The sequence below is a fragment of the Musa acuminata genome, chromosome BXJ1-8 (assembly GCF_036884655.1).
Source record: "Musa acuminata AAA Group cultivar baxijiao chromosome BXJ1-8, Cavendish_Baxijiao_AAA, whole genome shotgun sequence".
NCBI lineage: Eukaryota > Viridiplantae > Streptophyta > Magnoliopsida > Zingiberales > Musaceae > Musa > Musa acuminata.
In genome coordinates, this window is record NC_088334.1 from 43,236,390 (window position 1) to 43,297,337 (window position 60,948).

General features: G+C 38.8%; 7 protein-coding genes across 12 annotated transcripts; 3 read left to right on the plus strand and 4 right to left on the minus strand.

The window, feature by feature from the left end:
• Positions 1-2,562: 2,562 nt before the first annotated feature.
• Positions 2,563-6,060, plus strand: LOC135587979 (receptor-like protein kinase FERONIA). Of its 2 annotated transcripts, none has more exons than XM_065079876.1 (2): positions 2,563-2,688; positions 2,884-6,060. In XM_065079876.1, the coding sequence occupies exon 2, from the start codon at positions 3,107-3,109 to the stop codon at positions 5,768-5,770; it is 2,664 nt and encodes an 887-aa protein (XP_064935948.1). In that variant the 5' UTR covers positions 2,563-2,688; positions 2,884-3,106; the 3' UTR covers positions 5,771-6,060. The 2 variants fall into 2 exon arrangements, with proteins under 2 accessions (XP_064935948.1, XP_064935949.1); XM_065079877.1 differs by having other exon boundaries at positions 2,683-2,794.
• A 1,390-nt stretch (positions 6,061-7,450) lies between these two features.
• On the minus strand, positions 7,451-13,976 carry LOC135587982 (uncharacterized). Its single transcript, XM_065079880.1, has 4 exons — positions 13,834-13,976; positions 12,830-13,694; positions 8,840-9,112; positions 7,451-8,263 (listed from the first exon to the last, which is right to left on the minus strand). Exons 2-4 carry the CDS (start codon positions 13,454-13,456, stop codon positions 7,964-7,966), a joined length of 1,200 nt encoding a protein of 399 aa, XP_064935952.1. The 5' UTR covers positions 13,457-13,694; positions 13,834-13,976; the 3' UTR covers positions 7,451-7,963.
• Positions 13,977-14,083: 107 nt separating this feature from the next.
• Positions 14,084-20,572, minus strand: LOC103995396 (formin-3). The gene is made up of 6 exons (XM_009415974.3): positions 20,241-20,572; positions 17,876-18,052; positions 17,017-17,115; positions 16,139-16,318; positions 15,539-15,703; positions 14,084-14,792 (listed from the first exon to the last, which is right to left on the minus strand). Exons 1-6 carry the CDS (start codon positions 20,484-20,486, stop codon positions 14,370-14,372), a joined length of 1,290 nt encoding a protein of 429 aa, XP_009414249.2. The 5' UTR covers positions 20,487-20,572; the 3' UTR covers positions 14,084-14,369.
• A 10,245-nt stretch (positions 20,573-30,817) lies between these two features.
• LOC135587983 (uncharacterized) lies at positions 30,818-36,357 on the plus strand. Of its 2 annotated transcripts, none has more exons than XM_065079882.1 (4): positions 30,818-31,143; positions 32,830-35,283; positions 35,815-35,868; positions 35,967-36,357. In XM_065079882.1, exons 2-4 carry the CDS (start codon positions 32,841-32,843, stop codon positions 36,032-36,034), a joined length of 2,565 nt encoding a protein of 854 aa, XP_064935954.1. In that variant the 5' UTR covers positions 30,818-31,143; positions 32,830-32,840; the 3' UTR covers positions 36,035-36,357. The 2 variants fall into 2 exon arrangements, with proteins under 2 accessions (XP_064935954.1, XP_064935953.1); XM_065079881.1 differs by having other exon boundaries at positions 30,820-31,143; positions 32,797-35,283.
• Positions 36,358-37,063: 706 nt separating this feature from the next.
• On the plus strand, positions 37,064-46,028 carry LOC103995394 (uncharacterized). Its single transcript, XM_065194237.1, has 9 exons — positions 37,064-37,358; positions 37,803-37,966; positions 39,231-39,513; positions 40,885-41,024; positions 42,936-43,137; positions 43,584-43,747; positions 44,645-44,927; positions 45,310-45,470; positions 45,708-46,028. The coding sequence occupies exons 1-9, from the start codon at positions 37,183-37,185 to the stop codon at positions 45,860-45,862; spliced, it is 1,728 nt and encodes a 575-aa protein (XP_065050309.1). The 5' UTR covers positions 37,064-37,182; the 3' UTR covers positions 45,863-46,028.
• A 1,737-nt stretch (positions 46,029-47,765) lies between these two features.
• Positions 47,766-51,896, minus strand: LOC135587984 (zinc finger CCCH domain-containing protein 53-like). Of its 4 annotated transcripts, none has more exons than XM_065079885.1 (9): positions 51,295-51,896; positions 50,106-51,224; positions 49,895-50,041; positions 49,627-49,812; positions 49,454-49,545; positions 49,064-49,363; positions 48,866-48,986; positions 48,507-48,728; positions 47,766-48,435 (listed from the first exon to the last, which is right to left on the minus strand). In XM_065079885.1, the coding sequence occupies exons 2-9, from the start codon at positions 51,158-51,160 to the stop codon at positions 48,402-48,404; spliced, it is 2,157 nt and encodes a 718-aa protein (XP_064935957.1). In that variant the 5' UTR covers positions 51,161-51,224; positions 51,295-51,896; the 3' UTR covers positions 47,766-48,401. The 4 variants fall into 4 exon arrangements, with proteins under 4 accessions (XP_064935957.1, XP_064935956.1, XP_064935955.1 ...); XM_065079884.1 differs by having other exon boundaries at positions 49,064-49,366; positions 50,106-51,204; positions 51,295-51,895; XM_065079883.1 differs by having other exon boundaries at positions 49,064-49,366; positions 51,295-51,894.
• A 7,236-nt stretch (positions 51,897-59,132) lies between these two features.
• LOC103995392 (protein NEN4) lies at positions 59,133-60,634 on the minus strand. The gene is made up of 6 exons (XM_009415966.3): positions 60,337-60,634; positions 60,109-60,266; positions 59,990-60,036; positions 59,806-59,869; positions 59,547-59,720; positions 59,133-59,451 (listed from the first exon to the last, which is right to left on the minus strand). Exons 1-6 carry the CDS (start codon positions 60,590-60,592, stop codon positions 59,359-59,361), a joined length of 792 nt encoding a protein of 263 aa, XP_009414241.2. The 5' UTR covers positions 60,593-60,634; the 3' UTR covers positions 59,133-59,358.
• Between the last annotated feature and the right edge of the window lie 314 nt (positions 60,635-60,948).

Sequence of the window (60,948 nt, forward strand, 5' to 3'; positions counted from 1 at the left end):
GAGGTATCGGTCAACGATAGAGATAAGACGATGACCGAGTCTTTGTGCAGACGATGACCGACTGCACATCCACTAAATGTTGACGACCAAGTCATCATGTTGACTCAACGCCAGTGCATTAATTTGCGAGCCCACTGGTGTCTAATTGCATCATAAAGCATTACATAATCTGAACAAACAAAGAATATTCGAGAACTTGTGGTGGCTCCTACTTATTGCACCATGTAATATCCATCCAACACAGTAAATTAAAAGAAATAACAACATCAAATGATCTAAGTGGTGCCATAAATCACGAACAAGTTGGTCCGAGAGGGCTTTGGTCAAATGATTTGGATGGATATAAACATCTCAGCCCTCCACTCCCTCATTCCATCTCATGCAGTTCTCTCTCTTCTCTCTCTCTCTCTCTCTCTCTCTCTCTCTGGGCTATGTTCTCCTCCATTTAGGTTTCCAGTGATGTTCATGCTATTTCATGCATGTTTGAAAGAAACATACTGTGTTATGTGTGTCTCTTGGAAGTTTTGATCTTCTGATGTTACTTGCAGTATGATACAAGCAGGTATTCTCTTCTATTTACATCATTTTGCATGTGAAAACCTGAGTGAGACATGATGGAAAAAGATCATTAGGATTTGTTGTAGCTGTGCTGGTCATGTTCAGGTAGCAAAGGCCACTGGATCAACAGACTTGCTTGGAATAGAAAGCAAATCCATCGCTCCCATAGTTGATAGACTTCATCCTGTGGGGCTTTGGTGATCCCATGCCAGGCGAAAAGAATCACTCAGAACAATCTTCATCAGCGGTGGAGAAATGGATTTGCTTCCTGTTGGTGTAAACAACCTTAAGTCGTGGCCTCGGGACCGACGCGACTTGGTTCGGGTTCGGATGATGGGGATCTCCCTGGAACGTTCCTCAAGACTACTGAGGTGGTCGATTACGGTGGTCCGATCGGGACGGGATCGTCGTTTCCTCCGGGCAAGACTCCTTGCCTGCGCATCCTGTGGGGACCTTCGGCTTCGCACCTGTACACAGGTCGGGTCGGGAAGCTCGACCCGACCCCTCCGACGATCAAGTCAGTGGATGATAAAAGGGGTTTCTTTAGCTAAGTTGTCTCCTCCTTTTTCTCCCTCTTCCTGATGAACGAGAGGGTATTTATAGGGAAGGTTACCGTTGTTTGATGTGCATGCTCGCAGAAGGCAGAATCGTACTTCTAGTAGCGTTTGACACCGATGTTGACGTGGCGTGAGGGATTGAGCATGAGCATGACGTTAATGCGCCTCGGTCAGCATTCTGGTCTGTTTGACCAGGTGCTGTCGGGTCAATCGAGGCGTGAGGTATCATCTGAGGCAGCTGACGTCAACCCGAGTCTTGTCGTCATTATTATCCTCATTCCGCTGATCCAATGGCCGATAATGTCGTCTAGGAATCCCATTGCGATCTATTGCTTATGGCGAAGGAGGAAGAAGACAGCTACGAGACTTCTCTAGCATAGATGCATCATCAAGACGTACGGACATTGATGATTTTAGCAGATTTACTCACCTTATTTGTTCCAAGCCAACGTTATATCAAAATCATCATAATTGTTTATATATATATATATATATATCGATGATATCATATGCATATAATTTACTGATATTGACAAGGAATAAGAAAGCAAATGAATCAAGGATAATGACAAGGTCTTTCCTTCTTTCGGTGGACCCCTCGATCGATATGCCTTTTGTCTCCTCTATTGCCGATCAATCCAATTATTACATCGTCCAATCCCATCAAATCAGAACATCGAACAAGTCACGTTGCATTTTGTTTTAATTTCCTACTCCAATTTTGTACGGAATTCATTAACTCAGATTAACATTCATTTTAATTATATTGGAGATGGATGTAAATAGAAAATTAGATACCGGAAAAGTTCAATTAGGATTGTTTGTTTAGCTCAGACGGCAGAATTAGACGCCCGACTTGGATCCTCCGACTCAAAAGTATCCCAAACGATCTTGGCCGTTCATTTCTTCTCGATCAGAACTTTCCCAGGGTAAGTTTTTGGGTTCGGGTCGTGGTGCCTAAACTCCAAAACATGGGCGACTGAGTCAACCTCTGTTTTGACTCCACGTCGAAGCTCTAAAAAATCTGCACTCTCCAATCTCCATCAAGTATTTATTAGATTTCATGTGACCAAAATTTCATTTTCCTTTATATATAAATATATATGTATTCATTTCAATATTTAAATTTAAATATTAAACACAAAGTGGAAAAATGAAAAATTATTAATTTGTAGGATTACTTAACTCAAATTTATGTGAAGAAATACAAAAATCACTAATTTTCGATTATTTATTTTATGCTTTTATTCTTTTCATATATATTATCCATTTGCGTTGACTCGGCTCCAAAGGATCAGAACGTCCGCACACATCATTTTCGATCACGAATTATTTACTACAATTATCTCCACGGTATAAAAAATTATCTGTGTGTTTGGCTTTCGATCGTTTGTGTGGAAAAAATGAGCAATTTTGAAATAAATAATAATATATTTGGGATTAAAAAATATTTAATAATATTCTATAATGGCGGCTTTATGTAGTATTTAATGGAAGAGAAGTATCAGCGCTGGGGAGCGGTTGAAGGCAATAAACTTCCGTCTTTCCGTGTCCCTCCTCGGAGTTCCTCGAGGTACTCTCGCAGCCGTCTCGCTGCTCTTCTCTTTTTACGGTTCTTGCATGGGATTTTGATGCGTCTCTGGTGGTGTTAGGTGTTTCATTCCTGCTTTTTCTTGAAGGTTATAGCTGAACATCTTGTGTTGGGTGAAATTTTTGGCTTGATTTGTGTTTTGTCTGTGTGGATGTTGGATTATTTCTCTTTTTTCAGGGAATTAGGGAGAGTGGAGTGAAGCCACTCGAGTTCTTCGTTAAAAATCCCATCTTTGATCGATCTAGTGTCTGTTCCCCTTATTCTAGAAGCTGATTCACAGAATTTGCTGTGTTGATCTTTGATGCTCCAAAAATTCCTTTTTCGGAGGTGCCCTCTCTGTTGATCCTGCAGTGGAGTGGAACAAAGATCTGGTCTTGTTCAAGATTCCGACCTCTTCCCTATGAAGAACCACTGGATCCCTGCTTCTGCCCTTGTCTGGGGCTTCGTCTTGTTGTTGGCAGTAGCTGCAGTCCTGGTGGCTGCCCAGAACTCCACCTATAAGCCGCGGGATCACATCCTCCTGAACTGCGGCGCCTCAGGGCAGGTCACTGACCCCGATGGACGAAATTGGACCGGCGATGCCGGATCCAAGTACGCGCCCTCTTTGAACGGTGGTGGCTCCGCAGCACGGCAAGATCCGTCGGTTTCCTCAGTGCTCTACTTGACCGCCCGGGTCTTCACTTCTCCCTACACCTACACCTTTCCTCTCGGTGCTGGCCGGATATTTATCCGCCTTCATTTCTATCCTACCACTTACTCCAACCATTCCGCATCAGATGCCTTCTTCTCTGTCACGTCTGGCCATTACACCTTTCTACAAAACTTTAGCGCCTCTCTTACTGCCGATGCTCTAAATTTCGCTTACTTTAATCTTGAATTCTCCGTCAATGTCTCCACCGGCGGCCTCAACCTCACTTTTACCCCATCGACCACCCATGCGAACTCTTACGCCTTTATAAACGGCATCGAGATTGTATCAATCCCCGACTTCTTTAGCTCTGCAAGTCCTGTGCTTGTTAATGGTGGTGACTCGTTCCCGTTCCCGATTGATCCTGACCAGGCTCTCCAGACTGTTTACCGGTTCAATGTGGGAGGGCAAGCGATTTCCCCCGTAAGAGACTCAGGCTTATTCCGCTCTTGGGACGATGACACACCGTACATCTATGGTGCTGCATTTGGCGTGTCTTACTCTGCCGATCCCAATGTTACCATCGAATACACGGCGGATGTGCCAAACTACATCGCGCCATCAAATGTCTACTCTACAGCAAGGTCAATGGGCCCAGATGCACAGGTGAACTTGCGCTACAACCTTTCGTGGATTCTCACGGTGGATGCTGGCTTCTATTACCTTGTGCGGCTACATTTCTGTGAGATCCAGTATCCAATAACCAAGATTAACCAGAGAGTCTTCGATATCTACCTTAATAACCTGACTGCACAGCGAGAAGCTGATGTCATTGGTTGGAGTGGGGGAATAGGTATTCCCGTTTACGAAGACTACGTGGTGATACTAAGTGGAAGTGGGCAGATGGATCTGTGGGTTGCGCTGCATCCAGACACCATGTCAAACCCAGAGTATTATGATGCCATCTTGAATGGGCTTGAGGTATTTAAGTTGCAGAACAGTGATAACAGTCTGGCTGGTCTTAATCCATCACCACGTCGTGAGCCAGATGTGGATCCTAGCAGGGTTGACAATAAGCAGAATGGGAATTCAAAGAGTAAGATTTTTGCTATTGTTGGTGGGGTGATCGGAGGGTTTGCCGTCTTGCTTGCTGGTTTTTGCCTCGTTGCAATGTGGAAACGCCAAAAGAAGAAGAAGAAAGGGAAGGATGCTGCCAGCAGTGACGAGCCTTCGGCTTGGATGCCTCTCTCCGTCAGTGGCAACGCACATTCAGTCACATCAGCCAAGACGACCACCGGGACCTCTGCATCGTCGCTTCCTTCCAACCTCTGCCGGTACTTCTCCATCGCAGAGATCAGGGCTGCCACGAAAGACTTCGACGAGTCTCTCCTGCTTGGAGTCGGTGGGTTCGGTAGGGTCTATCGCGGGGAGATAGACGGTGGGGCTACGAAGGTCGCGATCAAGCGTGGTAATCCGATGTCCGAGCAAGGTGTGCACGAGTTCCAGACCGAGATCGAGATGCTTTCCAAGCTCCGACACAGGCACCTTGTCTCTTTGATCGGTTACTGCGAGGAAAACTGTGAAATGATCCTAGTCTATGATTACATGGCTCATGGGACTCTTCGGGAGCACCTCTACAAGACGCAGAAGCCGCCTCTTCCGTGGAAACAGCGGCTTGAGATCTGCATTGGGGCCGCGCGTGGTCTGCATTACCTTCACACAGGTGCGAAGCACACCATCATACACCGAGATGTGAAGACCACAAACATACTGTTGGATGGTAAATGGGTCGCAAAAGTTTCAGATTTCGGGCTTTCAAAGACCGGCCCGACGGTCGACAACACCCATGTCAGCACGGTGGTGAAGGGCAGCTTCGGCTACCTCGATCCGGAGTACTTCAGACGGCAGCAGCTCACCGAGAAATCTGATGTTTACTCGTTTGGGGTCGTCTTGTTCGAAGTCCTCTGTGCTCGGCCGGCGCTTAACCCCACTCTTCCGAAGGAACAAGTGAGCTTGGCCGAGTGGGCACTGCACTGCCAGAAGAAGGGCATTCTCGACCAGCTAGTTGATCCCTTTTTGACTGGTAAGATTGCTCCGCAGTGCTTCAAGAAGTTTGCAGAAACCGCGGAGAAATGCGTGGCTGATTTTGGGATCGAACGGCCTTCCATGGGCGACGTGCTCTGGAGCCTCGAGTTCGCCCTCCAGCTGCAGGAAAGCGCAGAAGAGAGTGGCAGCATCATAGGGATCTCCGACGACACAACTCCGTTTGTCCTGGTAGGAAGCAAAGACCCTAGTGATCCATTGACCGGAACTAGCCCCGCAACGACCACGACCACCACCATAAGCATCGGAGGTCGGAGTATTTCCAGCGAGGACTCCGTCAGGTTGACTCCCAGTGCTGTGTTCTCGCAGATCCTGAACCCGACGGGGCGGTGAGAGGTCTGCTCTATGCTTTCTGTGCATCCTTATTTACTATGTTCGACATGTTTGTGCTGCGATACTATAGAACCATAAAATTGAAGGGACGTATGATCTTGAGCAGTGCATTGGACACTCGAAAGATGATTGTTATTGCTATAGGTAAATATGTTGAAATGTAATCTTGTATTACCTCCAAGAACTGCTTTTCCTTTACCTGAAGGTTTGTTTGATGTGTGTGTGTGTGTGTGTCTGTCTGTGGAAAAGCTTGTAAACCTTGAGATCTATTGTTTTTTCTTCTTTGCTTACGACGTGCCATTTGGACTTCTTCTTGTTCAATGATGATGATGCAGCATTTAATGGATGTGCTAAAACTTCTGCTAACATTCCCTCGAAAACAGGGAATCGATTGAGTGCCATACCAAACTTTGAGCAGGTCAATCGATGATGGCTTGGAATGAAGTCGACTACCGAGTCATCTTTTGTATTGTTTGTGGCTTTAGTCCATTTTGGCATTATGTTGGAAGAGAAAAAGGGAAAAAGAGACGAAAATATTTCAAGGCTGACAAGACTACTTACTTACCTATGGATTTATCAATTCTAAATCCAAGTATGACGACACACAACACATGTATTCATATAACCAAAAAACTATGTATGTGCTTATGTAGTAATTCTACATTAACAAACCATCATTTGACTATCAATTAAATCTCTAATTAATTCAAGAACTTCATAAAATTCCAACCTTATCCTAGAGAACCTGAGGGAGGAATATGTGGAGAAATCTACCATCATCGCTGTCAGCTTTTCACAAGCGTGTCAGCCAGTCATGTGTCAGTACTCATCTTTTTCTATCTCATCTATCATAGATGACCTCTGATAGCAAATGCCATGGAAAAGACCGTGAATTATTGACCATAACACTTTTGTCTTGTGCCATGGAAAAGGCCAAGTGGAAGAGTCTCCCACAGACCTTTCATTTGTTGCCAAAAACTTTACTTTTAGTCTCTCTCTCTCTCTCTCTCTCTCTCTCTCTCTTATGTGCCGTGTTTAGAACGTTCAGAGACGTATAACAGTAGTCAGACTTGGAAAGCGGTCAATTTGTGGACAAACCTCTCACGAGAAACCAAAATGAACGGCAGTGGACGTGCACAAGAAACTCTACATGGTTGTTGCTATCAAAAGGTGCAAGTGGGGCTATAGCATGTCATGCCAAGAACATAAAGCTTTGCAAGATTTGAAATAAAGGACCGCAGTTATCGTAAAGAGCCAAAGATAAATCGAATCGATTCGGATGTATCCAATTGAATCGATTTATAATTTTAAGTAATTTTTTAAAAATATATTTTTAAGATAAATTGATTCAATTCAATCCAACGGAATTGAAATTAAACTTATCGAACCGATTGACTGAACCAAAGAAGCATACCTCCGAACCAGACTCATTTATAATCGAATCGATTAGATTCCATTTTTTGATTCGACTCGAACACCCTCGGAAAAATCACCAACTCTGTTGAGAAAAATGTGTATAGAAAACATTAGAAATAGGATGAAAGCATGTTCTCCCATAAGAACTAGGTCGAAGTGAGCATAAATAAATAGGAAGTGCAGAGACAAAGGTCTAAAGTTATAGTGGAGTAGATACAGGTCACGTTACAGCAAGCATTCAGACAGCAAAAGGAGTAGAGGCTGTAAAAGCAAGAAGCAATCAATGTAAAACCAATTATTTCTCTAAACAATGATGATCGTTAATAGCCAAATAGTTCTTCTATTCAAAGAACACTAGTCCTTATTCTTTTGATACAAGGCTAGTTCTCATTCATTATTTGAACACTTGGAATAGAGAGACCATCACACTCTCCTTTTGAGTGTAATTATTTCTCCAAGCTCCTTATTGAGATCTTTGCAGATGTCTCGCATAAGGAGGACAAGATGCAATGACCTTTAGATCAGCTATCAGAAAGCAGCATTTGGTGGCAGAGATGCAAAAGCTATTATGCGATGACTGGGATGAGAAAAAACCTGTCGTAAACTTCTTGCAGGTCAAAAAAGAATTCTGGTACCACATAAAATTTTGTTCTCTGCAAGCCAGGATGCCGCTGTTCTCATACTCGAGAAATGAAGAATGGTAGATGTAATGCCACCAGTTAATTCTATTATCTTACTCCGTGTCGTTGGACTCAGCACCGTTTGCTCTCGGCTGCATCAATTGCTCCTTTTTTCCTCTTCATGCCGATTCTTTTCTGCCTGCTCAAGTGCTCTTTGCTTCTCCTCTTGCTGCCTTCTTTCTGCCTCCTCCCTCTCCCTGATTTCATCTTCTTCGTCCTCTTTCTGGTCTAGATCTTGGAATTCCTTCTCTGCAGACATTGCTTTCACAATGGGATCCCTTAGTTCAGATATCAATCCTCCTCCCACTCTGTATTCCTGCTCATCCCCCAAGACGAACAGTCGCTGGTCGGGCCCTGAAGCCATTGGTATATCAACTGCAAGTAGCTTCATGACATACTGCATCATAGATCATCCAAGGTCAAATACTAAACAAAGATAAGACAAAGAATGGCAAACAGATATTTCTCATAATTTGTTCAATTAAGTGACGACCACTTCCTTGGCTAATAAATATTCTAGTGTAACTTGTAAAAAAATGTTCAGCCACATTAAATAGATCACCTCAGAGACGAGCATCAACCGACTAAATTTAATAATAGCCTAATCAACAAGGAGACAGGAGAAACTTACTGGCAAATTAAAATAAGAATCTATTTTCTCTTGAAAACTTCTACCATTAAATCAATACTCAATGACATTTTACTGATCATAGGAATGAAGGGTGAAAAATTCTATTACATTTTCCGCAAAGACACAGTAAAAACATAAGTGATTAACAAAATGGCATTTAATGTCAACTGCTAGTAATTCAATAACTTTAAGCATTTCAAAAAAGATTCATGTGTAAGATTTATGCAAGTAATATGGCAGACATGCATGTTCTAGTTGAAATGGCTGACTCTATATTGAAATGTTAATAGGATGTGTAGCAGAAATGAAATCATCAACCAATTTCAGTTATAAAAAAGCTACCTGACCCTTTTTCTTCTTGACCTCAATGCTTACAAGACCCTTCCTTTCAGATCCTCGGACAGGAAAAAGTAGAAAACATCGTTTGTCACCAAACTTCAACTTAAAGTTTTTAAGCTTGGGTTGACCCCCTGATGTTACGTATGCTCTCAAGTCTGTCCCAGTTAAAGGGGCACCCATTACCTCCAGAATCCCAGCAGATGCGTTCAACTTGCTCATTGCTAATCTATAAACCTTGTCAGGGTTGATAGCAAACCGTGCACGAAAACACATTCCCTTCAGAAAATAAGTGAAACTTTTAGTGTTAAAGAAATCAGAGTCTCTCTAAGAGTAAACAAGGAGATTCCCAGAGGAATCTATCTCTATTGGCCTTTTCAGTTAAATACATAAGATTCAGATAGAACATGAAATATAAGCAACAAGGAAATGGGAAAAAAGAGAAAGAAATACTGAACTAGTGACTACTAACACAAAATGACATGGCTTACATGTAATTTATCAGTTATTATAAAACAAGTAAATATAGCTCAATCTAAACCAAACCACTAAACTTTTTATGGTGGATTGCTGATTCTATGTGATAAGCTCTCATCGAAGAACCGATACTTCTACCATGTCAACTATCGTCACCTGAACAATATAAACTATCTAGAATTATTCATGAAGAACCCACCAAGGTAGTTATCATGGTTTGCAATACTGTACCGTACCGCTCGGTATGAGCGGTATATACTTGTCCGATAGAAGACCAATACGGGTAATACATCGATACACCTTAGTATACTGTGTCAGAGGATTTTAATTTCAAATAATACCGCCTATACCGGGCGATACATACTGGTCCGTCAGCATATCTGTATACGGACCGTCCTGTCACGAACGGTCGTCGCGCACTCGCAATAACTTCATTCAACGAATCGTTCGTCGCTTTTGCATGCTTGAACAGAGACATGGCAGCCTGTTTTACATTGGTTTTGTGTGTTTTTGCTTATAAAAATACATGTTCGAACAGGTTATAGCGCTATAGTGCGACCGCTCACCGCGCCGGGCCAAAAAGCCCCAAAATGGCTCCATTTTTGCATGCCGCGGGTTGTTTTCTACAGCCCGCTGCAGCGCCCAAAACGTCAACCATCTTAGTACCCTGGAACCCCCCGGGTGGCACAGGGTTGGATGGGGCTTCGGTATATTGTCGGGCGTTGAAAAATCTTCACAAGTTCGCACGTTAACTTGACGAGAACTTGCCTTCGCACCCGGCACCCGGTGAGCAATTGTTTGTGGACTCGCAACTGTTCGTTCTACCTTCTAAAGTCCTTGTTTTCTCCTTTCTCTCTTTTCTCTCTTGCACTCAAAGTGCTTGCTGAATTGCTTGTAAAGCTTCCCTCTCCGTGAGAATTCGGGACTTGTCCGTCGCTCGTTTTCAATCTAATCAACTTTCTATTTTACAGGTCCCTCGGGACCTGTACAAGATTGCAACTAGGCTGAACCTTTGCAAACGCATATGACGCAAGGGCGCCTCATGACTTAGGCAATCCTAGCTAAGTCCGAGGAGTTGGCATAAGGGTGCTTCACGACTTAGGCAATTCCAGCTAAGTCCGTGATAGTCCGCTACCGGACGGTAGCGTCGATTGGGGTTGTTTTAGCTCTGTTATCATCCTAAATCGACCGTTGTATTAGCAGAGAGAGAAGAAAGAGAAGAGGGAGAAGAAAAAAGAAAACCTGAAGATCCGATGGCACTCTCCCTTGACGATCCCGATCTATCGCCACCTCTCAGATGATGTCGCCTCCTCGTCTGAGGCAACGAGGCCTTGGCGACTTCTCCTCATCCGCACGGGGAGAAAAGAAGCATCGGTGACGTCACGGGGAGAAGCGATTTTTTCTCCCATCACAAGCAGAAGGAACTAGCCTTTTTTTTTTCTTTTTTACGAGCACGCAGGTAGAAACTGAGTGACGTCTTTCTTTTTTTTTTCACGTGGGGAGAAGGAAACAATTTCTTCTCCCTATGCAAGCAGAAACCGAGTGATGTCACCTTTCTCTTTTTTTTTTCGTGCGGAGAAACCGGGCGACGTTGCCTTTTTCTTTTTTTTTTGTGCGGGGAAACCAAGCGACGTCACCTTTCTCTCTTTTTTTTTTTTTTTTGTACGGGGAAACTGGGCGACGTCGCCTTTCTCTCTTTTTTTTTTCATGCGGGGAGAAGGAAACGATTTCTTCTCCCCACACGGGCAAAAATCGAGCGACGTCGCCTTTCTTTTTTTTTTCGTGCAGGGAGAAGGAAACGTCCTCCTCACACAAGCAGAGCGCGAGGAGTATTGAGGTGACATATATATATATATATATATATATATATATATATATATATATATATATATATATATATATATATATATATATATATATATATATACACACCGAGCTATCACAGACAAAGTTCTAAACAGAATGTTTAATGTAATATTTATGTATGTCCGTGTCTTTTGGTTTGTTCATACTTTGCACAACATGTAGAGGGATGATCGAAGGCTTAACAGCCTCATTTTAATTGGGTTTGGTGGCCTTCTTAGGCTTGAAAATAAAGGTTGTGTCACGTGGACCATTTTGACCCTTTGTTGTGCAACCGTTCAGAGCTTATAAAGTCTGTTTGTAATTTGCATTGTCTATGAAGTGTTTCTTGAAATGTTTGCTTGTGGATCCCGAGTGAGGCGCTTTCTCTAACCCGTTTTCTCTTTTGTAGGTCCTAAGGAACCATGGGAGGTTTCGAGGAAGCTGACCTTTACGGACGGACACGCAAGGGTGCCGCACGACTTAGGTAAAACCAGCTAAGTCCATGACAGAGCGGTATACCAAAACATACCGAGTTGAGTTCGAAACTCCAATACGATATGAAATTATGAACATTGGTGTCAGGACGCTCGGTACAGCCCGATACGTGCTGTACCGACAATTGATCGATACACCGGTACGTTACGGTATTCAGGACCTTGATAGTTATTATGCTTGCAGCTATAATTAGGCATTGGACATCCTTTATTTACAAAACTTCAAGTCAAAGAACTGAGGTTTGAGATAATAAGTCATTTAAATTTTTGTACACATCCAATGTTCCTAACCACGATCAGTCCATCACATTTTCTGCAACTAAGCAGGGTATAAGAAATTTTGCTGAAGGTAACATCACTAATAAATTAGATTCATCCAATCATCTTTTTATTTTTTGGAACGAAGTCTTCTTTGGCAATTTGAGTTGACCCACCAAGCCTAACCAGTGTATTTATAGGTCTTCTGTGGAGATCTCAAAACTCTGGTAAACATTTTTTCCACATCTTATTCTTGATCAGGACCACCTCTAATTGTTCACAGAAGCAAACATTCTTAATATTTTACTTTCACAACAAATAACATATAAAAGCCATGCGAGAAATATTTTCTTGGTGAAAAATTCTTTTGACCTAATTCCGACTGCAAGGGGAGAGAGGCTATCTTTGTTAAGCTGTGATCATTTATAATTGTCGTATCTGAAAGCCCGACACACAGACACGACATGGTTACATTTACCTAAAGGCTGATGTGCATTTTCACTAAAAATTTTCAGCAGCAACAACAAAACACAAATCCCAACTATATGGAGCCAGCTACATGGATTCTTTCTTCTTTTCAAGCTTTGCAGAAGGCGGTATCACCAATTACATTAAGACTCATCAAATCCTATTCTACTGTTTGGAATGAAGTCCTCTTGGGTAATTTGAGTTGACTCACTATGACAAACCGGTGCAACTACAGGTCTTCCGAGGATATCTCAAAACTTCTCTCAAACATTTTTTCCTCACCTTATTCTTGATCACGACCATCTCTAATTGTTCAGAGGAGCAAACATGCTCAATATTTTATGTTCTAAAAAAAAGAAAACAAATGATAAACAACAACTATGTAATAAATCCCTTCTTGGCAAAAAAACTCATTCGACCTAATTTTAATTATAATATAAAATGAAATACTCACCGCAAAAGCCACAATGGCTGACGCGAGCGCAAGAAACCCATACTTGGCCGTGCCTTCCGAAAGGCCAACAAAGGTGCTCGCAATCCCAAACATGATCCTCCAGAGTACAATGCAGACAACGACAGCCCCGCTCCACACTAGTATCGTATGATTCCTCTTCCAAAACGCCTCCATTTGCAATCCAACCACTTGGCGGTACCGAGAGAACGCCGATGAAACGGCCGACAATGGCTTATCGACCACCGATTTCCCCATGCCCACACCGAAGCTGCTGTACTTGCCATAATTCAAACTCTTGAAGGAGAAGAACCGGGAGCCACACCCGTTCTCGTTGATCCGAGCGAGGCCCTTGATCCCGAAACCCAAAGATGGCAGCTTAGTGGCGGTCCCGGAGCCCCGATGCCTCGAGTTGCAATTCAAAGCGAACAGACGAGAAAAGATGCGATTCGGGGATGCGGAATCCGAAGACGGCGAGAGATTTGAGGAGCGACAGGAGCTGAAGGGGTTCGAAATCAAGAACCGCGTCTGGCCCCAAGAAATGGGGCTTCGTGGCGCAGGACTCGCCGGGAATTCGTGTGTGTAGAGCCTGCCGAAGCCATTGATGATTCGTTTGTAGGGTTTCGACATACGGGAGAGAGCAAGCGAGCGAGAGAGAGAGAGAGAGATGCAAATTACATGATCGCAGCCAAGTTGCCAACCTTGGGGGTGGAGAACCAAACTGGGAAACGTTTTGTTTGTCTGGTGTTTTGTGTTTTTAGTTTTTTGTTTCTTGTACCAACCATATGGCGCTGGATTCGGGATGTGTCTTCAACAATGGCAACGTTTCCCCAGGAGAAGTCGTTGCAGAAGATGTTTCACGCCCATCCTGGTTTAAATATGATTTTAGAATTTGAAAATAGAAAATAAAAAACGAAGAATTAATTGCAAGCTCAGATTACGAATTTTTTTACTTTTCGTGAAATCGAGATATAATTTCATAAAAAGATAGTTTGGCAAAACATAACCTGACAAGCTACTAGTCAGCTAACCACAGTTTCTGCGGCGGGCAAGGCCTTCAAAGAGAAGGCGTCCCACGGGCGCGCACACAGCAGATACTACATCCCCTCCACCACCTCATCTCGTTCCCCATGTCTAGGTCCTGGAAATTTTAGCAACCATAGCAAGCATCAATGATACAAGGTATATAGGATACTAATACTTGCATAGCAGCCAAAAAGCAACACACGAAACACGAACAAGAAGCACGCACGCAGCAACATGAAACGGCTTTGTTCTGATTGCAAATAGAGAGCTCAGTGATGGTGAGCTGGTACTAGTACAGCATCACATGGAAGCACTATAAGAATCAACAACATTGTGCAAGTCCATAAAACATAACTTACATATCAAACAACAATGCTAACGACACAACTCATTTGACCAGGTTGGTGGTAAAACTTACTGGCACATATGTGAAGGAATCCAATTTACATGCAACAACAAATATCACACTCATCGAACACGAGCAAAAATGGCACACACCAGATTCGATGGCCGCCTACTAGTACCCAGCACCTGCTGCAGACGGAGGCGGTGGAGCTGATTTTAGAGGATCTGATAGTGGAGTGGGCATAGGGGGGATAGGGACAATGGGACAATCTTCTGGTATGATAATTGAGGGGGGTGATAGTGACGGTGGATGAACAGTGGTAGGGCTATTGGTCGTAAGAGTGGGAGTTAGTGGCGTCGGGACGAGAACAGTGTTTGCTTCGGATGCAGCAAATGATGGGGTTGAGGGAGCATTAGGGGTCATGTAGACCTCGGTGACCTCTTCGATGCCTTCATCCACATAGACAACATCCTGCATGGTGAGTTGGTGGTACTCCACAATCTCTCGCAGGAATCTGTTCTCCCGTGCATATACAGAATTTTCATGAGCCAATCTTGCCTTTTCAGCCAACAACGTCTCCAGCTGTAGTCGAATCTGTTGAGAAAATAAAAGATGTAAGAGCAAAAGGTTTATGCATTGGTAAAAGCAACCACACATGGTTTTGCAAACTATTTAATAAAGTGGTGTAGATTTAGTATCAATCATAATTACATGGATAAGTTTAAACATTAAATCTGTCTTACTCCAAAAAGAAGCAAATACCGAACAACAACATGATAGCCATGATTGATGCAACAAAAAAAAAAAGGATAAATCAAGCTGGCAGAACTAGTACAGTGTCCTTTTCCTTTTAAGAAAATAAAGGAACTTATAGAAACCACATTCAAAAAGATAAGGTGACTTACTGGTGGTACTAATAGAAATTAGAACATCCAAAAATGTAGATAGAAAAATCAGCTGACTGTAGGAGCATAGGTACAGCAGTGACATAAACAAGGCTATTTACATGCCACAACCAATGCTTCATGCAAAATTCAATTGAATTGATCGACACTACATCTTTACCTATTATAAGTTAAAGGACATACATGTGAGGAAGAGGGGCGCTTAAGGCTCTTTATTTTGGGATACAGCATCAAAAATACAACATAGAATTACAACAAGTTGGAGAAAATTTGTCAAATATGTTTGCATGTTAGAAAAAAATCATTGAACATTTTTCTATGTTTGTTAAGTAGACTTGTCACATATTAACCACCAACCGATTTAAGAGTGTATATGATTTGATTCCCACATAGAATTCTGTTGGCTAAATGTACAATACATTAGTGTATGATTACCAGATCGTCATCTTCAGGGTTATCTCCCTTATCGTGACTTTCCCTCAGCACTTTGTTCTCTTCTTCAAGCTGCGCACACCGTTCTTTTGCAAAAGCAAAGTCTGCTTTGACAGTCTTCAGTTCCCTAAGAAGAAGTTTGGCTTTTGCAGCCATTGCATTTGCAACCTGCAAATGGTAGAAGGTAACTGTTTCATATATTCAAAAGGGTGAAAAAATAAAACTGAGGATATCTTATTCAAATCAATACAGAACAAAGAAACAACTCCAACAAACATGGATCAAACAAACTGTTGGAAGTCCTTGCCGAATGACTCAATGCCAATATACCTGGTTGGGCAGAGAATAATGAATGTTTATGAAGAGAACCGATGAACTTTTGACTACCATGAACTAAGAGTGGCCAACTCTTGGTTCTTCTTGACAATCTTTTTTTCGTATTAAACAAGTTTTTTTCCTTTGATCACCAAGAAGAAACTAAGACAATAAACACATACGCAAATCCATTTCTTGTGTATGCATTGGAAAATTCATTCAATTTGAGAAAACAGAAACCACAGGTAGATCAAAACCCATTTCAGTGATACACATTTGCCACCTTACGTCGCGAGATGCCTTCAGCTGAGTTTCATAATCAGTTTGAATCTGAGAGGTATAACGTTGACCCAAGTTTTCTGCAGCCTGACTCTGCACACTGGCAGCGTTTCCTTTCCTCCTTATATTGAGCTTACGTGTTTCATGGATAATATCAGCTGTTTTACTCTCCACAATTGTAAGACCCTCCTGGAAAATTAGGAAATATATTACTTGGATAATAGACTAACACAGAAATGAAGTTATTTGAGGAAAAAAATTCAACTACAGAAAATCCAACAACTTTAATGCAAAATAGATAGCAGCTTATTGCTTGTATTAAGAATGTTATTGTACAATGTTCCAAAGCAATAAATTCAATTGTGCTTGATCTTAAAGTGAGTAGGAGGCACTCAGATTTTTTGCATAAATGACAGTATATCTCATTTTTTTATGAAGAAGAACCAATGTACTACCTCTATCCATATGAAACCGAGCCACTTAAATCAAATTATAATATTTCAACATAAGTATGCCAATAAAATAAATGATTTTATGACAGAAATAAATTCATATCTACTTGTGCTCTACTTGGAGATACATAAACCTCTCAAAATTGTAAATTCATAATGACTTCTGGTTATTGAATCTGATGTTATTCATAAAACATAATATGATATGAGAAATAAGTTTGATAGAACATTCATACATATTGGAAAGGATAGTACATTAAATACAATGCCAATCCACAAATCTAGATTCACAAAAGTAATGATGCTCTCTCAAAGTTTAATACTTCAGGAACCTTGAAGAGTTTGTTAACAGTGTTTACAAGACAAAGATCACCATATTCGATGTTTTATTGGCAACTGTGAGTACATAATGAACAAGATTTACAAATAACTTACCTCAAGAGCATTTTTTATTGTGCCACTAATATAGTTAATGGAAGAACCAATTGCATCTGAACGTTTATGAGTTGTCTCAGTCTTCTGAAAAATCTCTGGCTGATCAAAATAACAACATTGTTAAAGTATGACAATGTAACTTCATGATGTGGAGCAGCAGGAGGAGAAAAAACTATCAAGCAATGCATGAGTAGCTTGCAGTCCAAAAACAACTAAGGCCCCATTTGGTGATGTTTCATTATTCACGTATTCAAAACTAAGAAACATAAACTGTCTTTGTGCTATTTTGGTTTTCCGAAGACAAATAAGTTTAGTGGTTGCCATAAGGGGATTGCTATGTTGCAGAAGAACACCAGAAATCTAACAGGTCACAGATCCAGGTCATTGGTCCGGTTCTCCTGGTCGTCCTTTATTTGATGAAATTTAACAAAGAAAAATGCTTCCTTTCACAAATTTCTAATGTATGAATTTTCAAAACACTTAAAACAAAAAAAATTCAGCAAATTGATTCTCATCTTAATTTTCTTTTTCTCAGAAGCAAAAAACTAAAACTAAAATAAATCAAAATGGGAATTAGGTGGGGACAAAAGGGAAACAGATGCAGACGAGTTTTTGTCAGGAAAGTAATGCTATGGCCGAAAAATAAAATCCAAACCGATGATTATTAAATACCGACAAATATTATTTGACCCATATGAATGACTCATCCATCATATTTTTCCAAAATATGCTGGATAAAACAACCACTGTTTGGATGAAATCTCATTCCTGGAAATTTGAACCAATACATTTGATCTATAGTAACATAAGCTGAATTCTGTTCAATAAAAAAAAATAAGATCCATGATTTCATTCTTACCTGGCCACCAGTTGATCTGTCAACTGTCTGATGTGGATTCTTATCAATGCCTTGAAATTGATTGGATGTCTCATCATTATCAATAAATGTTTTCGCTTTCCTAGCCAATGTTCCCCAGAATCCATATTTGGACTCATTCAAACTTTTCATTGATGTATATTCATATGAAGCAGAATCCTAAATTGAAAGTCAAACATATTACATGATCAAAGAAGATAATAAGAAGACTTGGATAAGCATATTCTGTCCAGCAAATAGATAAAGAAGCAAAAAGTATCAAGAGAAATAATAATCTTCCGATGAAACATCCTTTTCGACATAATGATTTTGAAGTTCTTCAAGGTTCATTTTATTTGGTTCTTCCACTTAGTAAGTAATCATCTTTGTAAATTGCATTTTGCTACAATTGATCAACAGCCCTCTAAAATAAATTAAAAAGCGCTCTAAACAAGATAGTTTTGGCAACAGAAGCCTGTCATAAAACTTCAAATTTGCTTAGCTACAAGTCTAACTTTGTCGTCAATGCTCAACAACAACCATGCTTTGCTTAGCAAGTGGTTTAGCCTCCTTTATGTCAACACAAGAACCACAATAAAAAATGAGTATAAAGTACTTAACCTATGAAGCATGGAGATTTCAATTGCTTGATATATCTATGTTAAACACTGACACTTATCAAACAATGGTTGGCACTTTAATTAGTTCAAACATATTAAAACCTTTATACCATCTATTGAACACTCATATCATCCAACATAAAGTTTGAAGACCCTGGATATTAACAATATGTATGTTATATATATATATATATATATATATATATATATATATATATATATATAGAGTTAATTTGAAGTTGAGTAAGACTCACTCATTAAGGTAATAGGGCAAAGGAAGGGCTGTTGCCTTCTCTTCTTTTCTTCTTTTTTTCATCTTCATTTTTCAAATAAGCTGATATTTCCATCTTGTCGAATTGTTTATTGAGCAGCCACATAATTAGTATGTCAAGGTTTCTTGTGAAAATGTGATGAACACCTCTGATGTAGCACTTGCTAGAAGTTTAGGTCACTAACTGCTACAAATTGGAAGTTAAGGGACTAACATGAAATTTTGGATGATAGTTTGGGGCAATGTAATTTTCTTTATTTTACATCAGAAGCAGCACAATACGATATTTTATAGATAAGAATATCTGTCAATATTCTTTTAGAAACTAATAGCTTGTCTAGACAATTGAGTGCCTATATAACATGTAACATCTTAGGAAAATGTAAATTCTAATGCAGGAACAACAAGTTGAATTGAAATGATATTTTCCTAAGCATTAGCAGGCTTCAAGGCAATCTGAATATGCCAAGTAATCTGAATGTGTGCTTAGTACATCAATTCAGGTTCCAAGTGGTAGACACTTGTACATCCATCTTAGTCATTTTGCATGTTAAAATTTTTTTATGTATCCTACAAGTCAATCTCAAGCTAAAACATTTGTCAATTTTTTTAAAATCAGGACCAAACCCTATTGAGGAATGACATTAAAGTAAACCTCTAACATTTTTTTTGCTTACGAGAGCAGTTGTTTTTCCACCTCATGTAGCAGCTTTCCCAGTTTCTTTTGCTGGCAATGTAAAATACATCATGTAAAAGCCACTAGAGTTCATGAATTGTTCCATGTGGTCGCGTAATATCCCCTTCTCAACATATTTCTCATGTCCCAAGAAGTTGACAGATCAATTTTTCTTGATGTTAAGACAGATAAGGAGTGAAAATAAATTATGCCCCACTGCAACAAATTTCTGCAAGAAAAACGCCCCCAGCAAAATCTCTTCCAAGTTAACATGTTTTAATAGCATATTCACACCGAGAATAGACAGAAAGAACCAAAAATAATATCTAGCCACAGTATAGACATCGCTGCTTCTCACATTCTTGGGCGAGAGGCTTGGTCTAACAAAGGCATTACCCACGATGTACAATAAATCTAATGACAAACGTGAAATCATTTCTGAACTGCTTTAATTGAACAATTGAACCTAAGAAAGCATAGATCTGATTCCAGCATGAAGTAAAATATCATCTGTGTATAAATTCACCAAATGAATACGAAAACTCCTGCTATCCTAAAACCGGATCACTACTCATCGTTCACTGATTGCAACACCCAGTAACTAGAAATTTTCTCGACCTAAAAATTCCAACCATGCAAATCGACTTGAATCAGATTGAAAACCACGAGATACTTACATCAACAGGCAATACGTAAAATCTTCTTTCTGAAACCCTATAAATTTCAATACAGAAACCAGCGATCCAGAGAAAAAGGGACACGCAGATCAAGAACCGACTACACGGCGAGAGTATAACTCACTTGCTGGGGAGAAGGCGCCGATCTGAGCGGGTGCGATTCGCGGCGAGGGGAGGATACGGCGGACTCGCCGTAGGCAGAGGAGAGGGAGGAGACGTCGCGGTGGGCGGCGGAGGCTCGGATCGCCCGGGCAGCGAGAGAACCCGGAGTTGAAGAGGTCGAGGAGGCATCCTCGCCGCCGGCGCTGGTGGATCGGGAGTCATCGTAGGTGGACACCCTCGCCACCGGCTGCTTTCTCCGGTACGCCATCGCCTCCCTTGTCTCTCTCTCTCTCCGTCTCTCTCAACCCTCCCGCCTCGCGGCGATCGCAGGTCAAGTTCAGCCAACGCCAGTCCCGATCCCCCTGTGGTGGCATTAAATACTACCTCGAACGACTTCGGATTTCATATCTCGACACAGACAGCAGTAATATAACATCTCGCATCAGTACTGGCCATGACGTGGGGGCGATGATTAGTATCAAAGTAAACCCCTGTTCCCTGTCACTGAAAAAGGTCAACTGACCACTTTGTTGCCGCTGATGGGGCACACTTTTTATTACTGATGTGGCGCTCTATTATTGGCTTCTATATGCGGGCCGCACTTGGGTGATGGCAAATGGGAATTAGCCGGGTGGGATGAAACGTATCCGTATAAGGCTTATTATTATAGTATTTTGAGAAATAGCAAAAATTAGAATATATAATTACATCAATACCCCTGCAAACTGAGACATGACTTGCAATGATATCCCTCAAATACGAAATTATATTATTATTTTTTGGCAAACATATTCCTCTCATAAGTATGCATTATTTCATGACACATAAAACGGTTAAAGCCAACTGACTAAACAATTAAAAAACCTTTAGAATAATATATTGATGTATCATTTTAAATGACTTATATTCTATTCTAATATGTGCCCTTAGTTATTATATTCATGATTATATGTGAATTTAGATGTCAATACTTCCGTATATTAAACCTTTTTGCACTGAAATATTTTTTTTACTTTTATTTCATCATAAATAAATAATATATGCCTAGTATATTAAATACCTGAATATCCTCTAATAATTTAATAAATAGAAAATAAATGACTTTTAAGAGTCAACTATTCTGCAGAATTATATTAGACAGCCTGTTCATTATAACACTCTTTATTGTTGCTCTAAAAGTCAATTATGCTTTTGTTACAAAATGTGTATGACATGTTGCTATATTAGAATCATGTATTGCTGGGTGAAACAGAGAGTGGCATTTGGGTTAGGCTTCATGTCACTTTCCATGTACATAACATCTATGTGGCATGAACTGTCCTCCTTTCTCATCAATACGTGTCTCGACGCCCAATTCCTGTGTCTAAAATTTTTTTTCTTCTAATTTTATTGATTTTTCAAATAACTTTATTTATGAGATTCTCTTAAATCTTTTTTACACTATTATTATTTTTAATAATTTATCAAAAAATCTCTAATATTAAATTTTTACATCCTATAATTGATTTAATTTCGATAACTCGATTATAACACAAGTTTAGTTTGTTTAAGTATGATATATTTGGGTTAAATATACGATCGTGACTAAATTGTAACACGAATTTAACTCTTTGAATTTTCATTAAACATATTTAAACTTCTCTTGAACTATTATAATAAGATACTAATATTATTTTTTATTTTTATTATTATTTTTTTTATTAATTTAGGATGATTAAATTTTAAAATATCATATATTTATATTGAATCTATAATCAAGTATAACTCGAGTATAATTTGAATTAATTTTTATTGAACTAATTCAAATTTTTTTGGAACTATTAGCACGTGATTCTGAGATATATAATATCATATTTTTAAATTTCTTATGAGTTTAGGGTGATTAAATTTTTAAATAAAGTATTTTTGTGTTAAATATTTAATCAAGTTTAACTCGAGTTATTTTTCAATAAACCAATCCACTTATTTTTTTTATCAATTAGAATAATTAAAATTTTTAAATAGAGTATTAGCTCATAAATAGTTTCATTGTAAGTCTACAATGAATCTATAATAAATGGTATACTACACAGTATTACCATCCTTGGGTAGTATACCATTACCATCCTTGGGTAGTATACCATTCGATGTATGAATGATATGATTGTCACATGGGTGATACCATTATCCGTTTAAGGAATTATTTTATTAAATATATGATTAAGTGTAACTCGAGTTAATTTTTATAAAATTAATTCAAACTTCTTTAAAGGACATATTTCTAATTTATGATGGATCAAGGATAATTTTATATAAAAGTTAATATATTTTTAAATATATTATATGAATAAATGTAATTCAAGGATAACTTGACTATAACAATTTTTATAAGTTATTTAGGATAATTTTATATAAAAAAATATTTTTTAGGATAACTTGAGTTTTTTAGTTTTATTATAATTTAAGATAGTTTTATATATAAATTAATATATTTTTAAATATATTCTTTGAATTGATGTAACTCAAGCTAATCCATATAATCTGTTAAGAGGAGGAGGGGAGGGAGGGAGTAGTGGAGGAGGAGGAGGAGACCGAGGTGGATGAGGAGGAAGACAATTGGAAGGAGTCAAAGGGGAAGCAGGAGGAAGACTAGGGGGAGGGTGAGGAGACATTGAAGTGAGAGGAGGTAGTGATAGAGGTAGAGTGAGAAGAAGAGGCACTAGAGTGGGAGGAGATTATATTGGTGGAGGAAGAGGCAGTGTGAAAGTGAAGGATAATTTGAAAAAATCAAAAGGTAATCTAGGGTTCAATTAAATCAAATTGAATAGTTAAGGTATAATTGAACTGATCTAATTCAGTTCATCTAAAAAAATCAATTCAGTTCTAAAACAAATATTTTTTTTATGATTTCATTAAGGATATTTTAGTCAAAGCCTAAACAAAGACATGACTTAGTAAAACCGGGTGTCATTTGATAAAAGCTGATTATTAAATTTTTTTGATAAATTATTTAAATTTTTTAATATTATCATTATTATTGCATACATCATAAATTATAATATTTTTATTGGTAGAGTATCGTCTATCTTATAGGAGGTGATCTGACACCGTTAAATCACTATCGTATCAAGAGTGTGAAGTATTCCTCTCTAATTGATATTATAATTGGGTAATTTCAAATTATACTATCATAGTAGTTCATCTCGCTACTTAGCATCCACATTATTTATTTGGTTGAAAAGTAAAAAGTATTAACAATAAGATAAGTAAATTATAATATTTGAGTTATTGTGTAACTCGGAGAGGATCATCTATTCTAAGAATAAGCTTTTCCAATGAATTTAGTGTTTCCCACACATTATTTCTGTTGTAATTTACCAGATCAATTCTTTAGCTCTCTCTCCTCCTCTTTTGTTTGGCCATGATAAAAGCGAGAGATTTTGGAATGTTTGTCTTTGGATTTCTACATCAGGATTGCCCCTTTGTCATTTATTTAGTTGAATCGCTTCCTAGATTGCACTACATTAGTTAAAGCTATATCCTTAACCAATTCTTATTTAGCGATTTTGCTATTTGTACTTTGACCAGTTAGGTGTTTTTTCATCTATTTTCAGGTATCTTTTCATTTTTGTTCTTCGATTTGTTATTTGTGATTTTTATTTGGTTTTTACTAAAATTAATCACCCAAAAGGTTGTATTGGTAGGCTTAACATATCCATATATATATATATTTTATATTATTTTAGATATCCTTACAGTTTATGATTATATACCCAAAGATAATAATACCATTTTATAATGATGGCATCAATTTTTTATAATTTTAAAATATTATGTGAACATTAGATATGTCAATATTTAATCTAAAGGTGAAATAGAGAAAATATCAATAGTTCAATATTTATTAAAAATTTTAAAATATTAATATTATATTATTTTTTATTATTATAGTGATAATTTTTATTATATTATTATGCCTCTAGTATTCATATATATATATATTAGATTAAATTACTATAAATAGCTTGAGTATACATAATTTACATTAAGTACGATAGACCGTATTTGAATTTGTTAGAAGAATCACATACTTAACTGTTAAAAATTTTATGAAATAAATAATGAAAAAATAATAATTAGGAAAGGACTATTTAGGTTTAGCTTTATGATAATTATTAATAATATTTATATTTTATTACTATATATAACTTGAGTATTGAAATTTGTAAGCTAGCACATTACATATCAGTATTATAACATTTGAGAAATTTATGACATATTATTGAAATGATTGACAAAGTTGTAAGGCTCAATAATATTATACATGGTGAGCCCTTCTAAAAAGATAAATAAAATTTAAATAAGTTTATTAATATATATATATTTAGAAAGAATTAAGATTAAAATAAGAAAGGTCTCATGATATTCTAATTACTATCCGATGAGTGGATAATAATAAAAATAAAATATTATTCACCAAATAAATTAGTTAAGTTTATAAAGGCCAAACTCATAAAAGAAAAATCTTTATAGTACAATACTATTTCTATGACAAAAAAAATTCATATGAAAAAGGACTATAAAATTTGCTTTCAAAGAGAAATATATAAGTTAGAACTTTATTTGTTTTAAATTAAATATAAAAGAAGTCTCTTTTAATATTTAGTAGATTATACTTGGTGGTTTAACTCATATTACTAATAATAGGTATGGTTTCATTTTAACTCGAAAAAGCCAAAGAAACTGGAAGGTTTATTGTTATAAGAAATTATCTTAAGTGATAGATATAGTTACTTATTACCAATGTTTAAAGATTATTGATATAATGATGATGCATGTTATGTTTCTGCGTATCGAATTTTAATTTTCTTATATAGAATTGTAAAAATATTATCCCTTTTTTATGATCACAAACTCAATATATTTATGATTCAATAAAAGTTGATTATAAAATTATATATAATGGTTTGTACATAATTAATATGAATATTGAGTTTATAACCCTATTTGAAATGAAATAAAATTTCATGAATTTCTTAAGATTTATATATACTTACATCATTCCATGTTGTATTTACTATTGTGTAGAGAAAGAAAATTTATTATATTTATAGATAATATATCGAAATTCATATAATATCACAGGTTATTGACACCCTTAGGTATATATAAATAAATTTTAGAGATAATTAGATAGAAATATTAATTTTATGGATGAGGATCAAGATCTTTTTAATAGATTCTTATAGAATATTAAATCAGTGGGAGTGATAATATCAAATTGAACATTGGAGAGATACATGTTGATGCTCCATTTATCATTTCCTATTAAGAGGTTATTATTTCTCAAATAACTAAACAACTTAATGAAGATAAATAATAAAATAATATTGATAAACTCCTATATGACGTGATATCACTATTGATGAGTTTGTAGAATTACCAAAATTGATAGTCTTGATAAAATCTTAAAGGGAAAGAAGATCTATCAATTTTTTATGATTATGTGATATATATATATATATATATATATATGAGAACTATGGCATAATAAATGAAAAGATTTTTTATTATTTTTAGAGAGTGACGATTCTAAAAAGAAATGTGATATAATGAAACAAGAATTAAAATTAATGTACAAAAGTGATTTTTGAAAAATCATCGAGTTGTCAAATAATTATAAAAGAATTAATTTTAAATTAGTATTTAAGACTAAATATGATTTAAAGGTCAATATTATATGATATAAAACTAGACTTGTGATCAAAAACTTATAAAAGCTTATAAAAAAAAATATCGATCATAGTGAGATTTTCTTTAATTTTTAAATAGATTCATCAATAATCATCATAACATTAGTGGCTTATTATGATATTGAATTTCATATGAATATGAAAATAAATTTGTTGAATAAAAATTTAGATGATAAAATTTATATAAAACAACCTAAAGGATTCATAGAAAATGAAAAAGAAATTTGGCTTACAACCTAAGAAATCCATTTGTAACATTAAATAAGCTTATAAACAATAGTATGTATAGTACTATGATATTATTTTTTATATTTATATAAAATACTATTAATCAATGTTTCTATTTAAAGGTTAATGAGAGTAAGGTTAATGAGATCAAGATATTTTTCACTAACAATTTTAAGATAATTGATATGAACAAGATAACATATTATTGATATTTAGATATTTAGAAACATATCTTAATAATTATCAAAATTATCTCAGAAAGAGTATATTAATCATATCTTGAAGAGATTTAGTATGTAGCTTTATTCAGCTAGTGATATATCTATTACCATAAGTAAAAAAATTTGTTAAAACTAGTGTCTTAAGAATGAGGTGGAAAAGATTTAAATAAAATATACTTCATATATATACATCGTTGAAAGTCTATTATGCTTAAGCCTATATTAGACCAAATATTAGTTTTCAGTAAAAAATGTTAGGTAGATATAAAGTTACCCATAAATGGAATATCAAAAGATTATAAATAAAATAATAAAATATCTACAAAAGATAAAAGAATTATATACTTACATACGAGGGATCAAATTAACTTAAAATGATGGGATTTTTATATGTTGATTCAATAAACTACCTAAATAGTAGGAAGTCTACTATACGATATATATATATATATATAGCTAGAGAGGTAATTTTCAAGAATAGTATAATGTAAATTATATTAAAAATAGAAGTGGATTTTAAGCCATACTTTGAGGGTTACTAATCAAACTTTGTAACTATAAAATTTTATCTTATGACTCGGTATAGTTAGACTTAATTGTCAAGTCATTGAAAATATATTTTGATATATCATAATAATTTTTTGCTCTAAAAATGATAAGTACTTTGTTAGTTGTATATATTATGATATAAAGTAGAAAAAATCTAGAATTAACTAATATCAATTGAGAATCTGAGATTCACTATATTAATTTTTGATCCATTTACTAAGGTATTACAACCTAAGATATATATATATATATAATTAAAATTATTTATTTTTAATGGACATCATAAATAATATTATATATAATTAAAATTATTATTTTTGCTATCCTATTTGTATTTATATATGTACATATTACGAAATATGATAATATGATTATTTTAATAAAATAAATTACAAGAGTCAGATTACATTGGGAAAAACTAATAGTATTGTGGTACATGCAGTATATATTAATGATATCTAATTTTTATGACTTACATTTTTAGTAAGACTTAATGTAGTATTATTAGATTTATTGAATTTATTGGTTTGTTTTATAAAATTTATAGCCACATGTAACACGATTCTCAAAAATTTTAAAATCTAATTAAAAAACATTTTAAAATAAGATTTTATTTTATTTATTATGATTTTATTTTTTTATATCTTATCAATTAATGGATAAGGTGGGAGAATGTTAGTAGCTCTATTTAATTGAATAAGATATATTATAGTTCTGATTGAATTTTGATTAAGATTATCGGTCAATAAAAAAAATCTAATTGTGATAGAATTTTTTATGAGGGATGATCGGTAATTTTTTATCTTAGATTTTCCGCTCTTATCTTTAAAAGATATGATTTCCTAAAGACTAATTATAAATTAATTTATAGTAATCATATAAAAGATAGAAAGAGAGGAGAAGACACGTCTAGTTCCTCTTATAAATTGCTTCCTTCATGTCAGACAATAATCCGTTTATAGATCAAAAGAAGGATATTCTAAACAACATCGAGTGATCGATATCTTAAATTTAACTTATTATTGTTTGATTTAAAATTATTATTTTTTATATAATATTAGTATGATTATAGTTCTTATGTTTCCAGTAATAAATGAAGCTAGACTTTTAGGTTCAATCAAAGAATACAATGCTAGTTTAAATTCTCCCTTTTTATTTTTAATTTATGTCAATATACCCTATCCTTGTTACATGTTAGGTGATCAAATGATCCGTGCCCTTTTTAGAACTTAATGATTACACTTAGGTCTTCTAATCAGTATTTGGCCGAATGTCATCTGCCAAGATCTGCCACCACCTGATCATTATCCACTTCAACTCATCGATGGATTTCACAACCAATATATCTAGATATGTGTGTCCCTATTACCTCTTTCAAACCCTGTACAAAGCAAGCAGCTGGAATAAGGACATATGTCAATACTTGCTGAATCCCCACCTCAGCCCTCATGTAAGCATGAAAGCAAAACCTGACTCATCCTGTTGGAGATTGATACGTTCATCCAGGATATATAGACCATGTTACGTCCTTGGTTTTACATGTTGTGAGTCCATCAATGGTTATTAGTGTTGAAGAGATGGTCGATCGAACTGTTTAGATGACCAACCTCTTGTTTCTTTACATGCAGTGTAAGTTATCTGTGAAATATCCTTTTCTAGATGATTTTATTATTTTATGCTGCATATATTTGTCCTGCACAGAGGTTTTATGTATTTAAATATAAATATAAATATAAATACACATATTCATTTGTATATATATAGTTTTGTCTACTTGTTTTGATAAGGCATTTGTGTCGAGTGTAGGTTATGCAACATATTGATGCTGCACTGTTGTCACACCCAATTAGGAAGCAGTTGATGCTTATTTTTCGAGTGATAGAGGACATTGGCATGTTCTTAAGGGCATATTTACTATGATCATAGGATCATATATCATGTATGGACCAGTGTTAGGTGATGAAGAAGACATTGCATTTTAGGGACAAGTTTATTCCCAATCACATCTTGAAGAAACAAAAACCATCTTAGAGAATTTAATGCTACATGATCATTTCTCTTTTTATATGTTCTGAGCATGCCATCAATGCCATCTTGCAATCTTAGGGATCCTTAATGCTGCAAGATCATGTTTTCTTTACGCTAGTTAAAGTTCCATGAATAATGGATCCATGATTACGTGAGTCACTCTCAGTCTCAGTCCTCTCTCTTCGACAGAGAACAAAGGGAGAAAAAGGAAAGGAAAAGACAAGCCATAAGGAATCACAGATCATTTTCCACTTTGTCCTCCTTTTTTTCTCGCACATTTAATTGGGAGTGCTGTGGACGCAAAGACTTCCTTTCATTTCCCCCACCTGCATGTCTTCTTGCATTTAAACTTATCAGTACCCTATTTAAGAGAATATTCTGCTGCCATGCAAGATCAAATGACCTGCTAATTCTCTGCAAGCAAGTCCAAACATTTCAGTGCCTAACTGATGCCCCTTATATCACTAAAGGAATCACTGATGGCAACCTGAAACTGGTGTAATAGTCTCACTGATGTCCAAAACAAGAGTCTCATGTGCTCCTTGGGAATCAACTACATTAACTAATGTTGGATTCTGTGGATGATCCATGAAACATTATTCTATGTAGGTCAACTAGTCACAGTACTCTTCATCACTTTATTCTACGTAGTCCATGCAAAAATGTGATGTAGTCAGAATAGAAGATGGAGTTTCAATCCAGACTGAGGTGGAAGTATCCATTAGGATCTCCCAAGATGCCAGGAATTGGGATTCTTTTCCAGTAATAATATTGTAAATCAAAACATCCTAATTTAAATTAATTTTATGTTATTTTCATGGAACAAAATTGTATTGCCTAATAAAATTTCATTTAGAGCAAACATCAATTTTTTATTTTCCTGAAAAATGCTTCCGAGACCACAAGAGAGCTGTGATCGCGGTGCTTTATTTAAAGCAGATCGAGCCGTCCACACCGCTTTCACGTGGTGATCGAATCCGACCACGTGATGCCGCTGCTGATCCCCACTTCTTGCAAACAGAGGCATGCGGCCGGAAAACGTTTCCCGTCGCGGCTCGGGAAACGATTCCGGTTGTCGGGCAAGCGTTTTCCCATTTCCGAACGCAAATCCGGAAGCCCCCATGACCCCTTCCGTGGCCTTCCGGTCTTGCCCGGGCTGTCATTGGCAGTAACTGGTGGGCTCATGAGTCCTTCTCATCGGGGTACGCCTCAGGGTACTCGTTACATCGATCGCTTGGAGTTTCGTGCGTCGTACCATGGACCCCACTGATCGCACGGCTCTGATTGCTTTGCCGCTCGAGATTTGACAAACCGTGAACAGGTCCAAACATAGGAGCTCGTGAAGCAAGCCTCGGATTTCCCGACGCGTGTCAGCAGATGGCGAAGTTACATTTATGGCCCTCGTCGGGTAAGCTTGCATGGTTGATGTGATGATAATTTTATGATTGATGGCCATGCGCAGGCATCGGTAGGCATCAGTGTCCCATCCATCTACGTCATCAAAACATCATCACCGAATCCACTATTTATATAAATATATTCCATATAATTCTCACTATTCTTTAGGATAAGTTTATAAATAATCGAAATCTAAGTAAAAATTGATGATGGATTCTTTGCTCAATCTCACGAATATACGGAACTAAACCCAAATCATACAATCATCGTTGCCAGTGGTTGTCTGCTGTTCTCCTCGGTGATTGCAGACAGCAGTTGTCATCCTCTGTATCCTAATTTGCTTAGACCAAACTTGGCGCAGCTATCGATGAACAGAAGAAGCTCATTATGATCTAATTAGTCCAATTCTTTCTCTGTGGCTCGTTCGCCACAAGCAAGATGGCATTTTTAAGGTCTCTGTCTTCATAATGTTATAGATGAGAGACCAAAGGGCATAGCTTTAAAGTCATTTTCTCAAATAGCTTGCGGGCACCGCTCCACAACCAACCGTCGCTTTCGCGTGACGGCGACGTCTCGGTAGAAAACAAAGGAAGAATTCCCGTTATTTATGGCACGTTTAAATGCCAGAGGCAGACGCTGCAAATATAGCCAAGGTCGGTGGCGACTGCGCCGATCGATTGTTCTGTAGGCATGTTGCGCTCTTGAGTGGGTGTGCTTCGCTTCACTCTCTCGCTTCGCGGTGTGCGGTCGAGCCGTTAGGGTTGCTCAGGTTGGATCTCTTAATCGCGTGCTTCTTGAACTCTAATTTTGTGTCGTCGCTTTTGGGTTTTTCTCGTTGGAGTGTGCCTTACTGGGATTGACGTCGGTGTTGGTGTTCAAGATTCGATCTCGGGCTGTCCTTTCGGCTGAATTAGGCAATACGTTGTAGATCTTGGGGCTTTCTTTTGTTTTATCTGATTCTTGGCTCAAAGGTTAGGGTGTTTGTCTCACACTTGCGCATTTAGGTTGGCTTGGATACCTGCAATGGTGTTTTAGATCATGTTGAGCCTGAATCTTTCTGTTTGAAATTAAAGAAGGATTTTTATTTGTATTAGACAACATTTCTCCTTTTCTTTTCATAACTGCAAATTTGTGTGATCAGGGGATCGGTGATCCGACACATTTTGGAAGTCCATTTTGTTGGTCTTTTGACACAGTGCTTCTTTCGTAGTGTATATTTGGTTGATTTATTTATTTATAATTGAAGTGAGAAATAGATGTGCCTTTTTAGTTCGGGCAGAAGAGGAAAAAAAAGAAGCTTGATTACACTGCAAAGAGAGAATCTTAATTACGTTTCAAGATCCTGCTTGTTTCACATACTATGTTTCATTTTTCTTCTCTTTCGTGATTCTTTGGTTATTATTGTAATTTTATAGCTGAATTAATGACCATATGCTTCTTCCTATATTTTTTTCTCAAAGGATAATAAGGAACTAAACTAATGTGCTCTGTCTCTTGACTGATTTCTGGACATAAAATCTTTTTAGGTCTGAAGTTCCAGCTTATGCTTGATCATGCTTTTTGCTTCACATTGTTGTTGAGATGAAGTTGTAGTTGCAGTTTCCACTCGGCTTTCTTTAGGATAAGAAACTTGAACAGCAATGGATAATTCATGGGAACAACCGCTGGAATCGACATTGATAATAATCGTAGAGGGCCTTGGATATTAGCCTTTTCTTTTAATTCATTAAAGAAACCAAATCAAATTTAGGATGCTCTGAAACCTTATATGGTTAATTGCTGCGAGCAATGGAATTGAGACTCATGGTCCTAAAAGAAGAGTTAGTGACTTATTTCAATCGAGCTGCAGGTGTCACTTTATCTGTCAAACAGATAGCTGACTTAGCAGCATTTTGATGTGAGAGATTCGAGGTACGTTGTCAAAGATTTACCACAGAACATATCCTGATACCATCTAGGCATAGAACAGGAACATCATGGTCACTAACGAATATTCTTCTTGACCTTTCCAGCCTGTGATTTGCCTAAATAACTAATTTTGCTTTCGTTAGATCTGAATTTCTGAAAATTAACCATGTGTTTTATGTTCTAAAGCCATAGATACATCAGAATATCTTGGCACTATACCTCTTGATACTCTTGTCTACTACCCATATTCTTTCAACAAGTACTCCAGACATTGATGACCTAAAATTTTCATATTCTTCTCAAGTCTGCATCTGTCATATTTCAGTTCTAGCAGATTCAAGAAGCAGTTCTGTGAGGTCAAAGCACTACATATCGATCCCTTTTTTCTTATTAATCATCATTCTCTTCTCAACTTTAGCTATAATTTTGGTACTTTTTGCAGCTTTACTTGTGTTATCTGTTTGTTATTCTCCCTGAGGTTTTGTAATTCTATCTCTTTGTTTCTTGGGTTCAGGAATCCTTTGTTAAAATACTTGTCATTGATCAGAAGTACAACCGATGGAATCCTCAATGATTTCGAATCACACAAGGAAAGACTCTGAGGATACTACAATAGAGTTTGGTAAAGCAACAAACTCTATTAACATTGGCATCTCACCAGTCAAAATTGCACATGTCGAGCGGCAGAGCTCAACAGAAAGTGAGGAGTCCTCTGAGTCTAGTGATGAAGTTCAGGCAATTACTGAAAGAAGTCGACCTATTATAAGATCTGCAACTCCTAGAAGATCTGCTTCTCCCATGCGACGAGTACAAATAGGAAGATCTGGATCTCGCAGGTCTACTGCACTGACTATTAAGAGTCTCAATTACTTTCCTACGAGGGAAAGAATTGCCTCCAACAGGGATGAAGATGAAAACAGCAGCAGGGATGAAATGACAGAGCAGCCAACTAAGAAACCTGAGAACACGGTAAGAAGGATGAGTGTCCAAGAGGCAATTAATCTCTTTGAAAGCAAACAGAAAGATCAAAATTTGGATGTCCAGAAAAGAAGAGCTTTAGGAGAAGTCTCCAGTAGTACCAATAAACCTGTCTTAAGAAGATGGAGTGTTGGAATGAGTGAATCTCTAACTCGTTCTCAGGAAAATGCTTCCGAGTCCACATCACAAGACACTAGTGCCAATTTGGTTCTTGGGGTTGGAGATAATAAATTGACTGACGTGAAGGTGGAGTCTGATATTCCTTCAGGTAATTTTAGTGCAACTGAATCTGAGATTGTTCAGATTGTTAAATCTCCACACTTAGAGAAGGATAGTTCTCCTGGGCTAGTAATATCTGGAGCTCAAGAAACTGATGACAGAGTAGCTGCCTCAGCTGAGTCGAGTAGAAGGAAAGAAGAGGAGCTTAATCAAATGCTAATGAATATGATGGAGAGAAGGCCTGGCAATTACCGAGGCACTAATGGTGGTTGTGGTGGATCTCTGTCTGTCTCGAATGAGCAGAGAGGCGATTTTTATAGTCAGTATAAGGAGAAAAGGGATGAGAAACTTAGAGCAGAAAACGTCAATAAGCATCCGGTGATGGAAACACAACTTAAGGTGTTACAAGAAACCCTTAAACAAAGCAAAGCAGTTATGGTCTCAAAATCTGGAGTCTCTACCAGAAAACTTGACTGGTCCGGTAATTCCCAACAACCCCGAAGAAATTCATCTCCACCGGTGTTACACAAGAAAGAAGATTCAAAAGCAACAGCAACCAGAAAATCTTTGCCAAAAACATCATCTTTGCCAACTACACATGCTTCATGGTCATCTGGAACTTCCCTGAAGGCAAGTGGAGTCCAACAAGCTAAAACTTCTCCTAGAGTGACTTCTGCTAATGCCAATCTGAGCCGCCGGAAGTCACAGCCCACAGCTTCTCCGACCCCACCAAGCTCCAAAACTGAAAGGATATTACATCAACCAAAAGGTAAGTTGGAAGCCAAAACTGATGTCAAGCCAACTTTAGTAGTTCAAGGAGAAAAGAAGCAGAAAACAACACCAAGAATCCACAAAACTCTGAAAGCCAATGCTCCATTACCTCCTGAAGATGATTCTGGTACAGTGACAGCAAAGCCAAGTTTCTACAACAAGGTCACGAAGAAGAGTAGTGTTGTTCCTTTGGAGGCTAAACCCTTCTTGAAAAAAGGCACTAGAACTAGGCCTGGTGTTGGTCCCATGATAACGAAGACCAAAGTTGCTCAGTCTGATGCTTCATCAAAGATAAGTGACACTATTAATCAAGCTGAAGTAAAGGAGCCTATACTTAAGATCACTGAATCAACTGCTAAGGTAGTGGAGGTTGACCTTTCTCAACAAGCAAATGATGTTGATGCAGATTTAGATACTTTGCAATATAATGATTTAAGTGTTGGAAAAGCAGAAACTCTAGATCAAAGTTTAGCTGAAGTGGATAATGGCTTGAAAAACTCTGTAGAACCTCCTGTTGCTGAGATCCAACCTGATGAGAGTATAGGCATCTCATCAGCTGCTTGGGTGGAAGTGGAATGTGAGGAGGTTTCCACTGGAAATGGCACTATTTTATCTGAAGCCTCTGTCTCCACCATGTTTGCACCACTGCCACTATCAAGCCCACGTGTCCGACATTCATTATCCCAAATGCTTCAAGCTGATAGCAACGAACCAGAGGTCATCGAGTGGGGAAATGCTGAGAACCCTCCTGCAATGATCTATCACAAAGATGCACCCAAAGGATTGAAAAGGCTATTAAAGTTTGGTCGTAAGAGTAAGGGAGAGGCAAATGTGACTGGTTGGGCCAGCCCATCTGTCTTCTCGGAAGGAGACGATGATACAGAATATTCCAAGAATTTGGATACGATAAGAAAAACTGCCCTTCAACCCAAAAGCTATGACCAGCAGAAAACCATGCCTGATGAAAGCTTGTGTGATGGAAATTCAAGTAAGAGGGCAGTTGAGTATCATGGAGTTCATGATGTCTTATCAGGTACAACAACAACAACACTCCTAATTACTGTGACCATCAAGTTATTTTAGTTGGCCATAGCCATCTCCAGAAAAGTTAAAAATATGGTATTTATAGATTATTCCTCAGGATGTTAGAAAGAACAAATTGCAGCATGCAGCACTAAACATTAATGTTGTTACATGGTATTCTAACTATGAGAATAAATAATTAAGCATTGGTCTATTGAAGAAACAGATCATATGTTTTTTAATCAAGTGAACTGATGCAAAACTTATAGCTCCATGCATCATCCTGGGAACACTGAATAAGCAAACATTTTAAGCATTTTGCTACACCTATTTGATCAATCTTGCTGCTCAATTTATTTGATTAGTCTGTTCAGTGGATACTGCCAGTTAATGATGCATGCTAACCCCAAGTAGTTATGTCTTCCGATGAGGCACGGCCTAGTAAATCCAACTATGTGGTGTGCTTTATTATTATTATTGTACGTATGCTTTGTGAATGCTTGTGCAGCTCTATGAAACGATAGCAATTATATTTCTTCAGGTTCTGACAAGTTTCAGGAATGCCATGTTTCATCAGCAGCTACCTCGACTAAGGGTAAAATTTCGATACAACAAATTCATTTGTCAATGTTCCTAAATTAAATGTTTCCTTCAGTTTTGTGAGCTCTTAACAATATTTGCCACTACTTTCAGCAACCAGGTCATTCTTCTCTCTCTCGACATTTAGGAGCAACAAATCAGGTGAAACAAAGTCTCGATAGTTCACAAAGCTACCAGTGATATAGCGCCTGTCAGTGTCTCACCCTGTTCAACCACAGAGAGGCAAGCTTTGGTTCGAGGAATACATATGCACATTCACCTATGATAAGGAGGGTCAATGTTGTTTTGTTGTGTCTTTTCCTCTCTTCTTTAGTGTTTTCATCTTCCAGGTAGGTGATATTGTGCATATGAACAATCTTAGAGCAGAATTAATATGCTCAGGAATAATGTGACTAATGTAATGTCTTGTTGCAACAAACTCTTATATTGTATATCTCTGGATATTTGCCTCTGCCTGATCAATGAACAGCTGAAATTGTTGAAACTTTGATGATTCGTATTTCTTGGTTAGCCCATATTTCTTTCATTTACACCATGAAATAAGCTTAATGTAGTGCAAATTGATAGTACGAGGGGTTGGTCTCTGCTACTGCTCTCTCTTAGGCATACATACATTTATCCAAGAAAACCTTCAGCTGCTGCTCATGTGAAGGCAGGTGCATTTTGGAACTGTAGACAATTGTGATTGATACATTGTGCAATGTTCAAGTCAGCCAATCCATGGAAGAGAGAAGAAGAGATCGCAGCCATAAGGCTTAAACTCGATACACTGCTTGGGTTATGTATAGAATTTAAATAGCCAAAAGTAATAATCTCAAAGGCTCACAGAGAGGTAAGCAATGGGTTTGATGGGCTGGTAGGATATCTGATGCTTAGGAATATGGGTAAAGGAATGGATTGGGAATGATGGCTAAAGGATGAGCAGAATTGAAGAAAGGTAACTTTATCTGCCACATTTCCCAACTACTATTAATTAGCATTAATAAGCGAGATGAGATAAAGAATAAATTGACCATATAATATCTAAGGATGAATGTGTTTATCACTATGCCCAATGGAGTGCATTAATTAATTAGTGTGGAAAAGGTAAAAGATTTTGTGCTTTGGAATGTGGCCAAAGAATAAATTGACCTTAATGCCTGAGAATGAAAGGATTCAATTAAGAGAACAATTGTTTATGTTAAATGGAACTTAAGTAAAACATCCCACCTGTTCATATCTTGATTTGCTATATATAGATGCATAGATATGAGGTGTACTTAAGACAAACTGTTCATTAGATTTAGAGGATAAAAAGATTTCTGAAGTGATGGCAAAAGTGCATTCGACACCTAAATATGTTCCAATCTTAACACAGGGTGGAGAGAAGAAGGAAGGTGAGGAAACTAATCCATTCAGGTGGATGATTGAGGGTTTCTCTACCCTTCTAAACCATACTGCAGTGACGCACCGCTCTGGGAATTTCGCAGCTTGTGGCTTCACCTGGTGAGTTCGAGTTGGGTTCTTACTCACTCCCTTGCTTCTCATTACCAACATTGAAACATGTAATTTGTGTGCAATCTTTACTCACTGGTTCAGCACAATTGGGTTAAGAGGCATGTCAACCTGAACTTGCTATCAAGTTGACTTGCTGCTCTTGAATGATTCTGCTTATCTATTTTCTTCCTTTAACTATTTTCTCCTGTGGGAATGCTTCTTCAGCATGTTATGCTGCCAAAAACCTGATTCTTTCATATTTACTTTGAGTCTTGAGGCGCCTCAAGACACTTAGAAGGTGTATGATCTTTTGGTTTAGTCAGCCAATATTTACAATCATCTAATCTTTTTACAAAAAAAAAAAAAAGTTTCAACACCGATATATTCCATTGAATCGTATAGTTGCTTGTAGAAATACTAGCAGACATCTAAGAGTTCAAGAAACACTTGCAGGAATTTGCAGCTGGAAATAAAATCGTCTGTAGAAGATGATGAGAAATCTCTCTGTCTTTACCTATTCTCAGTTGAAGTGTCGTCTAATACTGGTTCGGTGGTCAAGGCAACCTATGAACTGATGATATATGACCAGTTATGCGGGAAGCACATACAGATCAAAGGTAACATCTAAACCAATAAGCTATATGGCAGAATTTGTTAGATATCTGCTACTTATTTGAATATGTTGATGGACATGTATTTCTAAGGAAATATAGAAGACATATAGCTATGAAGATATAGATTGAAAGCGGTATTTTTGATCACAAACTATGTAGCATACAAATATTACCCTAAGTATTATGTCTAAAGCTTCAATCCACCTTTCTTAAGGGCAAACAGGATTTGGATAATAATTTTCTTGATGAGGGCTATTCTGCAATGCCTTGATGTTATTTCATGGCACTTTTATTCAGTTGGCAGATGTAACTTATATTGCTATTTGTCTTAATAAGTTTACATACTTGAATTCAATATTCTTGATTGCTGAGATGCGTGTATAACAATTTTTGTTTGCTAGCCCATGTGTGGAGTATTTTGTACCAAAAATTTTGTTGGATTTGTTTCCATGTATCAGCTCAAGCATTCAGATGAAGGACTGTTGTTTCATAATTTAACTAGCATTTTTATGCGAGCAATTTTTAAATTCTTTAATCATTTTATTCATTAGTGGCTATTTGGATCTTCAACACTCTCCAGGTGGCTCCAAATTAGTCCCAAGCATATTCATTTTATATCTCAATTGTTTCTTTATCTCAGGCAAGATACAGATGAAGTTGCATATTCTGATTACCCCATATTGCAACTGAAATAGCCAATTGCTTTGCTTGAATTGTGAATATGTATCCTTTCTTTCATTTCCTCTGGTGTCTTTTCTATAGTTTTGTTTTCTGTCCATCAGCTGTTTCTCTGGTGTCAATATGAAAAGTACTGGTATTCATTGGTATGACAGGAGACAACTCTCTCCTTATTCACATGTTGTCATCATAATGATTATTTTTTCTTAGTTACCTATTGCAGCTAACATCTATTACATTGAACTTAATGTTCATTTCTGTGTGCTGCTAAACCAACATAGTTTATGGATTTTTCTAAGGTAAAAGCAATGTTGTTGTTGATTGATTTAAATCCTTTGCATAAATTCATTTTCTCTTTAGTATTCTCTGTGTTATCTTATTTGTTTGTTTTATCAGTTCTTAAAAATATTGGCTACAAAGTTGAGATGTATGTCATACCTGAATATGTTTCTCAGAAGTGATTTATATGTTGTATCTTTATATTATTTTGAAGCTTTTTCAGTGGGAAGCAAGCAGTCTCATTCTTTTATGACTCTGTTAACATAGTTTTGGTAGTAATAATAATGCTCCATGGTAATATCATGTCCAGGTGAAGACTATTTCCATGGCTCATCTCGATATGGATTATGCTTTATGGTCCCCTTAAAAAAAATCAGTGATCCAAAATCTGGACTACTAGTCAACGATTGTTGCATTTTTGGTGCTGAAGTAATGGAGGCTTTATCATGCAAATTAGTACGAGAATGTGTCTCTGAGTGCTTGTCCCTGAAGAAGGAAATAACCCCTCAAAAATATACATGGGTGATCAAGAATTTCTTGAAACTGAGCGCAATGCGAGTTTCTGAAGTTGTTACTTCAGGGGGTTACAGTTGGTAAGTCCGCAATTAGACTGCACATTATCTGTTTTGACTAAAATCATTGTATATTTCTCTTGAATGTTTATTGTTCCAGCTTGTATGTTAATTCCATCCCTGATCTTTTATCTGCATCTATTTGATCTCCCTATCGTTTTTCTGGTTTTTGATTTTTCATCCAAAAGCATTGAGCTTTCTTTGTTGATTGCTAAAAATCGTGAGCTGGTTTTGAGATTTGAAGTTTGAAACTATATAGTTCTTGGTTTTTCCTCATCAATTGTAATAATTAAGCAGGTTTTCTTGATTGTTACAAATCGTGAGCTGTGTTTTAAACTTTCAAGTGTCGTTGTTAACCTATGAATTCTCGTCTTCCATAAGATATTAACCATAGGATGCTTTCATTCTTGACATGTTCAGGTGTATCAATTTATTTCCAAATGTTAGCCCACACACAAACTTTCTCGCTATGTTCTTCATGCTGGATAATTCTGTCCTTCCGAAACTCGAGTATATGTGGATTACACCCTTCTGCAATCAGACTCCACATTATCTGTTTTGACTAAATTTTCATTGTATATTACTCTCAAATGTTTATTGGTCCAGCTAGTATATTAATTCCTTTCATGATCTTTTATCTACATCTATTTTATCACCCTATTGTTATTCTGGTTTTTGATTTTTTCATCCAAAAGCATTGAGCTGTCTTTGTTGATTGCTAAAAACCATGAGCTGGGTTCAGATTTTAATTTTTGAACTTTGATGTTCTTGTTTTTTCCTCACTAATAGTAATAATTAAGTGGGTTTTTCCTTACAAGTGGTGTTGCTAACCAATGAGCTCTCGACTGCCATAAGATATTAACCACAGGATGTTTTTATTTTTGACATATTCAGGCATATCAATTTATATCCAAATGTTAAACCTTACCCAAACTTCTTGGCTATGTTTGTGGTCCTGGATAAATTCATCCTTTTTCCTTCCAAAACTTGAGTATATGTGGATTACAGCCTCTGCTTGGTGGACCAAATCAATGGCAAACATGAGAAGATATCAGGTTTGGTTGCGCTTGCTAGTTTTTTGCTTGAATGATTCATCCAATTCCATGTTTTTATTAGAAAAGTCATTTGCCATGAAATCAGACGTGAGACAAATGGACTTATTAACTTGATATATCTATTATATTAACTGCTCATATGCCCTAATAAAACTTGAGGATCACCGGTGCCCTAGTATCCTTCGTGATGTATCTACATCTTTTTTTACTCGTGTCCTTGTCATTTTCTTAAATATATTGCATTTGATATCATGTACGTAAGTTAATAGTATACAAATCCCAATCTTCTCCCACTTCGGATGTATTATTAATCTAAAATGTTGCTTTGTTTTTGCAGTGCGAGATCAATTTTCCTCAGGGAGTGGCCGCTGGGGACTTCCAATGTTTCTGAAGTGGAAAGATATACAAAATCCATCAAGGGGATTCCTTCACAACGAAACTTGCATTGTCGAAGCATCCCTTACTGTTCTTGGAAATGTCAGCATTACTTAGAACACTGGTGTATTACCCTTTGTTGACTTGTTTATTGATGTTTCAAGAAAACCACATATTGACCTCTTAGATTAATCCTATTTTGAAGCTTTATCAGTAGGAAGTAGGCTGTCTTACTCTTCAATGCCACCGTAATCATATTATCGGTGGTAATAATAGTACTCCATGGTAACATCATGTGCTGGTGAAGGCTATATACTTTCCATGATTCTTCTCAATGTGGATTATTCTGTATGGTCCTCTTAAAAAAAATTCAACGATCCAACATCTTGACAATGTGTCATGCAAATTAGGACAAAAAGGTGTCTCCGAGTACTTATCCTTGATGAAGTTTATAACCCCTGAAACTTATACTTGGGTGATTAAGAATTTCTCGAAACTGTGTAGAACTAGAATCTGAGCTTTTTACATCCAGGGATTACAACTGGTACATCCGCAATAATGCTGCACATTATCTGTTTTGACTAAATTTTCATTGGTCCATCAATTATGTTGATTCCATTTCTGCTGTTTTATCTATATCTTTTTTAGCCCCTTGTCATTGTTCTGGTTTCTGTTTTTTCATCCTGAAGCATTGAGCTGGCTTTCTTGATTGCTAAACATCATTAGCTGGTTTGAGATTCTATGGTTGAATCTATGTATCTTGGTTTTTCTTCACCAATAGAAATGGTTAAGCTGGTTTTCTTGGTTGTTACCAATCGTGAACTGGGTTTGATACTCACAAGTCTTGTTTCTAACCTTTGAGCTCTCGACTTTCATAGCTCATACACCGACCTCCTCGCTATGTACTTGGTCCTGGATAATCCAGTTGCTCTTCCTTCCAAGACAAGAATGTATGTGGATTTCAATTTTTGCCTGCTGGATCATTTCAATGGCAAACATAAGAAGAATCCAGATTGAGAATCCATTTGCTTTTATTTTTGCAGGGCAAAATCAATTTTCGTTGAGGAGTTCAGTTGGCGATGGAACAGATTTTGTAGCGGAAAGATGTCCATAGTTCAGAAATATTGCATGTTCTGTTCTTCGAGAAGTCAGCGCACTATTTGAACAAATGGTGGGGCGGATGTTAATCTTCAATGAGGAATGTCATACGAGTTGTAAGAATTCACGTACCAGTTGTGTTTTGTGTCTTGTTCCCTATTTCTGCTTGTGTTCTTCAGGTACATGCAATCAGTGCATTAGAGCATTAACACAATTAGCAGAACTAATAATATCGTATTTGTCTTGGCGTTTGTCTCTTCCTGACGAATGAACAGCTGAAATGTTTGATACTCTGATGATTCTTATGTCTGTCTTATGTCTCTTTTATCGACACAATGAAAGAACGCTTAAAGCAATGCAAATTGCCAGCACGAGTGGTTAGTCTCCGCTGTTTTCTCGTAAGAAAACCTTTTGCTGCCGGTCGTGTGAAGGCAGATGCATTTTGGAACTGTAAACATCTGTGTTCGAGTCGCACAATCCATGGAAAGAGAGAAGGAGACTTAAAACTCGGTAAGACTACTTAGATTCTGTGTAGAATGTTTGTATAGCACGTCTTGTAGCGAAGAATCAATTATATTGATGGGAATGAATCCAACATTAATATTATTGTGTGTTTGAACCATTAATGTTCGAGGATGAATATATTTCGTAACATAATGTCTATAATTGTGCTGATTGCCTAACTTGAGAGTGGAAAGGTATAAGAATTGGTAGGTGGCCAAAGAATCGATTGACAGCGATACCTAAGAAAGAATGGATTCAATGGAAAGAACAATAGTGTTTGTTGCATGGAAGCCAAGTAAAACATCCCGACTGTTCAAATCTAGATTTTGTCTGTACATACTCGTCTATATATAGAGATAGATTTGAGATGGATATAAGACAAACGACTTGTTAGATTTAGGGGATAAGTAGATTCCGGAGTGATGGCCAAAGTGCTTTCGTCCCGTTCTTCGACTTCACCTCGGTACGTTCCTATCTTAACAGAAGGTGGAGAGAAGAAGGCAGGTGAGAAGACTAATCCATTCAGGTGGATGATCGAGGGTTTCTCTACCCTTCTGAATCAAACTGCGGAAACACATTCCTCTGGCAACTTCTCAGCTTGTGGCTTCACCTGGTGAGTTTGAGTTCGGTCCTTTCTAAGTCTCTTGCCTTTCAGCGCAGAAAAGAATGCAAACATTTGCCTTGTGCGTGAACTGTACTCACTGTTTCACCAATGGTTTGGTATGTCGCTTGTAGCTGCCGTTTAATCCATTCTGCTTATATTCTCTCATGAGTTCATTTTCCTGGAAGAAAGCTTCCTCGGCATGTTATGCCACTAAAAACCTGCCTATCCGAAATCTACTTGAGCTTGAGGCCAAGACGCCTTCAAGATGTATGATCATTTGTTTCAGTTAACCATGATTTACAATCATCTAATCTTTTTACAAGAAGAAAATACAGTAAATGGCGTTTCAAGATGTGTCTACTGGTAATATCCCCATGATTCTTTTAGATGCTTGTATAAACACTAACAGAGAGAAGTTTCATAAAGACATCTAAGAATTCAAGCAACACTTGCAGGAAGTTGGAGCTGGAAATAAAATCGTCTGGAGAAGATGCTGAGAAATCTCTCTCCCTTTGCCTATTCTCAGTTGAAGCATCATCTTCTACTGGTTCGGTGGTCAAGGCAATCTACAAACTGTTGATGTATGACCAGTTATATGGGGAGCATATACAGAAGGAAGGTAACATCTAAACCAAAAAGTGATATGGCAGAATTTGTTAAATATCTGGTAATTATCTGCATATATTGATGGACATGTATTTGCTAAGGAAATATAGAAGACATATAATCATGAAGACAAAGATTTAAAGGGATATTGCTTATCACAAACCATATAGTCTACAAATATTAACCTAAGTATTGTCTCTATAGCTTCAATCCACATTTCTTAAGGGCAAACTAGATTTGGATAACCATTTTCTTTATGAGGACTATGCTGCAATACTTTGATGTTATTGCATGGCACTTTTATGCGGTTGGCAGATGTAAATAAGTATATGCAGTAGAATTCAGTATTCTTGATTGCTTAGATGCACATATATAAATGCTTGATTGCTAGTCCATGCATGAGGAATTTTTATACTAAAGATTGTTAGATTCATTTCCATTTATCAGCTCAAGCTTTCGGATGAATGACAGTGGATTCACAATTTAACTAGCATTTTCTACAAGCAATGGGCAAAAGCTTGACTCATTTAATTCGCAATTTTTTTTAGGAGGCTCAAAATTGATATTCCCTAACATGTTTATTTTATACCTCAGTGGGTTCTTTAGCTCAAGCAAGATAAAGCTGAATATTGTGACTACCGCATAATGCAACTGAAAATGCCAAATGCTCTCTTGAGTGTTTTTTGTATTATCTTTTAGAATCGTCGCATAAGTTCTTAAACATATTATCTACAAAGTTGAGGTGTATGTATGCTGTAACTAGATATGTTCCTCAAAAGAAAATTATATGTTGGATCATAATAATTTTTTGAAGCTTTATCGGTAGGAAGTAGGCCGTCTCACTCTTCGATGTCACCATAATCATAGTATTGGTGGTAATAATAATGCTCCATGGTATTATCATGTGCAGGTGAATGCTATTTCCATGGCACATCTCAATATGGATTATGCTGTATGGTCCCCTTAAAAAAATTCAATGATCCGAAATCTGGACTACTAGTCAACGATTGTTGCATTTTCGGTGCTGAAGTCATGGAGGCTTTTGCATGCAAATTAGGACGAGAAGGTGTCTCTGAGTGCTTGTCCCTGAAGAAGGAAATAACCCCTCAAACATATACATGGGTGATCAAGAATTTCTCGAAACTGAGTGCAAAACAAGATTCTGAAGTTTTTACTTCAGGGGGTTACAAATGGTAAGTCTGCAATCAGACTGCACATTATCTGTTTTGACTAAATTATCATTGTATATTTCTCTTAAATGTTTATTGGTCCAGCTAGTATGTTAGTTCCATTCCTTATCTTTTATCTGCATCTATTTGATCTCCCTATAGTTATTCTGGTTTTTGATTTTTCATCCAAAAGCATTGAGCTGTCTTTGTTGATTGCTAAAAATCATGAGCTGGGTTGAGATTTGAAGTTTGAAACTATGTAGTTCTTGGTTTTTCCTCACCAATAGTAATAGTTAAGCAGGTTTTCTTGATTGATACAAATCATGAGCTGTATTTTAAACTTACAAGTCTTGTTGTCTGCCATAAGATATTAACCATAGGATGCTTTCATTCTTGACATGTTCAGGCGTATCCAATTATATCCAAATGCTAGCCCATACGCAAACTTCCTTGCTATGTTCTTGACCCTGGATACTTCCGTTGCTCTTCCTTCCAAAACTCGAGCATATGTGGATTACAGCCTTTGCTTGGTGGACCAAATTGATGGCAAACATAAAAAGATATCAGGTTTGGTTGCGCTCACTATTTTTCTGCTTGAATCATAGCTCAAATGCCCTTATAAAACTTCAGGATCAATGGTGCCTTAATGTCATAATGTATGTAGCTCTTTTCTACTCTGAGTCCTCATTATTTTCTTTAATAGATTGGCTTTGATATCGTGTACCCAAGTTGGTGATAAACAAATTCCAATCTTCTCCCACATCCGATATAAGATTAAACTGAGAAGTTGCTTTGTTTTTGCAGTGCAACGCCAATTTTCTTCCGGCGGTGTTGGTTGGGGATGGCACAAGTTTCTAGAGTGGAAAGATATGCAAAATCCATCAAGGGGATTCCTTCGCAATGACACATGCATTGTCGAAGCATCCGTTGCTGTTCTTGGAGAAGTCAGCATTACTTAGAAACACTGGTGTGTTAGCCTTCAATGACTTGGTTATAAATGTTTCAAGAAAAACACGTCTACCTGCACATTTATCATAACATTTATGTATCTTCTTTTATGTATTCTGCATGCCAATTAAAACATTTATATCAAAAGGAAAATAAATAAAAAGGCAAATGCAATAAGATGGTTTGTTCCTCAAATGATTACTCTCTCGTCTCTCGGATTGAACATGGTGGAATTTACAGGTATCTTTTGTGTTGTCTTTCCTGGTTGTCAGATGAATTAGATGTTATTGGGTACTCGCTATCTATTTGATCCATTCAAGCTGGATTTGTGTAACCATTTTCTGGTTTGTGATGAACATGAGTAGATAAGACATAGCTCAATCAAGTTTCTTTACTCATATTTGGATTTAGATAGATTAAAATTAGCCGGTATCCTATTTATTACCATTGAATTCAATTACAGGGAGGAGGCCAAAAAGTGATCTGATATCAAGATTCACAGATCCTTAACTTATCTATGTGCTTCTTATGACATGTAGAGGAAGAGTTATTTAGGCAGAGCACATGAGTTCACATGCGAGTGGAGAAGAGGGCAGAGAAAAGATAGAATGTCTTAATTTATTTCTTGGAAAATGCAAGAGGAACAAATAATGACAACCAAATCCTTTGTTTATTTGTTGATTTGTTCTGCACTTCGATTCCTCTGTTGTTTGGAACCATGAATGAGGAATCTGATTCAGTGAGATTGGATCAGCTTGCAAGGATCAATATAACAATTCATTTTGTGTGAAATAAAACATTTGACCTAAGGATTAGGCCAGGAGATTATGGTTGCAGCAACTTAGGTGATAATTTTTTCTCATCAAATTAAAAATATTAAGTCTGATTAAGCTTCATATCAATCATCATCATCATGATTGTGTCTTGGAAAATACACAGTTCTGTTTCATCATTGTCAGTGGAGATTTATAGCTGCCATTTTCCCCATCATTTGACTGCCAGTTTTCAGTGCTTCCACAAATAAATAAATATATATTACATCCCCTGAAAAATCCCAGCATTTTTTTTCTTGGAGGAAAAAAATAATATCAGAGTTCTTAGCAGGCTGAAAGTTGTAATAGTTATAATGACTGTTATGTATAACACTTACCCTTAGATTATAAGAAGTAAGCCTTGCCAATCTCAATTACATACTTTCTTGATCTTCTTGTTGGCTCAGAAACAACTCATGGAAGGAACATCTCAAGCCCTCAATGAAACCTCTACTGTTTGCATACAAGTATATGCTCTCAGATGTTCTAGGAGTGCAATGCTTCTGAAGAACCATCTGACATAATTTTATTTTGAACCCTAAATAAATAGAAAACTTTAAATTTCTTTTAAACTGTTAGGTTATTCACCCAGCAATCACCAACTTGTAGTCTTTCTTCCAAAAAACATCCTTGTTTTAATTGATATTTCACCATTTTTGTGCTTTATGGACAACCTCTTCCAAGAAAATTAGGTTAGAGGTCCAAACAATCAAGGCCTCAGTAGAGTGGTATCATTGATAGGCTTAAATTTTTGTGCACACAAGCTTCTGTCACATAAGGATAATTATCCACAGCTGGTCCCACTCTATTGGGGGAGAAGTCCCATCACATCATCATATCGCTTTGACTTTGTTCCTTTCATCTCTGTTCCTTGTGCCATAAAGCTAATACCAGCTAGAAGGAGCAAAAAGAGAAGAAAAAAAAGGCTAATAATTCAAGTTTCTAAGAGACTTGAATTGTGCCACTTTGAAGGAATTAATTAGGGTGATAAAAAGGACAGAAGTAATCTCTGATCCCAACTATTCACCTGCTTTTGTTTTTGGTACCAAATAGAGTGAAGATGGAAGAGAATGAACAGAAGCAGAAAGACATATACTCGATCTACACGAGAGAAGGAGGAGATGAAACCATTTGTAACTATCTGAGCATTTGTTTGTCTCTATATATTTGCCACAATTGAAGATGGCAAAAGGAAAACAGAAGACCACTCGACAGCAGGCAAATGATCACACTTGAGTATCTTTTTGTCAGTCATCTCCTCTTTGTTGTGGTACTTTTCCTGTGCTGCTTTTTTCTCTTACTGAGCTATCTCTTTACAGAATTCAGTCTGCTGTCTGTCCTTTCCTGTTTGTTGTTTGTGAGCCTGTAGAGTATTCTTGGTGGGTGGAAACCAGCAGCTGTGTGGTGACTGGTACACTATCAAGTAGAAGTAGGGATGTAGTCTGGCTGATTGCTTGATTGCTGAAGTTGCAGCTTTCCGTGACTCAGCTGGAGGAGTTGGGAGTTGGGAAGGGAAAGGGGAAGGGGAAGCGAAGGTAGCTTACACTATAAGAAGTTACCATCTGATTCATTACTGCTTTTTCATTCCAGAAAGCATTCAGAAATTGATGATGATGATGATGATGATGATGATGATGATGATGACGATGATGAACACCCCAAACCCGCGTAATGTTTGATCGTATGCTTACTCTGGTTTATGGAGGGTTTCTTCACCCACCGGGCTACACCTCCAAGTCTACATTCCAATGGCTCCATGGCTGGAGGAGAACCTGTGATATAAACCAGACATGGGTCGTGCTTCCATCTACCACAAGAAAACATTTGGCAGGAGTGTCGTTACCTCGGCATTTGGACGAAGCATGATTTATGGGAAGCCATGTCGATGGTGGAAGTCGACGGTAGCAACGTAGAGGGAATTAGGTGGGCACCGCTGCTGCTCCCGTTGTTGACGATGGCAGCACTGGTCGCGGCGATGTCCGCTTCGGCAGCGGAGAAGGGATCGAGAGCGATGGACGATTTGGTAGGCGAAGCGAAGGGGCTATCCGGCAAGATGTGCTCGGCGCTGTGTCCATGTTTTGGGGACAGAAGAAGAAACAGCTCTCACTCAATCAGCACACGAAGAACGCTAACTTGTTAGTGCTTCTGCAACTGTAGTGAGAGAGAGAGAACCAATGGTTGAGTTGTTTAATGGTCTGATACCTTTCGTGGATATCGCTATCTTTATTGGGGTTCGCTTCAGCGTCAGATTCCTTCTTATCAGCAGGGTCGATTGTCTTTTTCTCGAGAAAACCATTGGAGCTGTTCATCTTCTGATCTGCTCCTACGATGCAAACAGGAGAAACTTGTGATGAAGAATCAATTAACCGATAATTAGAAGTTCATCACAATCAAACTGACCTCCAGTTGGGGAGTGTTCTTGGCTGCTGCTGTTGCCGCTGCCATTGCTCATTGTGTCGGCTGTAGGAATGGTGACTGCTGGAGCAGCATGAATGGCAGGGGAGTTGATGGAGGATGGGGTGGAGGAGGAGAGGCTCCGGTTCTTGAGATCGAGGAGCTGGAGGTTCATGAGTCGCCTGGCGTGCAGCTCGATGGCCTGCTGTAGCTCCAGCACTTGCTGCTGCTCCTCCAGCTTCCTCCGCAGCAGCAGCAGCTCTTGGCCGCTGCTGCTGTTGTTGTTGTACAGCGTCCTTGCTCCTCCTACTTCGTCCAGCTTAAACTTCGGTAAGAGCTAGAAGAACAAGCAGAAAGAGTGATACAATGTTCAGCTTCAAGGATGAAGAATCTAACCAAGTTGCTGAAGGTCATATGCATCTCTAGATTCCAAGCCCGTGGGAGTCGAACACCCAGAAAAATTTCCCCTTTCAGTCTGCTGCTGCTTCCTGAATGAGTTCACACAAAAACATTGATGATGATCGCAAAGGAGAGAGAGAGAGAGAGAGAGAGAGAGAGAGAGAGAGTGCCTGCACTTGTCGGGGACTTTTCCCTTCTCCTTGTAAGGCTTGACGAGAACCCGCGCATCGCAGACGAAGTGGGGATTTCCTTTCGCCAAGATCAGCTTCACGGTCTCCGGGTAGACGAAGGTCACGAATCCAAACATTCGTTTTTGCTGGTACGGGATCCTCACATCCTGCACTGGCCCGTAGATACTTCGAAATGGAATGAAGCAGAGATCAGACAGATTTCAATTGTTGACTGAGGTAGGAAGCGAACGATCGAGACACAATCAACCTGAAATAGTTGGAGACATCTTCTTCGGTGAAAGTGCTGTCTGCAGGGAAGGTTAAGTAGATCTGCCTCGACCCCGGATTCGCCATCCCCGCAAGATCGCTCCTTTCCATCCTCGTCCGCATCAGTGCCGCTGCCACCGCCGCCGCCCTGTGAACAATCACAACGCGTTGAAGAGACAGATGTGCGAATGTCAGCGCGAAAAATTTGCTACCTTTGGCTATCATTTTTCTGTTGGAGAAGGAAGTCGAGGCATTTGCTTGTCGACGATGGGGAGGACGGCAGCGAACCCAGCGGAGAGTAAGGGAAAGCGGACGCCGTGAGCTGCGTCGCGCCGCCGCTGCCGATTCTTTGGCTCTTGGACCTCAGCAGCAGGTCCGGGCACTGCTGCTCCAGCGCCGCGGCGTTTTCGTCTGGCAGACCGTGGAGGAAGCGACAAGCAGTGCCGTCCTTGCAATAACCTCTGGCGAAATAGAGGCACGGCTTCCAACCTAACCCGGCGGCATCCGAACGGAGGGGGAGGTCGGCGGCGGACCAGCTCCGGCGGTGGTGGTTCCCGTTGACGCCCCATCCCATGCGGTAAGGAAACAGCAGTCCGTCACCGCTGCCGCTCGGGCTACGACACCCGACGTCTGGGTAGAAGTCACATCCGCCGGCGGCGGCAGCGGCTCTTGGGCCCATATGAAAGGAGTTGTCCGGACCAGAGCCGGCGGCTGGGTCGTTGAGGAAGGAGAGCTGGTCTTGGAGGTGGAACTCATCGACGAGAGGATCACCGGATGTTGAGCCGCCGTTAAAGAACGGAGAGGGGCTGGGGCTGCCGGGGCTGAGGAGCTCGTCGGAGCCGTGGAGCTCGTCCAGGGACCCATTGAGGGCGCTGTTCGCTCTACCGGCGCGGGAGAAGACAGGCGGCGGAGCGAACGAGGTGGGGGAGGAGACAGCGAGCGAGGAGAAGCGGGAGGAGGAGTTTTGTCGGGCGAGGAGGCCCAGGGGAGAAGGGGAGGCTGCAGCTGCTGCTGGAGGAGTCGGGGGAGCAGGGGCGGCGGCGGAGGAGGAGGAGCAGGGAGGCGAAGGGGGAGCAGGGAGGCCGAGCTCCTTGCGAGCCTTGAGGACGACGGAGTGGAGGAGGGCCTCGGGGCCGAAGGCCAGGCGGATCATCTCCTTGTCGCCGTGCTCCTGGATCAAGACGTAGCCCATGATCTTGGCCGCGTTCTCTGCGTCCAAGCACTGGATCCTCGCCAACACCACCCTCGTTGCCTCGTACACGTCCATGAAGCTACTCTCTCGCTCCCTCGCTCTTTCTCTCTCTTCCTCCTCTACCCAAATTATTTCTCAGCTACCATTGCAACACCCATATCAGAAGAAGAAAGGCAGTAAAAGCGAAGTATGTCTGTAAAAGGACTCACCAAACTTGTTGATAAAGACGACGATTCTCCACTTCAGTGTTCAGAGAGAGAAAAGGGTGCGTGGTTCTCGAAAACTAGCACTGACCGAGGTATTCAACCATTTCCACAGAAAGAGAGGGGTAAACACGGGGCACTCAGCCATTAATGGAGCTCTCTTCGGCCGCAACGCCACCGTCGGCTGTTGCTTCTCCCGGCATGCCCTTGGCGTTGTTTTCTGCCCAGCAGAAATCTCTCTCTCTCTCTCTCTCTTTCTTGCGTTTAGTCTAACTAGGTAGATAGATAGAGATATAGATCTAGATCTGCTCAAATAGGGGAGCACGTTCTCCCTCTACCACCTGAAACCTCTTTCTCTCTCTCCTCTTGTGAGGCCGAGACTTTTTGGGTGATGAGTCTACCTTCGCCCCTCCCCTCTCTCTCTCTTCGGTCTCTCCTCCCTTTGGCTCCTCGTTCTCAACCTTGACAGCTGCTTTTATGGGTCTGCAGTGGTGACAGCGGTAAAACTTCCCTCTCAAAATCATCACTCGCATTACTCGGAGCCTGACGAGCTAATACGATCTCATAAGCATGGAAGATGGATCGGCCGCGTTCCACAAACGAGCAGTTGCCGTGGCAGTCGACAACAATATATTGATTTGGATATCATGGAATCCGAAACAGCCATGCAGCAGTAAGTACCGAGGTTGGTGGTGGTGGCAGTGCGTCTGCGTGCAGCTTTTACTGCGGCCTTTAGGAGCGTGACGCCGGGGGTTTTATAACCATCATGCACAGTGCAAACACATGTGGGTGAAGTCCTTTTGGCTTTCCTTCCTTCATGCAGTAGTAGCAGCAACGGCGGTCTAAGGTTTTGGAGCTTTCCGCCCTTTCCATTTTTTTGCGTTGCGGAGTGCTGTCTCAGAGAGACTCACACGGGGGGAGAGATCCGCCACCACCACCGCCACCGGAAGCTCTAAAAGGACTCCGTCACGGACGCTGGTTTCTGGCCTCAGCCTCAGCCTCTGCCCAACCCGCACGTGCCTGTGCCTCGGCACGTGGGAACTATGAGGCCTCTCTCTGTGGAATAGAGAGTGTTTTTTCATTACTGTGGAGTCAACCAATAGAAAATGTGTCATCAAATCATTACAAATTGTATGCTTCTTTTGTTGATTTGATAATACAAAATATTTTTTTAGTTTAAAAAATGAGAAAGTCTCAATTTTCTCGTAATTTATTCATATTTTTCGATCGGAAAGAGATAGGTTAGGCAGGTGAGGGAGCTCTGAGCTGTGGCCAATACAGTATGGTGGAGTTGTCATTGTGAGGAAGAAGAAGATAGCAATGTCTTCCTACTCTTTCAAACCAAAGCGATCAAATCCAATCCATATGTCCGATCTAATCAGATGAGGTCCATTGTCTCCGATCACTCTACCCACATGTCACCATTTAGGATAACTCTAATTTATATTTAATTTTTTTTATTATCAAATTCATAACAGCATGATACTTATATTAAAAATATATATAATATACAAGCTCAAGGAGATCGAACTCAAACTTAAGATAATGGTCATTTCTCTCTCCTAATAAGACTTAGATTTATTATCGTAACATCATGATACAATACGATAGGATGATCCTCTTGACTTATTTTAGATGTTATAATAAAAAAATAAAATATATTCGATAGATTATCAAAAATGGTATCATAAAAAATGATATTAAAATTATCTGGACTCATATTCCAATTAGTACTTAACCAATTAATACTTAAAAAATGATAATGATTCTTGTCCAAGATCATCTTAAGTGGTTGTGATAGCACAAGCACACCATATCACCATCCCAGCCCAAAAGGAAGAAACAAAGGAGTCACATCCCAACAGAGAAAGACAAGTTGTCTTTGTTTGGGAAGGTGAGGATTGAGGGAGATTGGTGGGGTTGTGATGCCTCCCTTACATTGAATGCAATGCAAACTACAAAAGAAATAAGCTAATGTGCTATTACTTCTCTTTGTGCAAGTTTGAGTCCCTCCTTAATGCCTTGTGTACCTTTTACATCACAAGGGTCCCATGAGTGAGACTCTTCTCAAGTGTAGGCCACTCCATGGGGACACTGGATTCAAAAGACTGAGGGGGTGCTTCACAAGGGCAAATGATGTCAATGGCAGTATCCAAAAGTACTCCCCCATTCCAAGTACTATTTGGCCATTAGATCAAGCCATAAAATAGTCTTGTACACATCTCCTCATAAGCCCATGTCTGTTAAGAGTTCTAAGTCATAGCTATCTGTTTGGTTCATCAACTGTGAACTAATCATTATATCTGTCAATTAGTGTTTGTGGTGATGCTTCTGAATTCCTCATGATATCAAAGACAAACAATGCATGAGTTGTCAGAGACCAAAGCTTGCACTTCATTGATCTAATTTACACTGTGATATGGAATTGACATGTCACTTAGATCTAATTTTAGTCATGTAGTTTCTTCTTTAATCTAATTACCTCCCTTTGACAAATTTAAATTGACAGGGTGTAATCATTGGCTAATGGGTCTAAGTTGTGTTGCACAAGCATAAAAGTAGAAGGGGATAATGGGGACATAAATCAATCAGAAAGATCCTCATTGACTGAGCAAGAGAAAGCCAAAGAAAATATACAAGCATGTATCCAATCAATAAACTTGAGGAAAACATATTCTGGAGAAAATTTCTACAATAGCTGTTCATGATTTCTCTGATATGCATGGATGTTTCTGAGGACACCTTCATTTTCCCTGCATGATTAGATCAACATTCTCATGTTCTTTTATGTTTCCAGTTCCTGATTCTTCCTTTGCTGCTGCATCAAAAAGGAATTTGGTTTTGTGACTCCAAATTGATGTGACATGATCACCTTTGTAGACACAAACTAAAGGAACACATGTGTCTGTGTTGTGTTGGTGACCATGAATGTTTTCATGTTTCTTTGGTTTTGCATTCAATCAGTGACTGCAATGTGTACTCCAGTCTTACAGAGAATCTTGAGCTTGGCTCACTACAATTGAGTCCTTTGTCTCCATGCTTTGCATCATAACTTCCCTCTTCCACTTAAACAATTGAGACATCATAGCTTATTAAGCAGCAATGAACTCTATTTATATTCTATGAACCTCTATTGATCTACTTGTGCCTCATAGATCTGTCTCCACAAAGAATCCATAGTCAATGCACACTGGCATCTGACCACAATCGACAAGCTAGTAATCATTACATAAAATGCATGACAATGTGGATCAAACCACTGAGACCACTGTTGACATGTTCCTTACTTGTACAAAGAGAGATTTTTCTGAAGAACGAAAGAGATCCATACATATTACTATCGACTTCAATCATTCATGCATGCTCTTCTTCCCTATTACCACTCTCATGATCCAGGATACATACCTAAACATGACAGCAAGCAATGGGTACATGATTTGATAAGATTCAAGCAGGAATAAAAGAAGAGAACAAGAAACAAGCTGCATGGGTTGTTGAGCAGTCTGCCCTAAAGAAAACGACGCCTCGCCGCGACTCCCGCTGACTTGCCGGTCCCTCACACATGCATGGTGGCCACACACACACACTCTCTCTCTCTCTCTGTTCATGCATTTCTGCTATCTGCAGTGAGCAAACACTAAAGAAATATAATAGGAGAGATTCTGCCATTTACCAACAGTCATAACATTAATAGCCAATTATAAGCTTTTATTTCCTTCATCTAGCATTTTATGATGATTAAATATGTTTGATGTGGTCCTCATATGAACATTTTGACTAGGTTGGTGCTACCATTCAGACACTTTGTGTGGTCCATGATGATGCTGCTCTAATCGCATGTTCTCCACATGAACGTAAAATATTATTGTCACATATATGGTTAAGCATGCACTCCTCGCATTGCCTACTGCCTTTGTAGAGCTCATCATCGATGGCAGCACCCATTTGCATACCTACAGTGATCTGCTCAAGACTCTTCGCTGTCCTTCTCCTCCTGCCCTTCGGCAACTGCAGGAAGAGGAGGAGAGGTCAGTGCTTCGAGTGTTCTCCTGGTGGGGGGGGGGGGGGGGGGGCCTTCACATCATGCAGTAATTAATCGAGAGGAGGGAGATGCCATCTTTCAAACCCCAACAAAAACCCTCACCGCAGTTTCAGCGCCACGTGAGGATGTCAGTCCTTGTCCTCCATGAACGCCTTCTCTTTCGACCTGCAGTAACCGGAGCAATGATGAACCGTGAAGACGCTTCATCACTTCAAATAATTCATCACTGAATCCTTGATATTGTGAGCGGCAGCAACTCCGCACGATGGTGGGTCTCCCTACACACACCATTTCCGAATGCTAACACCATAAACATCAGGACAGGTGGGAGAAAGAACAGTTTGCGACTCTCCTCCTCACCTTTTTATCTATCTACTCAAGATTATTGGGTTACCTGCTTCACTGCAAACTCTTCCCTCTTTCAGATGTTTTCTTCGACGATTAAATCAGTCAGCAGATCATGCGGGCATCACACATGCTGCCCACACTCATGTGGGGTTGTCCTCTTGTCCTATGGTCGAGCTTAAAATAACTTTCGAAAAGAGAGCTCACAGCTCCAGCACTGATAGAACCAATACAAATCTCCACCAAAAAGGCCACCCTATGGTACTTTAAAGCTGCAGCTTGTGGTGTGTGGATCTGCTGTTTAGGTAAATGATTCCACTAGTTTGGCCTTCTTCCCTTATGATCGATCTCATTCGCATCGGTGTCTCTCCATATCTTTAAGTTTCAGGTACTTCGTTCATCATTTGATATCTTTACTAGTAATCGTTCCATGTTTGTTCCTATAAAGCCACTTTAACATCAAACACACCCCACCGAACCCTAGAAAAATACTACTTTGGAAAAGATACTTGCATGGAGAATCATTCATTCGGAAGAAATAGAATCTCATAATGCTCAATCGTTTGGGCCTGTCACCCTCACAGACACAATCCTATCTTACATCATGAATGCTATTTTACTGCCTGCAATCTTAAGGTAGCAGGACCACCATCACTTGCTTTACAAAACCCATTAGGAGAACAAAGAAACCGGGGAAAAGGCAATCCAGGACCAGATTGTCATCTGAATGAAGTGGCAACCAGAAGAGAGTTGCAGGGAAAGAAAACATCAAAATTTAGGAACCATTTGGTTGTCATACACCAAAGATCTTCCTGGGAACAGGTGTTGGTTATGCTGTTCTTTTCATCAGGAATAGATTTAGGTGGTAATAAAATCATTTATCCATATTAGAACCCAATTATTCTGATAAAAAAATTATTGAATGGAAATTAAATTCTACAAACACATTGGTTCAGAAGAGAAACAAAGAATATTATACTCCCATGTTAGGATGATGAGCAGTTCCACCACATATGATTGGTAGATCAAAGCAGATAGATAATCTTAGATACGATAACTTGTTAGAAAACAAGCAAGGCAATGATTCATAGCATGCCTCAACATTTGTAGCTGATTCCAAGACTAATCTTAGGTATATCGATCATTGGAAAGAGAATGCATCCGAAGACAATAAATTCTCACACGAGGAACTAAGAAACAGGTTCATTAAGACATAATAGAAAATGTATTGTGTCATCCCCATTCTTTGTCCTACAATTTGAGGCTCGTGCAAGAAGAACATACCGTCTGTGTTAGGAAGAGTTAGATGACATATATATATTGGGTTGGAGTCAAAACTTGGGCCATTTCGCCCTCAGGCTGCGAAGAGCTGACTGTGAAACCGGATTGCACTGCAAGGGCATTAAAAGGAGGAGAGAAACACAGAATGCAGTATAGTATATTGAGAAAATAGAATTAAAATTATATTCTGATTAAGATATCTAATAATAAATAGAATGATGAGAAAGAATCTATGGAGATCAGACCACTGCTACGTAAAGCTGCAATCAGAAGAAGAGGGAGAGAATAAGAACAAGGACAGAAGATTTTTGGAGGAATGAAACCAGAGTTGGTGGTTGCTCGAGAAAGTGATGCTTCCCAAGTGTTGTTGCTGTTACAAAATGTAAGAAGGAGAAGATAACCCCTTTTGTTCTGGTCTTGCATGTTTTGTCCTTCGCGAGTTGAAGGCCACACAAATAGACCATAAAAGAAATCGAAATCCTCATCAGCATCCATCCTTGGGATTTGCTTTGGTAGCAACTCTGGTTTCATTTCTCCATCTTCTCCTGAGAGTTGTCTAATCGCCTGATGGCGACAGACCCACACCAACATTATACTCGAAATTCCTGTACCTCAAGCGGAGGCATCGGTGCAGCAGCAGATGTGGGTGTATGACTCGTACAGAAAAGTCCAGTGCATTTTCTTCACCACAGCGAAATGGGAACCACCGAAGGCATGGGAATTGACATGTGAGAAAACGACTTCGTAGGTCAAACGAAGCTCCGAGAACAGGAGGAACTTGGGAGCTTCGACGGATGGGTTGACGCGGCCGACGTAATGCTCAGCTGAAGGAAATGTAACGAGTGGTGGTGTAGAGGTCGAAGCCCAGCTTCTGGGTCTCGGTCGGGGCAGCAGCAGGTCCCAGTTTTTCGAGGCAATTGATAGGGTGGCTACTAACGTGATGGCTTTGTCCGCCGATCTAGATGGTGGAGTTGAAGGTGCGTCGGGAGACTGCTGTTGCTGCTGCGATGATGGATGAGCTTGAGATGCATTGGAGCTTGAAGCTCCGAGTCTTGTTTTAGCTAGCTTGGGTAATATTATTGTCTGAGCTCTGCTTTCTTCTGTGCGAAGCTCAACTCACGACATTTTACCTTCATACGAAGCTGATCCATCATTGGAACATCAGCCGCAGCAAATCTCCCAACACACCTTCAACTGCGCCGTCCAATTTGGTGGACGAAGCCATCCTGTCGGTAAATTGCGTATTATGTGGGCCGCGGCAATCAATCTGTAGAAGCTATCCCAGTAAGGGTGTGTTTGCCAATCCATTTCAGGAATCTATTTTTTCGTTCAGGCAATTAGCAAAGAAGTTTTAACTCAATTATATCAGCTATAAACTCTCAAAGAAGCTTATAATATCTCTCCAAGCCATATGACCAGAAGATGAAGAGACAGGCGAGCTACAATTCAGCTATGAAATGAGGATAATTAATGCTTACTTACATTAGTGATCGTCAACTATCTAGATTCTTTTGATCGATTATAGCAAAGCCTTTCACTTCGTTATTGAAAGAGGTCAATCGAGATATTATAGATAAATTTTATTAATTTTGGTTTAAATTTTATATGAAGAATCCTTACTATAATTTTAATAATATCAATATGTAATTTATCCTCTCTAAGGTACTTTCCTGCTATACTCATTTTATGATATCTAAAATTTTCTTTTCATAAAATTCATTGATGATAATTATATATTAATGTTGAACAAAGATTCGTGTTTCTGATGTTATTATGATCCTTTAGTTATTCTGGAGAAGACTTAATGTAAATATATTATTATTATTAGTAATAATAGAAGTTTGAAATTGATTATGGTCTCATGGTTTTTTTGTATTGGATTTTTGACGTAAAAATTTCAGTATCTCATTTTGTGATTGATTTATTGTTCTACTATTTATGTTGCTCTGATTAATATTTATTTTTTATAATAAATTAGTATTTTGATGAGGAATCCATTTTGATATTATGCTATAATAGTTTTTCTTAAAAGAAAAATAAAAGATAACACAAAGACCAAGTTCCTTTTTCCAAGAGAGTTTACTCCTCACTTCTTATATGGAAATATTTTTATTGATTCCAATAAGATCATAACCATGACATTGAGGACTACTATAATCTGAAACAAGAACAAGAAATAGATGGGAAACGGCAACATCTATCGGGTGGCAAGACAGAGGAATACAAGATGGAATTGATTGATTCACTTGAATGTACACATATTTGAGATAAGATTAGGAAAACAAAAGAGAACTAATATGCAGTCTGCATGCAGCCACAGTAAGAACAATTCAGTCCTTCGCCATTAGCTCTCTTTTCTTCCTTAGCTGGTAATAAAGGATCATCTCCCTCCACCATGTTCCTCATCTCAGCAGACTCCTCGAGTGTCTAAGGAGGGTGTTGAGAGGCGCGGCTCCACGAGCACTGCTCAATGCCTCCTTTGCTCTCTCCATCACCTGAACCACCATAAACATTCTTCTGTGATCAGATGATCTCACCTTCCTCGTCACATGGTGAAGTGAAGGTAGGGTCGCATCACAAACTGGTTTACCTTTCTTATGTTATCCTTCTTGTAAGGAGATGCTCTATGGATTACAGGGGAAGCAGGTTGAGGAGATTTCCGGCAGGCTTCGACGCCGCATGACCTCCCATTAGCTCTGCTTCTTGTCACCATGCCGAGATTTCCCAGGCTCTTGTTAGGAAACACTTGCGGGAGGCTGGATTCCTGCAGGTGCTCAGCAAGTATCGAGTAATTAGAACTAACAGAGATTTTGCTTCTGTCTTTCGATTGCGAGCTAATCCTAACATACCAAAAGCAACACTGTTGCGCAATTCTTGAAGACCTCGATGTTCATTCGAACATCATCAAGACTTCTGCAAACAAGAACTGTGTGTGTCAGCCAACATATACTCTGGATGTGACACAGAGAGAGAGAGAGAGAGAGAGAGCAGTATCCAAAGTGTAATGCTGATATGTAGAGCAGGTGATTTAACCTGTGTTTTTGCTGGCCGAGCCCAAAGTAAGAAGCCAAGGTTGCCATCTGATAGCCAAATTGCACAGATCAACATATAGCAACACTAGTCGCAAACAAAGAATAACTTGAGATCATTACCTTGAGATCACCTGCTCTCCTGCCAAACCCATGCGTTAAGATGGCCAAGGAATCGATCAGGCCTTTAGGCTCCGGAGGAGGTCGACCGATGTCGGCGAAAGCCTCCTTGATCCGATGGCAATCAAATCTTTGGATGTTATGCCCTGCCCAAACCCTACCTGCAGGGAAGAGATTTAGATCATCGTTCCACATTTATTTTGCTCTAATGCTAGCAAAGCACTCACGTACCATTCAGAATCCCAAATATCCGGTCGGCGACCTCTTCGAACGTGGGAGCGGCGGCGACAGCCTCGCGGGTGATGCCGCTGCATCGCTTGGGTGCCACCGCAGACAGGTCTGCTGGCCTTATCAGCGTGCAGTAGCTCTCTACCTCCGTCAGCTTTCTTGGGCACACCAGCATCGCTCCGAACTCCAGCAGCTGAAGCCTCCGCCCTTCGCCGGCCGGAGCTGTGGTCTCCACATCGAAGAAGACGATCTCGCCCATCTTGATTTGCTGCCGCCGAATCTTCCCTCTCCTCCTCCTCCTCCTCCTCCTCCTTCTTCTTCTTGCATGCCGTTCCGGCATGCATGGATATTAATACTGCTGCGATGAGCATGGTCGAGGAAAGAATCTGATAACTGGATTTCCTTGGCTTGCAGTTAACGTAGAAGGTCGGGAGGAAGAATTCTTTGTCTTCTTTGGATATGTTTGAAGCTCATCCGGTAGAAGAAGCAATCCAAGAGAGCAGTTTGGGGAGACTAGGAATAATCACAAACAGGTTGATGAGATGCAGAAACAATGACATGTTGATTCTGGCTTTCCATGACAGTTTGCTTTCTCCAAAGTTTGCTGAATGAAAC

Excerpts from the sequence above, each read along its gene's own strand:
- LOC135587979 (XM_065079876.1), top strand. The coding sequence starts at position 3,107 with ATGAAGAACCACTGGATCCCTGCTTCTGCCCTTGTCTGGGGCTTCGTC.
- LOC135587982 (XM_065079880.1), bottom strand. The coding sequence starts at position 13,456 with ATGTCGAAACCCTACAAACGAATCATCAATGGCTTCGGCAGGCTCTAC. Across the intron at positions 9,113-12,829 it reads CAGCCATTGTGGCTTTTGCG|GGAATGTGTTTTCGTGCACG; the intron begins GTGAGTATTTCA and ends TATTTTCTGAAG. Across the intron at positions 8,264-8,839 it reads TCAAGAAGAAAAAGGGTCAG|TATGTCATGAAGCTACTTGC; the intron begins GTAGCTTTTTTA and ends TCTATGATGCAG.
- LOC103995396 (XM_009415974.3), bottom strand. The coding sequence starts at position 20,486 with ATGGCGTACCGGAGAAAGCAGCCGGTGGCGAGGGTGTCCACCTACGAT. Across the intron at positions 18,053-20,240 it reads CGGCGCCTTCTCCCCAGCAA|GATTCTGCTTCATATGAATA; the intron begins GTGAGTTATACT and ends CTTTCAATTTAG. Across the intron at positions 17,116-17,875 it reads ACAGATCAACTGGTGGCCAG|CCAGAGATTTTTCAGAAGAC; the intron begins GTAAGAATGAAA and ends TATTTTGATCAG.
- LOC135587983 (XM_065079882.1), top strand. The coding sequence starts at position 32,841 with ATGGAATCCTCAATGATTTCGAATCACACAAGGAAAGACTCTGAGGAT. Across the intron at positions 35,284-35,814 it reads AGTTCATGATGTCTTATCAG|GTTCTGACAAGTTTCAGGAA; the intron begins GTACAACAACAA and ends ATATTTCTTCAG. Across the intron at positions 35,869-35,966 it reads AGCAGCTACCTCGACTAAGG|CAACCAGGTCATTCTTCTCT; the intron begins GTAAAATTTCGA and ends CACTACTTTCAG.
- LOC103995394 (XM_065194237.1), top strand. The coding sequence starts at position 37,183 with ATGGCAAAAGTGCATTCGACACCTAAATATGTTCCAATCTTAACACAG. Across the intron at positions 41,025-42,935 it reads CCCTTACTGTTCTTGGAAAT|ATTCCGGAGTGATGGCCAAA; the intron begins GTCAGCATTACT and ends GGGGATAAGTAG. Across the intron at positions 45,471-45,707 it reads CAAACATAAAAAGATATCAG|TGCAACGCCAATTTTCTTCC; the intron begins GTTTGGTTGCGC and ends TTGTTTTTGCAG.
- LOC135587984 (XM_065079884.1), bottom strand. The coding sequence starts at position 51,160 with ATGGACGTGTACGAGGCAACGAGGGTGGTGTTGGCGAGGATCCAGTGC. Across the intron at positions 49,813-49,894 it reads GATGTCTCCAACTATTTCAG|TATCTACGGGCCAGTGCAGG; the intron begins GTTGATTGTGTC and ends TCCATTTCGAAG. Across the intron at positions 48,729-48,865 it reads GATAGCGATATCCACGAAAG|CGCCGAGCACATCTTGCCGG; the intron begins GTATCAGACCAT and ends ACATGGACACAG.
- LOC103995392 (XM_009415966.3), bottom strand. The coding sequence starts at position 60,592 with ATGGGCGAGATCGTCTTCTTCGATGTGGAGACCACAGCTCCGGCCGGC. Across the intron at positions 60,267-60,336 it reads GATATTTGGGATTCTGAATG|GTAGGGTTTGGGCAGGGCAT; the intron begins GTACGTGAGTGC and ends TCTTCCCTGCAG. Across the intron at positions 59,721-59,805 it reads GCGCAACAGTGTTGCTTTTG|GAATCCAGCCTCCCGCAAGT; the intron begins GTATGTTAGGAT and ends GAGCACCTGCAG.